Source organism: Rhinolophus hipposideros (genome assembly GCF_964194185.1).
Source record: "Rhinolophus hipposideros genome assembly, chromosome: 18".
NCBI lineage: Eukaryota > Metazoa > Chordata > Mammalia > Chiroptera > Rhinolophidae > Rhinolophus > Rhinolophus hipposideros.
The window spans coordinates 24,841,106-24,913,194 of NC_138064.1; positions in this window are offsets into that span (position 1 = coordinate 24,841,106).

Genomic DNA, 72,089 nt, shown 5'->3' on the forward strand with positions numbered 1-72,089 from the left:
ATAGGAGTGAAGAGAGTTAAAAAGTTGATAGAATATCAGTAAACACGCAGACTTTAATAAAATAATTTATAGCAAATTCAGATATTAGGGGAAACAAGTAATTTATATCAAAAGGTTTTTTTGTTTTGTTTTAACCAAAATGTTAATTTAGTTTTGACCATTGGCAAACTATTATAATGAATATTATTGATATATAACAAATCATTCCATACTAAAATCAATAGTGTCCTCATATAATTTAGTTTGCATTGTGTTGCTGGGTTGCTTATACATGGCAAGAGTAATTTAAAAGACCTTCTCTTCTCTCCACATGTAAAATAAGAGACAGAGAAAGTCATGAGCTGAAAATAGAGCAGTGAGAACAGGACCTTCAATGAATGTCAATTTCTCCTGAGGGCTCGTGCAATATCAATCTGCAGCTTCATTACTGTGAGGAAGGCAGAGCAGGGCTAAATAAGAAATCCTAAGAATTAGCTGTGGAACTGAAAGGATCCAAGGAAAGTTTACTTTAGTCATACTTCATGGGCCCTGGCAGAAGGAAATGTTAATGTGCTCTGTGAGGAAGTACCTCCAAGGTGGGATTTCAGGAATCCTACTAACAAACAAAAAAAGCCAAGAAATAAACATAAAAATCATTGATCAAGAAAAAAATCAACATTAATGAGACTAAGCAAAGCCAAATAATATTTAATCCTCACTCCTCCAAAATGAATATTTGAAATGTCAGATACAGAATATAAAATAATTATATATATAATGCTTAAAGAAAATATAAAAGAATCATAAACAGGAGTAAATGATATAATCAAAAGTATAAGACAAATCTGGAAAAATAACCAAATGGAAATATTGGAAATGAAATATATTACTTTGGAGAGAAGCTGTCAAGAAATGGATTAATTAACAGACTAGACACAGCTGAAGAGAGAATAAGTTATCAGGAAGGTAGAGCACAAGTGACCAGAAAACAGTACAGAGAAACACATACATGGAAAACATGAAATTCTAATGTATAGTTAATCTGAGAAGCCAAAGTCAAAGAATAGAGAAAATAAAAGAGAGGCAAATTTGAAAAGAAAATAAGACAATTATCTAGAATTTGTGAAAGATAAAAATCCATAGATATTGAAGTCAAGGTAGAATAGAAAAGTCTACATTAGACAAAATTTAGTAAAATTGTAGTGTGTCAATATAAAGAGAAGATGTTAGCAAGTTTAGAGATAAAACACCAATCAATTTCAAAGGAACTGTGTTTAAATAAAGAACAGACTTTTAAAGTGCAGCTAGTAGCCAGTGAAATAATGGAATGAGTTTCGGTATGAGAAAATCATTGTCAACTTAGAATTGTGTATCTAACAAAACTAATTTTCAAAAAGAGGGTAAAATAAATAAATGTTCAGGAAAACACAATGCTAAGAGCTTACCAAGAACAATAGATTTAAGGAATTTCTAAACTGATTGTAGAAAAAAGATTTAAAATGATTGTAGAAAAAAGAACTGAGATTCAAGATGAAATGGTGAGTAAAGACATAAATAAGTTTGTAAATTTAAACACACAATAACTGCATAAAATAATACTAATGTTTTCTGATACGTTGTTTTACAACAACAGAAGACATGAAAATATTAGACATACAAAGCATGTAAATTGGTAGTCAGGGAGATGATATTAAAATTTTCTAAGTCACTTGTACTCTTTGAATAGTGTGTATAAAAATAACCTTAGGCATTCTTGAGCTAAGTACAGTGATAAAATTCAAAGTTAATAAATTATTATTATAATAGAAATAGGGTATATAAATCCTAAAAGTATGCATGTGTATGAAATGGTTCAAATGTAAAACAATCAACTTAAGGGTCATAAAATAGAAAGAAGATTCATAGAAATCAGTGAAGTAAAAATAAAAATATGACAGAGATGACTCTAAATATCCCTTGGATTATAATTTGTATAAATTTGCAAAAGAATTATATTTAAGTATAATTAAATAGCTGTAGCTAGTGAGAGTAAGTTTTTGTTTACATAAGAAAGTCAAGCTAATGAATATACTAAAAGTGATAGAAGTATGAAAGGGAATAGACATCTCATGGTGCCAAAGTAGCACAATAACATCACACAGATTATTTTCTGATTGAAAGAGGAGCATTGTAATTTTTAATAAAGACATTAGATGCTACTACCCTGACCAGTGGGTGTCTAATTTTGGAGTACACAAACATTATACAGATCCTAATATGTAATTCAAAGTTTTAAACATTCGATATGATAAATTTCTGCCAAAACTGTTTCACTTAAATGTTATTAATTGTAATGTTATTTCTAACATCTAGGCCATAGGGAAAGTTGGCATGCTGGAAATTGGGTAAAAGTTGATGCTGTAGTCTTGAGCCTGAAATCTGCAGGGCAAGCCAGCAGGCTGGAACTCAGGTAAGATTTCTGTTACAGTCTTGAGGCATAATTCTTTCTTATTCAGGAAACCTCAGTCTTTGCTCTTAAGGCTTTTAACTGATTAGGCGAGGCCCATCCAGTTTAAGGAGAATGATTTGCTTAAAGTCAACTAATTGTAAATGCTAATCATGGTTAAAAAATGACTTTACAGCATCTAGACTAGTGTTTGACTAAACAACTTCTCAGGACAGCCTATCTAAGTTGACAAAAAATTAACCATCACAGGTATATTTTGTTTTGTTTTGGGATTTTCTTGCTATGTAAGAAAAAGCATTTTAGAAATAAAATTAAAGAATTAGTGATAAAATATGCTGTTTGGAATTTTCTTTGAAGAACTTCAAAAATGAATACTTTCAAATAGACTGCATTTTCATATTAGATTCCTATAAATCTAGCTATTTGCTATTTATAAAAGACAAACCTCAAAAGTAGGTCATGTTCAAAGTAAAAGATGAACAAGATGTACCAAGTAATAATAATATATAGAAAGCTGCATTAACATATTTTCCCACTGGACAGATATTACTAGTGAATTGCCCTTTTATTCACCCTGATTCTGAGAGTTACTCTACCCATTAGAACTGCAATGGCAAAAACTGACCTACATCTAAATAAAGAAGCTACGTGTTTGCGAGTGTATGTGTGTGTTTAATTAATAATATTTTATCTATGAAGAAAAGACCACTTCAGTATCCTTTTTTTGGTTTATTAAAAAATAGATTTTTTGCATTATGATTCTGATAAAAATGTGATGTATTTCCTCTATAGCAACGTAGATTCCTGAGAAAATCCATAGATTATCTATGTATGTTTATTATTTTAAATATATTATTTCTGTCAAAAGTGTTGTGTTGTCTCTTGCTTTGACATATATATATATATATATATATATATATATATATATATATATGTCAAAGCAAGATGTCTATATATATATGTCTATATATATATGTCAAAGCAAGATATATATATATATATATATTATATATATATATATATATATATTTCCAAGGAGGTAGACACCAAATATAATTCACTGACTTCTGCATCAACTCTAGGGATTACACAAAGCCTTAGAAAAAAGGCTTGATGTGTTTTTGCAATCCACCAGAGTATGATGGCATTTTCAGGTGGATCACATGGAAAGGAAGAACAAAATTCCCCTAGAACTTCTTACTCTTTTTGAAATGTTTTGTATTTAATTTAAAATATTAATAAAAACTGACTTAAGTTTTTTTTTATTTCACTTCTGGTGTCGTTCCCTAAGTTACTGCTACTTCAGCATAGCATTTGAATTCAAGAATTGATATTTGCACACAGGATCATTTGATGTCAGGAATATAACTCAAAAGTTTATCTTCAGAAGTGAGGCAATTCCATATATTGAGCATGCTGTTAATGCTTATATTATAGACAACAACATAACCATTATTGCTTTCTGTATTTTTTATTTTATGTAGCCATCTAGTAGCTCAGTAAATTATAAAAATAAAAGAAGTCAATAATCAGAGGTTGCAATATGCAACCACATTAGATTGCATTTTAATTCAGTTAAGAGCGCTTATTATGTTCCTACAATTGAAAGATGCTACAAAATAGGGAACAGGAGAAAGTGAAGACATTGTGTTCAAGGATATCTAGAGGTGAAAGCAGACATATATAAATCTGTAGAGTATACAGTAACAGAAGTAATAAGTAAGTTGCTCAATGAGTCCATAGAAGCAGAAATTAATTTGATGTAGAGAACTAGACAATTTTATGGAGAAAAAGGTTTCCATTAAAATGTTGGATATAAAGCATAACTCAGTTTTACATATACACATGAGAAATAGAAGATATAAATATTCTAGGATTTTTTTTAGTGAACAGAACCATCAGTTATTTAAGTTGAATGTGCTTATTTCTGCCTTTTAAGCAGCATCAAACTAGTCTCAATTTCACTCATAAATCATTCTAATCAAAGCAAATGCTTTATGTAGTCAATTCTCTACCAGAGGAGTCATTTCTCCTAATGGCATTCTGCTCTTTCTCTTAGACGAAGCTAATGATAAGGTGTTACAGCCAGAGATATATCCTAAAATTTGTTAGCATGATTGTGAATGGTAAGCTTTCAATATTCCACAGCTGTAAGTTAGATTCATTAGGTTCCAACACCCACCCTGAAAATGAGATATAGACACTTTTGTGTCTAAACAAGAGAACCATAGCCTAGTTTAGTTTGTTCATTTGGCTTTTATGTATGTTTCAAATCTTCTGGAAATAGAATATCACTTTTACTATTTGCAATATCTATCTATCTATCTATCTATCTATCTATCTATCTATCTATCTATCTATCTATATCTATCTTTACTTTTTAAAATGGAATTTTGTAATGGAATAAAATTGGGGCCAAATTTGTCATAGAAATAGAAATCATATGTGTCTATGTTTCCCAGATTAAACTGAGAAGAGGTTTGCAGTATTTTTTTGATTCAATGCAAGTTAATTTGTAATTAACACATAAAAATAATAAATGCAATAAGATACAAAGTAATAACTCTCATGAATAAAATAACTACTTTTCATTCAGAAAGTAGTTAATAATCTTTAAGCTCATGAGCTCTTATAGTAAGTAGTCCAGATTTATTATTATACGTTTCTAAAGATGTAACTGGATGCTCTTTTAAAAAAATAAATCTTAAACTTTTGTCATTACAGTGGACTGAGCTAACTCACATGGGCATCTCCCTCTACCCACCATAGAATATTATAGAATATATAGTTATTTGAAAATTGCTATGTGAGTTTATAAAAACTAGCAAATCTCAGATGAAAGAATTGAAGAGAATAATGAAAGCCAAATGGCAAGCTTGAGCTGATGCTTTGGAAGCCTCTGGGAATTTTAGACCTAGATAATCTTGCTAAGAGCTAGGAGCTGAAAATATGCAGGAGATGTGTTCTCTAGCTTTATGAGGGAGGAGAGTGTAAAGAACAAGTTGACTCTGGAGCTGTCCCTTCAGGAGACTCAAGGAGCTGCGTTTTCTATGACGGAGATTAGAACCAGTCCTCTCACTGACCAAGAAAAACAGTAACTGTCTAGGGCCTTAGACAAGGAAAAAATATTGCTTTCAAGAAATCAAAAATACAGGGCCAGCCCGGTGGCGCAGGCGGTTGGGGCTCCGTGCTCCTAACTCCGAAGGCTGCTGGTTCGATTCCCACATGGGCCAGTGGGCTCTCAACAACCAAAAAAAATAAATTAAAAAAATGCAGTGTATAAAACAGTGAAAAAAAATTGTTTAAAAAAAACAAAACAAAACAAAACAAAAAAGAAATCAAAAATACAATAAATATTTCATGTGTCCTTTATTTATTTTGATAAAAGAAGGTGTTCACTAAGAATATATAAGGATAAGACACTTTAATGCACATAACATTGTGAAATATGTAAATCAAAATCTGATCTAAATTAATGAAGAAAAATGACAAAAACTTAGTGTGATACTTTTGTCACACTTCTTTCAGCAATGGACAGAGAAAATGGGCCCCTCATAAGAAGGATATTTATAATTTTTTTTTTAATTTATTTATTGGGGTGACAATTGTTAATGAAATTACATAATTTCAGGTGTACAATTCCGTATTACATCATCAATAAATCCCATTGTGTGTTCACCACCCAGAGTCAGTTCTCCTTCCATCACCATATATTTGATCCCCCTTACCCTCATCTCCCTCCCCCCACCCGATATTTATAATTTGAATATCACAACTGATAAGCTTGGTTTATATACTGTGGAGTGTCTGGTGGTTTATATGTTAGACAAGTGTGTGTGTGTTTAGTTACGTGTGTTTAGAGAGAGAAATAGAGGGGGGAGAGAGAGAGCACAGAGAAAATGAGAAATAGGGATAATGAAAAAAATAATTTTTTGCTAACATACTAAGTATACAATTTATGAGATATAAATGAAATAGTCACTGAAGCTAACCGGGCCTTATGAAAGAAAAAAATATCCAATAGCTTTAAAAAAATTAAAAACTAGTATTATTTGATCAAATTCAATGTAATACAAGTTATTTTTAAATATTGCAAAAGCAAAATAACAAAAACTGTCTACTTGAAAAACCTGAAAGATATTTATAAGACTCAGATTAAGGATAATTAACTAAAGTTGAAATCATAAGTAATTTAGAAAATTATAACAGTGTACTCTATTTGAAAATAATGAGAAGTAAACAGATCTGTACTCAGAGTAAAGCTTATATTTCATAATATATTTTGTATCAAGGAATAATATGTAATGTAAATAATGTAAGAATACAGTAGAAGATGGAAAATAATAAAATACATCCAAAAAAAGGTTAAAAAATAAATACATTGACAAGATGACTACAATGATATATCTTTTACAATTTAGACAAGAACTACAGAACAGAGATAAGTAAGTAACAAGACATAACTATAGATAAAAAAGATGTTCAAATTATAGTCAGAAAATTTGATATATAATTTTATATGCACATATTTAAGAATCTAAATGAAATAGATATTTCTGTTCCAAAAAACTGATTATTTAAATTGTTTTAGGAAAAGAAATACAACAACCACAATATAATAAATATGTCAATGGATCAGTCAAATAAGTAAAAAAAAAAAAAAACTAAAGAAAAAGAAACAATCTCACAGATTATTTGTAGCAACATTTCAAAGAATTTAAAAATGATGTATAAATGTCTAACAGAAAAATATGACATACTTCTGTTTATCCGCTTATCATAACACTCATTAAAAAATATACTATATATACATTAGTTTCTAACTAATCTTGCATCTAAATATAAAATCAAAATCCTCAATAAAATATTACCAAATGGAAATCAGTACAAAAATACAAACAATCGTAATATGGCTTGCATTATTAGAATACCACCGGTGCCATTCATGTAATTTAATTATAGCACAAAATCAGGATACATGATGGTATAATTAATTAAATTAAAAAGACGTAAGGAGAAAAACAACATGATTTTAATAGTTAAAAGAATTATTAATTCAACATTATTGATAAAATGAAATATAAGGCCTTAGGGAACTACAAATAGAAAATCCTTACCTGGATAAAGAATATCTATTAGTACACAGATTATATATCACACTAAATGATAAAATATTAAAACCATTCCTGCTAAATATAAGTCATAATTAAGAATGCTGTTACTTTTACTATTTCACATCATACAAGAGTTCCTTTCCAAGGCTAATAAAACATGAGAAATACTGGAAAGGGCACAAATATTATCACTTACAGACAATTCAATTGTCTCCTGGGGCAATCAACTCTAAAAAATGTTTAGCTATTTAGATGATTCTATAACTTGGCTACAAACAAAATAAAATCTTAGAAACCAATAACTTTTTAATATATCAGTGATATCCAGCCAGAAAATATCATGGGAAAACTATGTTATTTGTAACAGCAATAAAAACATGTAATATCTAGATGTGAACCTAATAGGAAACACACAGATGTAGCATTTAAAACAAGTATAGAGGATTTTAATAGAAATTCAAAAGCTAATTCTAAAGTTGATAGAGGGATAAAGTGAAAAATTATGTAAAAATGTAGATTTCTAAAAGAACAGTAATTTATTCTATCAGATACCAAACAGATTACATAGAAATAGCAATTAAAATGTGTATTTTAGGACCGGCCTGGTGGCTCAGGCAGTTGGAGCTCCGTGCTCCTAACTTCGATTCCCACATGGGCCAGTAGGCTCTCAATCACAAACTTGTCAGTTTGATTCCTCAAGTCCCACAAGGGATGGTGGGCAGTGCCCCCTGCAACTAAGATTGAACATGGCACCTTGAGCTGAGCTGCCACTGAGCTCCCAGATGGCTCAGTTGGTTGGAGCTCGTCCTCTCAACCACAAGGTTGCCGGTTTGACTCCCACAAGGGATAGTGGGCTGAGCTCCCTGCAACTAGCAACGGGCAACTGGACCTGGAGCTGAGCTGTGCCCTCCACAACTAAGACTGAAAGGACAACAACTTGACTTGGAAAAAGTCCTGGAAGTACACACTGTTCCCCAATAAAGTCCTATTCCCCTTCCCCGATTAAAAAAAAAAAAAATCTTAAAAAGAAAATGTGTACTTTAGATATACAAGGTCTGACAATTAAGTTCGAGAACTTGTCACAATGTTGCTAAACTTTTTTGCTATCAGAGAGATTATTCATTATGAATTTGTACCAACTGGACAAACAACCAAGTTTACTATTTAGAAGTGCTGAAAATGCTGTAGGAGAAAGTTAGACAAAAACGACCTGAAGTTTTTGCCAACAATCCATGGTTCTTGCATCACGACAATGCACCAGTTCACACAGCACTGTCTATGAGGGAGTTTTTAGCCAGTAAACAAATAACTGTATTGGAACACCCTCCCTACTCACCTGATCTGGCCCCCAATGACTTCTTTCTTTACCTGAAGATAAAGGATATATTGAAAGGAAGACATTTTGATGACATTCAGGACATCAAGGATAATACAACGACAGCTCTGAAGGCCATTCCAGAACAAGAGTTCCAAAATTGCTTTGAAGGGTGGACTAGGCACTGGTATCAGTGCGTAGCTTCCCAAGGGGAGTACTTCAAAGTTGACGATAGTGATATTCAGCAATGAGATATGTAGCACTTTTTCTAGGATGAGTTCACGAACTTAATTGTTCAACCTTTTAAATATTTAAAGAAAATATAATTTGTGCTTTATATACAGTTTTATTCTATACCTTCTTTGGAAAAATAATGTAGTCATTGATAGCTACCTGTGCTATAAAAAGGAAACAACAAAAATGGTAAATAACTGGCATCCATTTAAATCATTGCTAGTAAGGACAACATACACTAATCTTTTTTGTTTGTTTGTTTGTTTTCTATTATTCTATAAACTTGAAAATACTTTTAAAAAGTAAAAACAAGATTTACCTAGATATAAAAGCAATGTGAAATTAAAATTAACAACACAAAATTAAACAGCTTTTGGTCAATAAATGTAGTCTCTTTAATGATCAGGATGGACAAATAAGTAAGTCCCTTAGATTATGATGGAATGGAGGCTTTGTGTTAGAGAAAAAGAAATACTCATAAGTAATATCTTACATGATATCAGCTATCACCTCCTTTGAGAACAAAATTATGTATAAGTGGAAAAATATGAATATTATTTTTATAAAATATAGCTCATGAACTTTGTAAACAAATCTGAATACTAATTTAGGGGTTGGTATCTTGGGATCTTGCATTCAAGCAGAATCTTTAGAACTACTGTGTAAGCTTCTTCTGCCATGTAGAAATTCTGCTTTGTCTAACATGACAGTCAAGTGAAATGTCAAACTATCTCTAGCTGGTCTGTAAAAAGACTACAAAGAAGAAAAGAAAGAAAGAAGGCCAAGTATAAACAAACAAAAATTTTAGAATAGAGGAAGAGACAATTGAAAACTCTCTAGGCCAGTGGTTTTAAACCATGGTTCACAGATGTCTTAAGGAGGCATTGGGGTAAAACAGAGCATATTAATTTAAAGTAAACATGATCATCAAAATTTCTAGTATGAAACTACACAACTAGCCTCTTAAGTTATTTTCAATTGCATGTTTTAATTTGCAGTTATTCGTTCTTTAAGATGTCTATCAAATTGAACATTATTAGGTAACCAAATCATGAAATTTAAATATTTTAATATAGTGACAACCAACTGAACATTCACCGTGACCCTTTGGGGAAACAAAATACCTTCCTCATTTGTGGTAGATCAAACAATTCAATATGCTAACATATTATAAACAATAATTTTCTGCTGAAACATCTTATTTAAAATGCTTTAATTACTATGTATGGCATTACAATGATCTTATTATAAGAAAGTGAGATCAAAGTCATGATTTGAGAACCACATAAAGAATTAATTGCCAGCCATGAGTCTAGGCAAAAAAATGTGAAACACAATCATCCTTATGGGTAAAGAGAAGAGTAAAGCTACACTTCATACTGAGTTACTGCATTAGTAAAAGGACTCAAACAACCTCGTATGCTTATATTTGAGTAACAATTAAATTATAAAGTGTTTTTACATACTTAATCTTGTTTGATCTGAACAACATTTTGAGGAAAGCGGGGCTTATTGGCCCAGAGTACCAACAAGTAAATCAGATCAAAAATGTCAAACAATCTGTCCACAGTTGCAGTACTGGAAGTGGTGAAACCAGAGTAAGTCCCATACTTCCTGACACTTAATCTGGTGTTTTCCAACTGCTTGTGTTGTGAGGATTGATGAAGAAAGTCCAATGGACATTGAGAAAGGCCTACGATCAAGACAAACTGAAGAACAGTCATGATGAGAAAATCTCATCTTTACCTCTCTCTTCTGTCTGTTTATATATTAAGCTAGTTGTAACAGAATGGTAGAGGACTCTTCCAGTTGCAGTTTTATTGAGCACCCAAGAAGAGATACCAACTACTCTTTCATTACAAAGGAAAAGTGCTAGATAGCCATTTGATAATGACAAAAGAAGTATCCCCAAATTAGTTTTACATTCCATAATAACTCCCTCTCATAAAGCATTTAAAAGGGGTGAAGTGAAAGAGGCCAGGTTGTTTTCTGGTTGTTGGTTGGTCCTCCAGAAGATTATATTTAAAAGAGTTGATAGGTGCTATAACAGTTTCTCAATTATCTTGAACATGTCAGAAGCCACAAGTCCAGGGTGGAGAGGAGGGAATGATGGAAGAGAGAAGGTAACCACGCATTCAGTCCCTCATGCTAGGCTGATTTGGGGAAGCAAGAAATTACAAGTATGGTGGAAATTTAGGGTTTTGATTATCATCCTATTTGTGTGTGTGTGTGTGTGTGTGTGTGTGTGTGTGTGTGTGTGTGTGTGAAGTAATCAGATGATTTGTTTTTAAGTCTCTGTTTTTAAGCAAATTCTTAAAAACCTCACAATAGTTTTTATCTATATAAAGGGTAAAAAGAAACCCTCGGAGTGTTTTGAACAAGCAGTTACTTGTTGGAGGTGTTTGGAAAAATGGTTTATTTTTGATGACATCTTGGGAACCTTTGTGTTCAATGCAATGGTTATGAACACTGAACATGTATAAAGCAGAACTCTTGAAACGGCCCTTCCCCATTCTCAAAACTTTTCCTCTTTTAACCTCTCCCAACAATATGATTGATCCAATATCTCAGGCCAAAAGCCTTACGTGTACACTTTCACTCCTCATTTTCAATACTCCCTAAACCCATTCCATCAGGAAGTCCTGGTCTCTAGCTTCAACGTATAATTGGAATCATTATGTCTTACCACCTACGTCACTGTTGCCCTATTCTGAGGCCCCTCATCACTGTTCAGCTGTTGGACTAGACTCCTCACTGGACTCCCTCTTTCATCTCTTGTTTTGTTAAGGCCCATTTTTTCTAGATCAGCTAAATTTACCTCTTAAAGCACAAAGCACGTCACAAACCTGCCTCACTTAAAATTCTCCAGCAGTGTTTTATTTTACTTAAGAAAATTCCAAACTTCTTTCCATGACTTATCACCTCCTACATGATCTTTGTTCCTCCCTGTGAGGTCATTTTGATTCTGCCCCTTCACACCCACTCTGTGGCCACACTGGCCTCCTTGCTGTTCCTTTGACAGATCAAAACCATTCCTTCCTCAGGGTTTTTCCACTTTCTGTTTTTCTCTGCCTGGAATTATTTTTCCCAAATATCCTAATTGTTGACTGCTATTCATTATTCATTCATATCTGAACTCAAATGCCATCTGCTTAAAGGGTGCTTCTTGACCACCCTTTATCCAACGTATTCTTAATGTGCTTAAACAGTGTTCCCTTCATAGCACTTGTCATTGTCTCAAGCATGATTTTTTGAAAACGTAGACACTTGCATGTACTCTGTCTTCCACACTAGAATGTAAATTCTGGGAAAATAAGAACTTATTCACTGACATGTCCTTAGTGTCCAGAGTAATTCCTAGCTTAGATAGTAAAAAAAAAGAAATAGTTTTTATAAAAAGAACGGCTAATCAGTAGGGATTTCTGACGTTATATATTGGATCAAGTTAGAAATTTTGCATACCTGTGGAAATCTTAACATGGCTTTGTACTATAACTAATCAAAGTAATATAAATATGTTTTCACATAGTGTGTGCTGCATTTTCTACAAAAAATATTGCTACCTTATTTGATGACAGAGGAAGGAAGAGTTAGCTCTCTAGTTGGCTAGAAAATGTCATAAAGTTCTCAATAAATGTATTATCTGCCTAAGACAAGAGACAGAATCATTGGTAATTATAATCCTGCATTTCTAAAATGTTATTTAGACTTGCCAAGTATCTAAAATTATAACTTCATATCCCTGTGAATAACAATGATATTGAGACAGAGGCTCATTGTTGCTCTTAAAACTGTGTCCTTGAAAAGCAGAAAAAAAAAAATGTTGGCAATCCTACCCTAAACTTCCCTAGAACACCTTGACAATTAAGTCAGTAAAAGCTGAGAATATAGTGAAAGTTGACTGATTCAGCAGGACACCACTTTTCCTGGAAAGTACAGGTGTGACCACAGTAAGAATCACTGCAAATTTGCTGAGAACACATTTTTGGTTTTGAATGGCTCCATTATCTGTTGCCTCAGAGAAGGGAGATAGAGAGACAAGAAATGAAATATTCTAGATGAAAGATAACAATTTAGATACATTTCTAAAGCTTATAGTTGTTCTAGGAATAAGGTTCTAATTTTTAGATTATAAAAAGTAAACACACCATCTGATAAAGGGAACAATTTCAAATTCTGTCATACTGAACACGCTTTGTGAAGGATAAAATTTTCATGGTAATAACGTGTATATATAAAACTGACCCATTGTTATGTGGCCAAAACTCAGAGGCTAGCTTTACTTATGTATGCTAATTTCAGTTCACCACATATCTATTGAGAGTCCACTGTTCTGAGAATTTGAGAATTTGGGTCAGGGGTAAATAATGCCATGTCTTTGCCCTGAGGGGCTCTTTCAAAAAGAATCACTTAACTAAGTATAGTGCAGTTAGTTCTGAAACAAAGGCTTTGGATACACCTCCAAGGGACAATGATCTGTAATGGAGAGGTCACTGAAGACGTCCTAGAAGAATGGGCATAAGAGAAAATGTCCAAGGCTTGAGTTCAACTTATTATTTCCAAACAAAACACAAGTCTTGAGGCATGAATCAACACAGAAAGAAAAGGGTATTCCAGGAAGTGAGGCTAGCATGATTCGAGTCCCTGAGATGTCAAATGTGTGATACCTTGGAATTAAAAGCCTCCATGTTGCTGGAGTGTAAATTTCTAGGCAGAGTTTAGTAGGCAATGAGGCCTTGTATGTAAATCTCAGGTCAGGTAGAAGGCCATTACACCTTAGTTGCTATTAATGGGAGAATTAGTTATCAAAAAGACTCCACTTAAGAAATTTGGTACCCATTCACTTAGATCACAATATCCTAGACAATTGTCATAGCATGGTTGCACAGAAGTAGATATTCTTAATCTTAGACCAAAGAGGATACAAAGAACACCCAGTCATGGTTGGTAAAACAGGAGAGAGCTGGCCGGGACCAAGATTCAAAGGCATAATTACCTACCACTATTATGTTGGTTATTAGCAAGTTGAGTTCTTCACAAATGAAATCCACAGTCAGCATGGGTATTATAAGACAGTATTTCTAAAAGACTCATACTGGTAAATAGGAACTCTGTTATAATTCCTTATCAGATGATAAAACTCAATGAGAGTAGAGACATGTGTATACTTTGACCACCATTGTATAATCAAAAACTACAATACCTATTGCAGCATATTATAGGTGCTGGGGAATTAGTTGTTGAGTGAATGAGTGATGAAAATATTTTTCTAAATTAAATTAGTTTGAAGTTGAAGGATGAATATGAGATAGTGTGCTCTATGGCAAGAAATAAACTGCTGGTAAACTCCTGGACGGGAGAGGCAAAAACTTATTGAAGAAATTCTGATATCAGTATAGTTCTAGTGTTCTTCAACATTTCAGGAGGGGAAAATATATTTGAAATAGACACTACAGAAGGAAAAATAGAGGTTAATAGGGAATAGAGAAAGCATGGTGCTGCTGTGCTAGTGTGGAGGGCTCATGGAGATAATGAGTACAGATGGACTAATCTTCATAGATGTATGACTTTTTCTCCACAGCATAGAGTAGCCTAGATATGGAGGAGAGAGTTATTTTCACAAAAAGTTTATACTTGTTCTACTAATGTTTACATTTTAAAATCCTAAAGAGTAATTATCAGAAGTATTTAAATTCAAAAATATAATTTTAATATCATGTTTTAGATTGATCAAATTATAAAATAACTCAGAAAAAGTAAAATGCCTTTTTATAAATGATTTATTTAATATAAATTTTTAGAAGTGAAAGAGATATTTCCTTGTACTTTATTTTTAATCTATGGCTTTATTTCTTAGAATAAAAGACTTATGTTTTCTTGAGAAAATGGCAATATTGTTGTCTATGGTAGACATACTAAACATTTTCTTGGATATAATTATTCAGGTGCAACATTTTAGATCTTTAAAAACATTTATTTTATGTACTATAAAAATAAACATGATAATAAGAAAGATGTGTGTGAGGTTTTATGTCTTTTTTATGCAACTGTACTTTGTAGTTTCAAAAAAGTTATCCTGTGGCTTACTCATACCATAAGATTTAATAGTAAATTAATCATTTGTTGGCTAGGGAAAGATGGCTTGATCAATATCAGAATTATAGTCTCTACAAGGACAATGTTTTGATAAGTACACTTTGAATAAACCTCTTTTATGAACTGAGTCATATTTCTTAAAACATTAAACCAATAAGCATTAAATTTGGTTTGGAATAAGAGTGATCTCAGAATCACATCTGACCAGCCTAACCCAAAGTATGCCCATCTATACATCTGTATCTATGCAATAAGCCATCTAATACATTATTAACCCAGGCTGAAAATAATAATGGACCAAGAATTAATTTTTTATGTGCAATATGAATCCTTGATCTTGGACCTCTGAAGAAGCAACTAAATTCATATAAGCCAGCCAAGAGTTTGGAGGTAAAATTAATGATGAAAAAAAGATAATTTAATTTCAAACCACTTTATTAAATGGTTCAGAACAATGACTTTTACAGAGTTACAATAAATGGGACAATGAGCACAACAGAATCATCACATTAACACTGGTTTGCTCTTGAGCAGTTTTCCATATTGTGCTTTATTGCATCATGTCTTTCCAATATAATACCTATTCCCCAAAGTTCTTAGGGGGGCAATAAAGTTGTTCGAAGGATGTTTGAATGTTTTCAACTAGGTAGCTGGTTGGTATTTTAAAATCACATCTTGCAAAAACTAATGGTCAGTGCATTATAGTATTTTGCAAACCCTTGTCTCTACTCTTTAGCCATAAAGAGCGTGTATGACATGCCTGAAATACCAGTAGGGGAGGGTTCTTGAAACACAGTCAATACTTGCTTTGTATATTGAACTGAGAAGTATCTCAATTTCCAACCTTGAAAAATACATACACACACACACACACACACACACACACAGAAAATAAAATCTGTGTGTGTGTGTGGTATTTAGGGAGCACACACAGCTCTTGCTAAACACAAACATTAAAATGTTTCATATATGGCACCAAACCATAGAGTCCATGAGAGGCTTTGTCCTTACTGCACCATAGCCTCCCAGTGACTTACACAGTGAACGCAATCATACAAGGTCTTTATCAGGATTTGATGTTCTTGCATATTTTTTCATTTGAATGTAAAGAAATAACAACCTGAAAACCAAATAAAGAATTACATTGGTTTTGTTGTTGTTGTTTGAACTATTAAATATAACACTAATACCCTTTTTGGAGGAGTTCAGTCATCTTAGAAGAGACATACAAAAATTTTCTAAGAAATCTGACAGTCTGTAGCGCTGAGTGTGGAAATCACTTCTGAACACTACTGTTTAAATGCTTGTGTTGTTTTGGAGAGTACCTTAATAATCTGAAAGTAGCCTTTTTACTTACTAGCTGTATAACCGTAGGCAATCTACCATTTAACATTTTAAACTCTCATTTACCTCCTTTCTAAAATATGGAGACTAACTACTAGCATTTTTTTTTTTTTTTTTAGAATTGTGAGGATGGGGTAATATATGTCATGTACTTTACATCATTTTAAATAATAAAATAGCCATTCTTTTCCAGTTTACTACAAATTCACCTTTTTTTGTGTGTGTGCTGGTAGCTTTTCTCTGCTAGTTCAGGACATGAATTTTCATAAAATCAGACAGTGAACCTTGTAATAAATAAAACTTCATATAATCTTTGTCTTAATTTTCATTTCTATGATTATTAGTGAAAGTATTTTATATACTTATTTTTATGTGTTTACATATATATTCATTTCCAATTATTATTTTTTCTTTCTATTAGTTTATATTTATAGTAAATTTATATGATTTATAATGCATATCTATATGTTAAAGGTATTGAAAAATTGCCTGCAGTATATTTTTAAGAGTACTTTGCCATTTCTCTTTGTTTTTACACTTATTTTTTAAAAATCTTTTTAAGTATGTAACCATGAGTATGTATTATGTAGCCAAATCTGATTCTTTTTTCTTACAACATGTCTACCCTTATTGTCATACTTGAAAAGGCCCTTCTAATCCAACCCAAGCAATTTAAGTCCTTTATATTTTCTTCTAGTGAGTTTATTATTTCTTTTTAAAAATATTTAGATCCTTATTTGCCTAAAAGTTTTTTGGTATAACATAGTTTTTGTTTTGTCATAAAAATTGTCAATCATCGTTCTAATACCATTCTAAAAAATGATATCGTCCTATGAATTTGAACAACCACATTTTCTTAGAATAAAGTCTTTAAATTTGCTTCCATCTGATTTTGTACTTTTAAAATTCGTTCTATGTCTATTTCAAGTATATACTGTTTTCACTCTTGTGGCTGTTAGGGTATGTTCCTTCTCAATTCCCCTTTCCAAAATGTGTTTGATGCTTTTAGCACATCTGTTCCTCCAGATAAATTTTAAAGTTATTCCAATACATTTCAGCAAAACACTTTGATGATTTTAACGAGCATTACAATGTATTCACAGATTTACTTAAATTGATATTTTTATAACGTGTCTTCTCAGAGGAGAGACTTGATCATGCTCCTCTGTAAACATATTTTATAAATAGAATATTGGTTCTTAAATATAAATAACTTTGGAATACTTTTTCTTAAAGAAGGATATATTTATGGGCCATGTTATTATTGAACTTGCTCATTATAATCCTTAATATTAGATTTAGTGCAGTTTGTTCCCAAACATAAATCTGTAACAGAGCAAAATATTGTACTAATTTTTGAGGAATATAATAAATGTTTCTATACATGTAATAAAATCAAATAATTTTAAAAAGTTAAGGTAAGAGTGAACTGGTTCACAAATATTATTTAAAATCTCTCTCGTGAGTTTTTGTCAGTATTAAAAATTTGAATTGTTTTTCTAGGAAAAAGTATGCTAATAGACATAAATATGTACTCACTGAGACACATTCTCCAGACAACTTTCTGATCATTGATTGAAGAATAAATCTGGATCTAGCTTTTTTGGTCTGCTCAGTCAATGATAACTGCGTTAACAAAAACTTTTCGTTGTTTGATAATCATGAGACTGTATGAGCAGATAAACAATCAGTATGCATTCAATGGAAAGTCATAACACAAATAATTCACTGATGATTTTACCATAGAACATTTAAACGCTGTCTTTTATTCATTGATTCCCATTCTTACTATATAAAAGCATAAAAATGTATGTGGCTGGTCCATATATAATATTTGCAACTTCTGAACTATGCATATTTTTTATTATAAAGATGATTGATGAATTTGTATTCCCAAAAGAGATAAATCATTATTTTATCTATGAAACTATCTGCTCTTTATGAGTTGTTTCTAAATGCTTGCTCATTAAATTTGTCAAACACTGTTTTGTTCCCTACTTTGTTCACATTGAAGTTAATTCTTACAGTTAAAAAAAACCAAACAAAATTGATGTTAAATAAAAATAAAATTTGAGGATCCATACATATATCATTGTGGTGCAGAATGCTTTTTAAACCTTGTCCTTGGAAATGAATTTACAAATAGATATAGTCAACTTAAGTGTGGCATTTTAACCAATTCCAGGTTTTTTCTAATAACTGCTTTAAAAGGTTATATAAAGCTGTTTTGTTGCCATAGATTTTGAGTTCACAAACCACTGTTCCACTATAGTGAACATGTATTATCACTTCATAAAACTCACTCGGGCTTCATCATTCCAGTAAAGATATGACACGGCTGTTTATCAGTAGGTAATAAGACAGATAATTTAACTGTACAAGCTCTAATTGGTCTAATTCACTAACTGACCTCTCACCACTTGATTCACTAGTACAATTGAGCTCTGATAAAGCCTTTAATTGTAAATTGCACACAGCTGTGAGCTGCTTCTCACGCTGGCACAAAAACACTATCATCGACTGTTTCATCTCTGCGACCTGCTAATTTGGAGCATATGTAACTGTTTTTAATGCTGAAGGCTTGACATACCACAAACAGCAGATGTTGCAGCTGCCCCTGAGACGCTTTATTTAATTCAATTACGTCTTTTGGAGATATGTAAAAAAGCTAGGCAAGATGAGAGAGGGCAGGAGAATGTTAAAAATGGAGCCCCTGGTTGAGGCCCAGGTGGCTCGATAGGCAAATGATTGGGTGAATGTCTAAATGATCTTTTTAATTGAGTAGACTGACGGCTAATCAGGGTCATGAAGTGTTATCACACTGATGAGCTGAGTGGAGCCCTGGGCTGCTCTGCAATTAATGCCGCTTTTGTGAAAGGGGTAAAAAGAAAGATAATGTATACCATCTGGCAATTGTTTATGATAAAAGCAGCAGTTTGCTGCAAATTCAAGTTAAATGCTATTCATAACATTATTTTTGCTGCTGCTGAGGGCAAGGACACGAAGCCCAGGCCTTTGTCTGACTTCTCATTCTCCTTCTCAACCAAAACATTCATTTTCTTCCACGTGTGTTATTATTAATTACTTGGCTGCTTGCTAATGTATGGCCTGAATGATTCCCTGTTTGATATGCCAATAAAAAGCCCAACATATACTTCTTGGAATCGACTTCAATTTTCATGCCAATGTATCCGATTACAATAAAACAAAGCAACGGTTAGTCACAGCCAAAAACCAGAGTAAACAAGTCTTTTTGTCCTGTATAGCTTGTTTCTTTGGCACCTCTGGGATTAAAAAAAAGGGAGGTGGAGTTTTTAACAAAAAAGACAAAATGTCTATGTGAAGTGACTTTTTTTTCCAGCCTCAAGGAGATCAGCATTTGCAAACTTGAAGCTGATAGAGATTACTCAAAAAATGTCCATATTTTCAGTCTTTATTACTTAAGATGTGTGAGAATATCATCAAAACTGACATGAGGGTAAACTTAAAATGTTGATTCAGTTGTTTACATGAGAAGTGTACACAAGTCTCTCAGACATGACACAGAAAAATAGATGTGCTTTTCATCTTGATTCATTGGTAAAACCAAAAATAAGCAAGAGGAAAGATTTCTAGTAAAAAGTTTAAACAGCTCAAAAAAAAAAGTTTAAACAGCTCAACAATGACTTAGGAAATAAAAATAAAAAGGTACCATTTCTTTCAAGTATATAGAGACAAGAGTTTTGCGTCACTTTTACTTCAAGTTGTCAAAGCATACAGAGACATCCATATTCGGGAGTGTAAAGCGAGAAAATAAAACACAGCTTAAAATCAAGGAATTAACTTTACAGTGGTAGAGTGGACTTAGAAATCAAAGACATGAATATTTTTTATGCAAGCAGTTTCCATGATTTTTAACCTCTTGTTGGCTTTAGATGCAATTGAGGTGAATGCTCGCCTTGGCTGTTATCTACTAGTATAAAGAAAGGGTAATGTTTGACCCAGAATATACTTCCAGAAGGACAAAAGCATCACCTAGTGGAATTTATCAGACATTTTTGGAAGCTTACTACATTCTGGGCCCTGTGCTAGGCACTGGGAATACAACAATCATAAGGACACAGAAACTTTTTTCAACAACTTGAAAGTCTGGGGAAGGAGACAGATACATAAGAAGAATGTATGATGAAGTGTCAGGAGGCAAGTACAGTGCTATAACTACCAGGTGGAAAACCCAACCCGTATCTTGAAAAATATGTGCGTGGCTGTTAGGGAACACTTTCTAGGGTAACATCAAGTTCAGTGAAAATGTTGTTAGATTCTGTAGGAGGCTTCACTTTTCTTCAGAAGAAGTGAGAAGTTGGAAAAAATTGTTACTAAAAAAAAAAGTTCTGATAAAATAAATGTAACGGATGATGTGGCAGAAAGGTCCTCCTGGGACAAGCCCTAGAACGGATTGATAAATATTTGCTGAATAAACACAGAATAAATTTATATCAATGTAATGGGCATGTGACTTATCAGGGAAGTATTTCTACCCAAAATTCTCATTGGAGGGTACAGAGACTCATCTCCCAAAATGATGACAAAGAAGGATATTAATGAGCATAATTACTCTATGACATAGAATTATTAGATAATTCAGTGAGTTAGTTGCCTGTCTGTGTTGTCACCTCAGATAAATCATGATGAATACCTGCAGAAGTTCACAGACAACTTACTTGATGGAAGAGTAGACCACTGTGGCTGTGTAAAAGTGTTTCCTTGCTTCAAAGGATTTTTTTTGGTTGTTGTTTGTTTGTTTGTTTTGATAATATTCCTAGAAAGGGAAAGTAAAAGGTACAATGAAAAGAAAAATCATAAAAGGGTTCCAAAGTTAGAACAAAATCAAATCTACAACTGTAACAGAATATTTTTAGAAGAAGAGTATCTATTCAGCTGAAATTAAACAATAACAACAAAACACACATTCACACACACACACAATCATACACTAAAAAAAAATCAGAAAGTCATTTTGGTTTGAAGGACACATTCAAGCTACTATTGCGTGTATAGAGACCAAATTAAAACTAAATACCGTTTCTTTCCTGGAAAAGCATGATGAATAGGCCCTAACTATGAGAAAGAGTGAGCTAGTAGACTTTGAATACTTCTTATACAACAGGACTAAAAAGAAAAAGAACTCGAATAAAGGGTGTCAGGATCCAAAGTCAACCTCCAGTGTCTGGATTTAAGAAAAAACTAGTTTATTTTGAATTTTCTAAGAGAAAATATTAATTCTAATAATAACGCAATTAATGGGTCCTTATTATTTGCCAGTGATTGTACTAAATATTTTACATACATTATCTGACTTGATCTTTACTACAGCCTGTGATGGATGTTATTCCTTATGCAGAAATGGGGCGCAGGAAGTTTCTTTAACTCAGTCAAATTTAGTTTCTAAGGGAAGGAGGCAGTATTTAAGCCAACTTCTCACTCCAAAAAAAACCATGCTCTTCAAAAATATTCTCTACCTCTTATCTTAGGAAAAGTTTAGGGACATGAAAATCATTCTTGAGCTAAAACCTGGTTTTGTTTACTTCATATAGGTTTAAATGAGTATTTTGTGAATTGTTTTAATGATATAATTTGTAATAGTCTTTAATTATAAATTTTAGTAACACTTCTAGGCTAACAGTAAAATATTTATATATTTAATGTAGAAAATACGCTTTCTGGAGCTCCAAAATGTCAAACACAAAGATACTCAAGGATTATCTGATCAAGAAGTTTAACTTTCCCCAAAGTTTGGAAAAGGTATTTTTTTTTTCTTTTAAAATCCTCTGTCAAGCTAATGGAATAATTATTTTTTCACTACCAAAACCAAATTGTTTTTAGTCTACATTTTTTTTCATATCACCACACATTTATTAAATATCTAGTGGACTAGAAATGGAGAGTCCAGAAAATAAATGAAACTTTTTTTTGTTTTCTTATACTCAAGGAGCTGCTGGTATAGTTTAAGAGACAGATGCCTGAAGTAATAACAATAATTACAAAGCTAACCGGTATCCCCTGCCTACATTCATTTGAAAATCTGTGGGAGATTTGATTGTCACTTAAGTGTCTTGCTTTTCCAGCAAAGTTTCCGAGCATTGTTTGAGGAAATGTCAGAGCTGTGCTCAAATTGAGCATCTAGCAATGAAGGGCACCGCCTGAAAGGTGGAGAAGCTGGGTATCAGTCCCAGAACAGCAGCCAAAAGCAAACAAGAGGCCAACTCAAGGAAGCCTGTATGGGAAAAGCACATGAAAACAGATTTCATAAATCTCAACATCAGTCAACCAGGTGATAGAAAGAGGGAGGGAAAGGAAAGACAGAATTTACACAACATTTTAATGTTATAGTTCACTGCAGAGCCCTGACAGCAGAGCACAATACTGAATGCTACAATACTATGTCACACTAACAATGGAGACTCTATGAGAAGAATCATCTAAATTAGGATCTAGTGACAGAAAGCCTCTTCCTCCCCTTATATTAACTTTTTGGCATTACTAATCTTGACCAATAGTGCTGTCAGTCGATAAGTACATCATTGTCAAACACAACAGGGACTCTCTCTCTCCTCGTTAACCTTCACAGAAATTTAAGGTGATTCTTCCAGACATAATTTTGCTCACAATATATATTGTGGGAATCAAGACTCACTCTGGTGGAATTGTATTAACAGCCCAGGGAGAAGGTGATTATTTCTAGGTTATGAGATATACAGAACCCCTGACACTGGGAAAGAAGTAAAAAAGAGGCCATTGTCATGCGGACTAAAGTTCAAAGGGAAGGTGAGCTTTGGATTGATCTTTGAAGGCTAGTAACACAGTGAGGAATAGTACAGGGATTCCAAATACTCCTGCCTAAGGTCACACTGGCTCTGCTGTATACATCCTGGGTAACCTTGGACTAGTTATCAATCCTCTTTTGTCTTAATTTCCTGGTCAGTAAAGCAGAAAAAGACAAAATACCACATAAAGTTGTTTCAAGGATTAAAGGTGCTGAGACATTAAGGCTCTTTGCATAGTGACTGGCAAATGGTAAACATTCAATAAAGGTTAGCGATTGTTTTTATTCTATAATAAGTAACATGAAAAAAGAGGCTAGTGGAGGTAGCACAAACTATATGCAAAAAACCGTTACTGTAGAGTGAAAATATGATCTATCAAATTCAGAAAAGGAGACCAGACAGTCTGCTAGAGGGACGATATTGAGATGGATAAGAAAAGTGAGCATTTTGAGACTACATGCCAGAGTAATGTTAAAGTCATAAAAGTATCAGTAAGTACTAGGGTATCATTGTCACCCCTTGAGTGGGACAGCAACATGGAGAGAAATGAAGCTCATTAATTCTTACAACATGTACCAAGTATTATTCTGTATTAAGTATTTGGAGCCCAGTAGAAGCTACTTGGGCAGGTAAGAATATTAGGAGTATGGAGAGATTATAGCTACAGGAACTGTTGGCTAAGTGGGAGTTCATCTTAAACCCTTAACCCCCTTAAATATCTCCTAAGTGGATTATTCTTAAGAGTGTTTCTCCTAAGAGTATTTCTTCCAAAGAACCAGGTGTTCAAGAAATTGCCCTAGTGTCCACCAATCCAGGGTATTATAGTGCTTGCTCCAAGTGAGATTACAAGAACTGTGATTACATGTTGTAGGATGCCAATAATTACCAATAATAAGCCAGGATATATCAAGAGAATAAGAGTGAAGATAAAGGAGAAAAAAAATAAAGATTGACCTTGGGTACACTTAGTTGGGTGATACAAGGAGCAAGAGAAATCAAGAGTATTGGTCAGAAAGGAAGAGAAAACAGGAGTACATACTCTCACAGAAAAAAAAAATAAAATAAAAGGAATAAAACCTTATTTTAAAGATGGAAGGTAAGATTAACAGTCAAATACAACAAACAAGTCAGAGGATAAAAATTGAAAGATCATTGCATTTGGAAAAAAAATGGAGAGAACGGTGAAGTTTCCAGGGATCCACTTTCAATAAATAGAAAGTCATGAAAGTATCCAACAGGAAGTAATAATACCGATTCATGACATTGTTTAAAGACTAATTCTTTCAAGAACTCCTTCTTCCTGGCACAATTCGCAGAAAGAGTTGGGTGTCCTCCTTTCCTACTTTGTCCCTATCTTTCTACTCACTCTCCCACTTATGGCCAAGAAGCTAGACTGAAAGATACTGAGACAAGAGGCTTATACGTATCATACCTGGTGCTGCATATACTAGTCACTCAACCTGTTTAATGAATTTACCAAAAGGAAATCTTAACTTGAAAACAAATATATCCATGACCTTTGATATTCCGTTTATCATTGTGCAGTTCATTTTTTATCATTGTGCAGTTCATTTATCATTGTGCACTATTCATTTTAATCATGAGAAAGCTGCCAAGTTGCAACAATATAAATTTTATCTTCAGTTTAGTTCAGATACTTACTATAATTGTATGAAAAATAAATCTGGGCAATAGGCTTTCCAGGTATTGGAAAACTAGAGACAAAGTGCTTATCTGAATGCACTAGATCACTGAATCTGCTCTTGTTTCTACTCCTTTATTCCTGACTTCCCAAAGATATAGTTTCACTAATGATATGTTTCTCTTCATAAACTGAGAGAGCTTAATAATTAAATAATTCCCTTCATGGAAGCACATAGATTATATAGTGGATTTTTTTTTTTTTTTTTTTTTTTTTTTTATGGAATGGTGACATAACCCGGAAAATAAAAAGGTAGTGGCTTAGCAAGAATTTAACATTGCAGACACTCTCAGAGACCCTACCTTGCAATGGCAGCCCTACTCTATGGTAGAATATGTGATGCCACGGCAAACTGCAGTGAAATAGGTTCATTCTTCTGCCTATATAGTTATACTTTCTGATATCCATATCCTTGTGGATACTGTGCTTGGTTAATCACGTGAGTTGTATGGCAATGAGATTGTCAGCGAATGTGACATAAGACTTGCTCTATCAAAACACTAAAGAAAAGAATAAGTGAATGAACCAATCAGAAACAGTTTTGGGGACAAAAAGGAAAAAACTGAGAGTTGTTAGATGGGCTGGTGGGGGGATACGGGGAAAGGTGAAGGGATTAGGAAACAGTCGGTAACCACAAATGGCCTCAGGGTTTTTGAAAATTAATTTGGGGAACGTAATCATTAATGTTGTAAAGATTTTGTTGGGTATCTGATGGACATGTGTCCTATTTGGGAAACCACCTCGGGGATGCTGTGGATGCCTGATCATGGCTCTGTGCACCAGGGGCTGGACAGTGATGAATGCCAACTATAGTTTTGTATGTATGAAGTGATGGCTCGGTGGGAGGTCGGAGGGGTGGTGGATGGGGGGAGGAGGGTTCACAGTGTGAGGGATGTAGATGATGAGCGTCTGGGTATTACCTTGTCTTGTGCACCTTTAACTAATAAATTATTTAAAAAAAAACAAACAAAAAAAACACTGTGAGCTGCCATAGGGAAAAAAGCCTGGTTCGTCTCCTTAAAAGCTGAAAGCTTTTTTGTATTCATATGTAATGTGCACCTTGAGATCATGTATTAGAGCTCAGCCAACACAGACTTGTGAGACATAATATCTTTGGGCTGTTCAAAAATCACCAAAGCTTGGGAAGGCTTGTGAGCCAGCAGTAGACAACTAATAGACAAGTGGCTACTTACCTTTGATGATGTCGTGCATCTTTAGCTATTTACACTGAGAACTTTCAGTGGGTAAATGAGTCTCATCATTCCCATAAATTCATAACCCTCCACAAATTCTTTAATAGCTGTCCAAATTGACTCTGTCTTTAAGAAGGACTAATTAAAATTCTACAAAATTTCAAGAATGAAGAATGTCTCAATCCTCCACTCATTTGAGATATTTTTTTAACAATCTCTATTTTATGACACATACTCTTCTAGACTTTGTGAATACAATGATGAGACTTTACATTTTAGTGGAAGACCAGACATTTTTAACAGTGAACAACTCTGTGAATGAAATAATTTCTGAGAGTGGTAACTGCTATAAAGAAAATAAAAGTGATTGAATACAGGGTGATTGGCATATAAAGGAGAGCTAGGTAAGGTAGAACTGTCAGGGGAAACATTTTTGAAGAGTCAATCTTTGAATTTAGATCTGAATAATTAGAAAGGGGCTAGGCATGGAATTACCTGGTGTGTAAGAAATTCAGGAAGATGAAACAAGAAGAGCAAAGGCCTGGAGGGGTGTATGAACTGTATACGTGAATAAGCAGACGGTCAGTGTGGTAACTAAAGAAAACGAAAACTAGGAGTGTTGAATGAAGTGAGGTAAAAAAGATAGGCAGGGATCAGTCTATATGAAATTTTATATATATATATATATATATATATATACATATATAAACAACACAGGGGTAGGGGAGCCAACTCCCTCCAGCTGAGCAGTCAAAAATCCATGTATACCCCCTGACTCCTCCAAAATTTAACTACTAATAGCCTACCATTGACCAAAAACCTTATCAATGACAAAACAGTCAAATGAACCCATATTTTATATGTTATATGTATCATATACTATATTCTTATAATGAAGTATGGTAGAGAAAAGAAAATGCTATTAAGAAAATAAAAAGGAAGAGAAAATGCATTTACAGTGTTTATAGAAAAAAATCTACGTAGAAGTATACCCAAGCAGGTCAATCTCATGTTGTTCGAGAGCCAACTGTGTGTGTATGTGTGTATACAGTGCCAAAAAATGTATACACATTTTAAGAAAGGAAAAAACTGTATTAAAATTATAATACTTAACATCATATACCGATAACAAAAGACGAACACAAGTCATGTGTATACATTTTTTAGCACCCCGTGTATGCATGTGTATACATATGTATGTATATATATCATTATATATTTATCATTATATATTTATACATATATTTATATAGAGAGATTATATACACATATATATGTAGAGACAGAAGACACAGAGAGAGAGAAAGAGAAAGACATACACAGAGAGACAAACACACACAAACATACATACAATAGAGAGGGAGAGGAAAATTGAGAGGGGGAAGGAGAAGGCAGAAGGTGGGGGGAAGAGAGAGAGATTGAGACAGAGAGAGAGAGAGAGAGAGAGAGAGAGAGAGAGAGAGAGAGAGAGGGAGAGAGAGAAAGAGATTTTAAGCATTTAAAAACTAGGTTGAGAAAGAATACATATAAATTCCATTTATTGAGCTATCACCATCTGACTGTCAATCTGCAAATTCCTCACATAAGTTATTTCATGTCTGTATCAAAATGACACCATGAAATATCATTATTATTCTTTTACAGATGACAAAGGTCTCAGAGTATAAATACATTTTCTGAAGTCACATGTTCAATTCCATATCCATTTATCCCAATCAGGTTTATCTGACTCAACCCATATGTAAATTATAGCACATCCTTTTCCATTAGCTGTAAACATTTTAATTTACTCCCTTCTGGAAGAGTTCCCAAGTAGCTAAAGTCACCAAATGTTGATATGGTTGTGATATGACTTTAAGGAACAAAGCAGTATCACAGACATGTTTAACGTCAATTACAAGAAAGGTGCAAGGAACAACATATCAATCTCAGAGGTGTAGTCACTGAGCATGTGGCCCGATTAATATGTTAAACCCTGCCAGTTACCTAACAAGTTTGGCTGACTTTATGTATCCACCATCCCAAAATATCTCTAACTCTTTCATTAATGAGGGAATAAAAGAAGTCTAAATTAATCCAATTTAAACTCATCTATTTTGGGCCAGAAGACAAATTTGGTATAAAATATATGTTGAGTTCTCTAAATAACTAATAGGACAAGTCAGTTTAAAAAGTCCTTGAGAAACTCAGCAGAATGTGAGGTCTCTCGTCTTGCACTTATAAACACAATACAAATATCATTATGAACCATTTAGGCAAGGAACTGTAATGTGCCAGGGATTAGGATGGCCTTTACAAAGATTTTTAAAATTTAAATCTCCCTACGAACTAAGAAGAAATGACTATTACATAAATGATTTACGGTTCAGTGAGGCTAATTGACCCAAAGTCAAAATTCTATAGATGGTAGTGAAGAAGGAACCTCAATTTCCCTGAAACCAAATCACATAAGCCCTCTTTTTTATCATTTTATTGAAAAAGCTGTATCAGGACCAGCATAAAGTGGAAATCTTTCTCACCATGATTTCTTTTTTTAATTGTAAGAACAACAAAAACATCATTTCATTGTACTATCATGGCAACAGAACGTGATGATATTTTAAAGTGACATCAGGAAGACTGTACTAATTATACATTTATTTCCTCTCAACTCCAAATTCATCCTTTTTGCCTGCTCTGTGAAAATGGATTTGGGCCCTTTTAAAGCTTTTTGTTTCCCCCCCATTGCTCTGCACAGTGTTTAGCTTTGTCAGTAGAGGGCAATGGAAAAGCACTGAAGGAGGAAAGGGTTTCCTCTCTGGCTGGGTGTGCTCATGAGGAAGACACTGAAGATTTTTACTTTTACAGTGTTAGGACATTCCCCAGCCTCAGGCTCCTGCAGCATCTCTGGTGCCTAGTTCTTGCAGTCATAGCAGCCAGCCATAACTCAGATTCCAGAAATTTCCCTAGAGCCCTTTTGAAAGGGTAAAAGGGATCAAATATATGGTGATGGAAAGAGAACTGACTCTGGGTGGTGAACACACAATGTGATATACAGATAATATATTACAGAATTGTACACCTGAAGTCTATGTAACTTTACTAACAACTGTCACCCCAATAAACTTTGAAGAAAAAGAAGAAGAAGAAGCGTTTGTTGTTGAGTACCTCTAGTGAGATGTCTCCCTGCAAACACTTTTGCCAGTACCCAAGAGGGCTGATTTCCAGCAAATCCTGTCATCGTGGCGATACAGAGACTTTTATGTCTCTAGTGAGCCATGACTCTGCCCTCTACAGCAAGGTCATGATCTCAGCCCTGAGGCAGGGTGGGGAGGAACCTCTTTTTAGGGATAATGTCTGCTCCTTGTAATATGATCTTTCCGTATTCTTCAGATTTCTCTCTCCTTCTTTCTCGCCAATCTCTCATTGCTCCAGTCCCCTGCTATAGTCAACAATTCTTTATATAAAACTTTCACTTTTCAAATTACTTGTTTTTTCTGTCCTGATTTGACTCATATTAAGACCAGTATATATTTTTTAATTGGATCGTCACCATGTCTGTAATTTCCCTTTCTAAATAAAGTATGTAGATTGTTATTAAGTGTTGTTCTGTGTGTCATAGTCACCCTTTCATCCTCTCATCAAATATTTATTGTGCACATTCTAAGTGCTACACAGAAAAGATAACTGTGCTATAATATAAATCTCAAACAAGGTCATAGGTTTACCCTCAAATAACAATTCTCTATTGTGATAGGTACTACAGAAAAAGCATGTACATTGTTATGCAATTCAGTGATTTAAGTTTTATAACTGCCTTGTTTAAGCAAATTACCTACAGGACATAGAAGGTAGTCTGAAGTAGTGGAAAAGCCCTGAAGTTGGTGACCCAATATCTGGTTTCTAGCTCTGGACTTTGTGAACTTAGGTCAGTCTTATTATTCTTTTGGCTCCTTAGTAGTTAAGTAGAGGATGATATATTGAGAAAACCAAATTCAATGTAATATCATAAAACATATAAATTATCTACCACAGCGCTTGACTGCCAACTCAATAAGTGTTAAAAAAAGGTATTATTCCCTGATAACATTACAGATCTGTGAGAATCAAAATAAAAATAATGCTAAGAATATATATGAAAGCACTTTGTGTCGTATAAAGTATTATACAAAGGAAATGGTCAATGATTCCACATTTAATATTAAATAAAGGGTAGTTAACCCATGGATGGAAACAGGACACGTTTAGGGGACAGATGACAGAAAGATAACCTGGTAAATGCTGCATGATGAGGTGTGTTATGACAGAAAAGTGGTTAGAGAGAGAATTTGTTCAAAGGCACACTGAAGTACAACTCTAAGGGCAGGGTGGAGAGATGTGAATGGCTAGGAAAAACAGCAGCAGCACACAGCTTAACCTGGCATTTGGCATTCAGTGATGCATGACTGTTTGAGAACAAGGGCTCTGAGGAGAACACGAGGCAGAGGCATAAATAGTGCCAGGCTCTGCAAATAACAGCTGCAGCTGCAAAGCCATGTGCACAGTGTGGAAAAGACTATACGTCACATGTCAGTCTCTCAAGGACACGTGCACTGGCTATTACTCTCACTAGTTCTATCCTAACGTGTATGAAGGGAGCATATACCTGCTTCATATTAGGCATCAATGACATTATTTTCAATAATTTAAAATGATTTAATTTAATGTTGAACATATTGATAAAACTTGAATAATGAATAAACTTCATTATTTTGGAGGAAATCAAGAAATATACTTCTGTTTAACTAAATGTGTGGTTTAACCCTGGTTTTCTACTTTTGATGAGATGAACATTGATTTGTAGATGAGCTAGTTACATATACACATGAATGTTTATTGATATTATAAGCATATGTTGGTTGACTAAAATTAACAAATGCTCTTTATTGTGTGTAGGTGTGGGTGTTGCAACAAAATAAAACTTACATTGGAGATGAAACATAAATATAAATACAATAAATTATTTTCAAATTGGGTAAGTCTTATATTCATGATATACATATATACATATATATATATGACTACATATACAAAGTTTTCGACTGCTTAAGAAAAAAGCAATAGAATATAAGAATACAGCTGAATTTCTTGAATAATGTAAGATAGGATTATTTTAAAACATAAGCAATACTAGATTCTTTAATATTGAATCACTTCTTTCTTTGATATCTAGCACACTAAAACAGCCCTCTCAAATGTCACTAAAGAATTCCTAACCAAAATATTGAATGTCTTGCTGCCACTCATCACTATAAGACTTTCTGCCACATTTAATATATTTGATATCCACCTTCCACTCTCCATCCCCTCCTCCAACTCTTTTTTAGTTATGGTACATGACCTTTGATGTTAACTTTTCCTTGTTTACCTAGACACAGTGCCTGAAACAAAGATTTCATCCCAATGAAAGAATTGGTGGGCACAATTCTAGAGCCAAAAATGTAAGGAAAAAAAATAAATAAGTGAGGTAGAGTATGCAGGAAAGCAAAACTAGGGAATGTTTTACCAAGCTAACCACAGCCTCACATGTCAACACAGAGGGTTACTCAGCCATATTAAATGTCTCTGTCTTATAGGCCCTTTACTTCCATCAGCAAAGAGAAATAGACATACAAGAGCACTTTCCTGTTTATTATCTTTTATTTGTAAAAATTTTTTCCAATGGGATATTAAATTGTCCACATTTCCAGCTTATGCTGCTGTGCTCTCCCTAAGAGATGCTGGGTAAGCCAGACTCTGCATCTCAGTTGTTCTGTGATTCACTTGAATCCAGAAGCAGTGGAGGAAACTTTCACAAGGCCAGTAGAGCCTGACACTGGACCTGTTCCATTTCCCTCCATGATGGTCGAGAAAAGGCTATATCATAGGCCAACCCTCACTCTGGAGGAGGCTAATACTTCAAATGATAATTAGGAAAAGAGGCAATGATGATTGTGGCCAAGAACTCTCCACTGAAGCAAGTGGCCCAGGACATAGAGACAAGAGGATCTGGTAAATGAGACAAGGGAAGAGAAAGTTTCATAAATTTAATCCAATTCAGATGTCTATTCTGCATATACTTTTTCTCTAAAAAGATCTCATTCACTTCTAAGGATTTAAGTATAATGTCTATATAAAAATAAAACAAATAAATAACAACTGAACAATTATTATCAAAGCTATATATCTAACCTTAAAATTTCTAACTGCTTAAAATCTCTACGAGGGTACATAAATGACTCAATATATCCATCTGTGGAATGGATATGACAACATCCTCAGAAATACTTTCAATATTAAATGACTGTTGATATTTTAAAAAGTTGTAAATATTAAATGAGATGATACCTGTAGAATAATAGCACAGTGTAAGGACACATTATGTATTCAATAAATAGTAATTTCTTACACACTCATTTTGCCTTCTCCTATGGAATATGTTTTTAAAAATATAAAAGTCTCATATAGACCAATTTATATTTTTTTTATTTTGTACTTCATCATACTTCTAACTGAATAATCAACACTAAGAATAATCGATGGCAGTCTAACTTAGAATCTTAACCCATTTGACAAATGACCCTATTATTATAGTACCATAGGTGAGAGAAACAGTCAATTTGGCTTTCACAGTAACTCAATTTTGGAAAATATTTTTATGTGTAGATTTATCAGCAATCTCTATACAATTGTTTAAATAGTCATGTACAAACCAAGCAAAGTATTGGGGACAGAAAATAAAAAACTCCTCTTATATGTGCTCTGTTTTCTACTTAACCTTCCCAGGTAGAGCTTGTGAAAATAGTCTCTTCTCAAGATACAGAGAATAACCGATTTGAACTAGATGTTGTTACAAGTGCTATTTTTATTACAAAGAACTAAATATGATTAAAATTGAAAAATATATCTCTGAAACTTTAATTCAACTTTAATTTAACTAATTAATTTCAGTTTTGGAGGGCTTTAGTTGTTATTTCCTTGACTATTTTATTGTTTTGGCTATATTTCTACCCTAGAAAAAATATTGAATAATTGAAGTAATTGTCTCATTTTTTTAATACATTTCAAACAAAGAATTGAATTCTGAAACTATCAGTTTAATATCACATTGGCTGGGGAGATTAGAAAAATAACCAATAAAACCTGCCAATAATGAGAACTTTAACAAATGGAATTACAAGGAAAAGGATAGCCATGTAGCATGTTAGAAACAGCTGAACATGGGCCGGCCCGGTGGCTCAAGCGGTTGGAGCTCCGTGCTCTTAACTCCAAAGGCTGCCGGTTCGATTCCCACATGGGCCAGTGGGCTCTCAACCACAAGGTTGCCAGTTCAACTCCTCGAGTCCCGCGAAGGATGGTGGGCTCCACCCCCTGCAACAGTTCGACTCCCGCGAGGGATGGTGAGCTGCGCCCGCTGCAACTAGCAACAGCAACTAGACCTGGAGCTGAGCTGTGCCCTCCACAACTAAGACTGAAAGGACAACAACTTGACTTGGAAAAAAGTCCTGGAAGTACACACTGTTCCCCAATAAAGTCCTGTTCCCCTTCTCCAATAAAAAAAAAAAAAAAAAAACAGCTGAACACTTAAATAGTGATCTGAAAGACAGACATAAAGAAATGCTCATAAAGTAGTAAGAAAGGTAAATAAATAGTTAATATGGAGAAGAAGGTTATATAAATAGAGAATAAATTTTAAAAATATGACATACTTGTATGTCTAAACAGGGTTTTGAAAGAGATTATTGAGAGAATGGAGGTAGGCCATACTGGAAGCAACTATGGCTGAAAATTTTCTAGAATTGGTGAATGGTATCAAACCAGGAATTGATGAAAACCTATAAAACCCATACATAATTTTAAAAAAGAAACCCACACTTAGACATATTATAATGAAACTTCTAGAATCCAACGACAAAAATCTTGAAAGAAATCTGAAGTTAAGGTAGATTTTCCAAGAGGAATGGAAAATAGACTAAAAATATCCAAGGCACCATAGTTAAATCTCATACAAAGTGTTCCAAAAGAAAGCAAACAATACACTCTAATTAATTTTATGAGCTTAATATAACTTTAATATTAAAAACACTGAGAACAACATGAAAAAAATATATAATTATGAAATTAGATGCAAAAAATACTAAATAAAATATTAGCAATCTGCAATATGAATATTTCAATGAATCAAAAATGAAGTTAAAATTATTCAATTGAATTTAATCCAGAAATAAAAAATGTTGCATCATTAGAAAAATCTAATAACGTAATTCATCTAACTAGAGGAGGAATTTTGTATTACTTGGCCAAAAAACGCAGAAAATTACTCAATACAATTTGACAATCATTCACTTATCAAAAACCTTTTGAATATAAAAATAAAATGACTTCCTTAATGTGAAAAAGCAGTCAATTAAAAAAATATCATATAATCAATGGTGAAATGTTTAGAGCATTCCCTTTAAAAATCATCATTTTTTTAAGAATACTTATTAAGAATTCTTTTACTGAGTATTATAGAGACTATCCATCAGTTAAATAAAATAAGAAAGTAAAATAAAAGTTTTAAGTAAGTATAAGAAAGGAGAATACAAAACTAGCATTATTTGTAGAAGACATAATTGTCTAAATAGATAACACCAAAAGTCTACAGAAAAATAATAAATTTTAATCTAAAAAGTCAATGACAGTTTAACTGAACTGTAATGTTCAGATATAAGAGCAAAATAAAAATTAATCACCTTTCTATATAGCAACAAAGTGTATATATATAGTACAGAGAGAGAGAGAGCATGCCAAAAAAATGTATACACATTTTAAGAAAGGAAAAACTATATTAAAATTGTAATACTCAGTATATGTATACCTATGACAAAGGATGAATACAAGTCTCCTGTATACATTTTCTGGCACCCCGGTGTAATATATATATACTCACATACATATATATATATATATATATATATATATATATATATATATGTATATATATACACATATATACATATATACACACATATATGTATATATAATACATATGTATATAATATATAATATTATGAAATAGTAAAACATCTGTAAGTGACCAAATCTACAAAACTAATGAAAAAGTGAAAGGCCCTTAGGAACAATTTTTAACCTTGTTTAAGAATTTAAAAAGACCTAGTAAATGCAGAGATAACTTATTTTCTTGGTCAACTTGGGCTGCTATAATGAAGGACCAGACTCTGTGGCTGATAAATAACAGATATTTGTTTCTCACAGTTCTGGAAGCTAGATGTCTGAGACCAGGGTACCAGCAAGGTGGAGTTCTGGTGAGAGCCCTCTTCTAAGCTGCAGAGAGCCTACTTCTTGTTATATTCTTAGATGCCAGTAAGACAGTGACTTAGCTCCCTGACCTCTTCTTGTAAGGACACTGATCCCATCATAAGAGCTCCATTCTCATGACCTAATTACCTTCCAAAAGCTCTACCTCTAAATACCATCACTCTGGAATTAGGATTTCAACATAAAATTTAGGAGGGACACAGACATTCAGTCCATTGCAGTCATTTTCACAGATAGGACAACTCAATGTCACAAATGCCAATTGTCAATCTTTAGATTTGTAACAGATTAAAAATGGTAAGACATTATTTGGCACTGCTTTCACGGAGAGGTGAGAACTCTGTTTCCTTATTTTAAATCTAGGTCAGCTTTGTGACTTCTTTGACTAATCAAGTATGGTGGGAGAGATACTTGGCCAGCTTCTGGGCATAGGTTTCAAGAAATGCATAGTTTCCATTGGTCTTCTCTTAGGATTCTCTATCTGAATGTCCTGATCTTCCATGTAAAAAGTTCTATTTTCCTTCAATTCCTCTTTTGGAGAAACTCCACATAGGTGCTTTTGTCAATGGCTAAACCCAGCCTTCCTGCCATCCCCACCATGATACAGGACATACAAGCGAAGCCACTTTGGACCCTCCTGACAGCGCATACACAAGCTGAATACCACCAATGGCATGTCAAAGCCATACGGAACAAAAATGTCACCTAAGTAAGTCCTTCTTAAATCCCTGAGCCACAAAATTGTGAGCTATAATAAATGGTTGTTTTTAACATCTAAGTTTTAGAGTAAACCATAGATTATTATGCCAATATTCAATAGATAATTGAACTAAGATTCAATGCAATTGAAATAAAAATTCCAATAAAGATTTTTTAAATGGAACTTGACATGTTGGTTATAAAAATTATATTCAGTAGCAAAGGGCGAAGAATAAAAAATGACCTTACTAAAGAAGAATCAAGTAGAGCTTATATGTTTTATGCCTTATCAATATTCAATAAAAGTCTCCAGACAGTGTAGTCTTGACTTACAAATAGAAAAATAAATCATTGAAAGAGAATAAGGGGTGCAGGAAACACACACACACATGCACATGTGCACGCGCATTCACACACACACTCACAGACAGGCACATACATCCTGATCTAAAATAAAGCTATAATTTTTACAATATATGGTATAGGAAAATTGGCTCTCCATAAAGAAAAAATAATAAAAATATTTCCAATTTGTGCCATGGCCTAAAGTTAATTCAAGATTAGAGAACCAAACATGAAATTTAGACCTGTAAATTGTGTGATAAGAATTTTTGTAAAATAATAATAATAATAATAACAATAAAAACTTATTTTATTATAAGATATCATAAAGAGTGAAAATAAAAGCCATAGAATAGGAGAAGATATTTGCAACACATATAACCAAAGGATTAATATTTAAAGTATATAAATAATTCCTATATAAAACTTTAAAAAAGACAACCAAATTGAAAAATGGACAAAAGAGATACACAGGAATTCAGTTAAAATAGGAAACTCTACTGACCTATAAACCTATAAAAAGATATTCAACTTTATTAATCATTGGGGAAATGCTATTAAAACTACAATTTGGTAACATTTTACACAGGCTTGCCATTGAGTATGGCTAATGCAAGCCCGGGATCCCAAAGACCTCAATGGCTAGTTTATCACCAATTGAACCAACAACTGAGGCAAAGAACCCATGATAGGTGGCTACAATGAAGGACCTGCCTAACAGACTACTGCTAGAGCTCCAAGCTCAGCCATAATCATATTAACAACATAGTACTCTATTAACAACATGCACCCAAATCAGGCCATATTTCTGGAAAAATCCCTCTCCTCACCCATCTAGGCAAATTATTGAACCCTTGGGAGCTATTAGATTTGGCAACCATAAATTAGGACATTGATTGTGCCTCTTGGGTTCTGGCACTTCGGTCCAATTATGGCAGTATTAGTGATGTAGGCAATACTTTTATCAGTTGTGTACGCACAAACCCCCTTGACTAAAAAGATATTTTTAAGACAAGCTTCCAGGGCCAATGTTGCCTTCAAATTCCACAAGCTTTATAATAACAGAGAGCCACATAAACATAATTCACATCAACTCAAGTTTATGTCCACTTGGAAAGGATACCTCAGTTCTACATCCCAGATAACACTACTCTAGCTCAAGACCTTGCCATTGGAGATGACTTCATCCCCTGAATCAGAGATGACTTTACCTCAATATTGACACCACCACTCCAGCAAAGCACATGGGATCTCTCTCCTAAGGCACTGACAAATAGAACGTGGGACATTTACGGCTTTTCTTCCTTTGATTTTAGTGATTCTATTAGGTTTCCTGAGATTGATGTTTGCTTGGCCCATGATTCTGGTATGCTGCTTGCTCCCTGCACTCCCATGACTAAAAAGAAATCTTGTAAAGGGTACTATTATTTGTTCTATTCTGAACATTTATGGAGATTATTACTTTCCCTAGGAGGCAACAATATCATATTGGTCCAGCCCTCGGGCTCCTGGAAACAGGATGTCCCACTCCTCAATACCTTTTACTCGCCTCATGTAACCTTCCACCATGACTACCTCCCTTGTCTCTGACCATGACAACAATACCATCCCTTCCCCTTGGTATAAACAAAAAATCACTAACCTTTATTGATTTGCAAGTCATACCCCTGCAGCAATGTAAGGATCTGCAACCTTGACCCAAAGGATAGACCAAGATATTGTCATAAAAGATATGTCACTCATACATTTGACACACTTTACAACTCTACCATGATATTGGTAGAGACCCTCAACATTTCAAGTTTGTTTTCTTGGCTAATCTCATATAAACCAGAAACTTGGTTATGGGACCAGCCTACAAGGACTCTTTATACTTGTTTAGCTCCTTTTTGCTCTCAAAACAAAAAGTTTTTTTTCTATGTTGTTTAGGGTAATTTATGCCCTACTCTCTAGAAGTTCTCCTCTACTATTTAAGCCATGTGAATACTCTAAATAATTAAACTCAAAACTGATGTCAAGATATCAAGGAGTCATTTGTAATATAGCTTGTTAAGGTTTTTCTGAAATGCTGTCTTGACCCAATTTTGATGGCCTTGCTAGAGTTCCCCTTCATGAGCAGCTGATTAAATCCACACCCCAACCACTTCCCTTATGTGACTATCACAATCCAGGCCATTACACATTTCCCCAATTGCCTCAAGGCCAAGCACAAGAAAACTAGAGACAGTCCCTATGCTTCAGAGCCTGAAAAATATTTCAAATTAGCCATATTCAGGGAGCCCATGAAAACTACCTAACCTTATTCCCCTTGCCATATGTAAACTACCCGCTAAGGCTTCTCAGCGAGACTCAGCTTTACCCAGGTCTAGTACACGCCCACCAGAACTAAAGGTATCTCAGTAAAAGTATACAAAAATGCCTCCCTCTGCCACCCACACCACTTCCTAATTTTGGTTTAGATGAAGCTTTGCTTTAAGCTGCTGTTCTAAAAAAATTATCTCCTCCAGAGTCTGAAATGTGGGAAGACATGAATTTCCTGGCTTGGATATGTATGAACAGTTCTAAACACCTTCTATTATCTAACCAGAAATTGGCTCCAGGAGTGTGGAGTAGATAGGGGGCGGGAAGGGAGATGGAGGTAGGAGGTAGGAAAAATAAACAGATAAATAAACACTGAGGCATCTATTTTCTCCTTCCTTGATGTCCATTTTTCTCTCATCTGCCTTTCAGGCTATATGCTTTGTCTACTATTCCCCCACAAGTGAGAGGCTTTCTTTTGTTCTCACTTTGGATTGATGACAAAAATGTATATTTAGAAGTCACATGGATATGATATTATAGCTGTTTGAAGAGAACTATTTGAAGCTTGAATTGGTCAAAGAAGGCCAACTTGCAGTAGGCATTGTGTTAATGGCAAACTTTTAGAGTGAACTCCTTTTGAACAGTCCCATGATCCCATAAGAATATCTGTTATACTGAAAATCATCATGAATATATCAGACAAGCAGCCCTTACGCACATAGTTTTTTTTTTACTTGTAGAAAAGGACAAATAATTCTAAAGCTTTGATCAAAAATTTGTCTTTTTTTCTTATGAAAAGATGCTCAATGTCATTAATCATCAGAGAAGTGCAAATTAAAACCCCAGTGAGATATCACCTCCCACCTATCAGAACGACCATCATCAATAAATCAACAAAGATGTGTCAGCAAGAATGTGGAGAAAAGGGAACACTCGTGCGCTGTTGGTGCAATTGCAAATTGGTGCAGTCACTAAGGGGAACAGTATTGAGGTTCCTCAAAAATTGAAAAATGGAGCTACATTGTAGCCCAGCACTTTCACTTCTGGGTACCTACCTGAAGAAATCCAAAATACTAATTTGAAAAGACATATACAACCTATGTTCATTGCAACATTATTTACAACAGCCAAAATATGAAAGCAACCTAACTGCCCATAGAGAGATGATTGCATAAAGAAAAAAAGTGATAAATAATGCAATGGAATATTACTCAGCCATAAAAAAAAAGAATGAAATCTTACCATTTTTGACAACATGGATGGACCTGGAAGATATGCTAAGTGAAATAAGTCAGAGAAGGGCAAATACATATGATCTCACGTATATGTGAAACCTAAAGAATAAAATAAAACAACAAACAAAACAGAAACAGACTCACCGATCCAGAGAACAAGCTGGTGGCTGGAGGATAAGAGCGCAGTTGTGGAGATGGGTGGAAAAGGTGAAGGGATTAAGAAGTACAATTTGTAGGTATAAAATAGTCAAGGGAATGTAAAGTACAGCTTAGGGACTACAGTCAATAATATATAATAACTACGTACAGTGTCAGGTGGGTACCAGACTAATCAGGCAGGGAGGAAATCACTTTGTAAATTATATAAATGTTTAACCAGTATGCTATATACCTGAAATTAATATAAAATAATATTGAATAACAACTGTAATTGAAAACAAATATATCAAATATTTGTCATTTATTCTCCGAAAGGTTATTTCTTTGGCTGAACATGTAGATTTTGAAGGAACTCAGAAATGTATTGAAGGAGACAGCCAAGTCAGTCAAAATGACAGGGTTACCATTGGGCAAGAAATACCTCAGATAATTTTCATATCAAATTCGATTGACTTGAAGTTCACCTTCTTTCTTTTTTCTAGAGGAGATATTAAACAGTTAGAAAACAAATTTAAACTATTTAGTAAATCCTCAATTCAGACAAAATAAAATTTTAAATAGTTGGAATCTGATTGTCTTTTATTTAAAAAAAAAACAGAAAAGGTACAGAAGCAGCAATCCCTCTTCCTTTATTTAAACTGTGTGAAGGCTCATAAGACAGTCATATAGAAAGAAATCATACAACTCAAATGGATAGTTGTAGAAGTCCCCATAGCAAGGCAATTCTGTAAAATATGAAATAAATACAAAATAAAAATTAAAAAAATAACAGGTTTGTTAAAGGACTAATAAATCATAAGTGTTAGGAGTAAATTCTCAAAGATATCCATTCAAGAATTTGAAGTTTGGTGCTACAATTAATCTCCTGTATTCTCCATTCCAAACATTAAACACACCGTGAACTTAGTTTAAAACTTTACAACATGTCACAGGACAATTCTTAATAGATTCCTGGAAACAAGATGAATTTGTCCACTTATGTATATAAAATATGTCATAGTGAAAATAACCACCTAAGAATCCATGTTTATCTCTGAAATCTGTGGTTGTATCACAGGTTTATGTGACAATCTAAATGTCTTTTAACTCACGTAGGATTACGTTGAAATGTATTTTCAGAGAAAATGTTTACATAACCACATGTTCCCTGTAAATTTGCAAATAAAAAAATTCATATGGTATTCAATAAAGATTAATTTTGAAAGTTTAGCTTTTAAATATTTCTTAATCCAAAATGAAAATGAAAATGCAGGATTAGAGAATAGACCTAAATTTATCTGCAGCATCATAGTGAAAGAATGCTTTCTTGTAACTGAAATTTATTGGTCTTTTAAACATTGGATAGTAATTATATTATAAGCTTCTCCATGAACAGAGAACAGAGAATTATTTCTAATCAAATCATTTGCAAATATTTATAACCAGTAGCTCTGATTGGAAAATAATGCGGGTTTTAGAGTGCATCTGTAGAATTCTGATTAAATTGAGTAAAAAAAAAAAATCTCATAATGCATATTAGTATTGTTTGTGGAGTCTTTAGTTGGTTATTTTGGATTGGATTTTTTTTCTAGCCTAACTTAATGTGGCTGTAATTTCAATGATGAAAGACTTAAGTCCAATATTATAAATATATAAATTTCACTGTATTATTCTTTGTAGATATATGTAAAAAAGGGCAGAACCTTACCGTGTTTCCCCAAAAATAAGACCGGGTCTTATACCGTATTTCCCCAAAAAGAAGACCAAGTCTTATATTAACTTTTGCTCCAAAAGACGCATTAGGACGTATTTTCACGAATGTCTTATTTTTTCATGTACAACAATCTACATTTATTCAAATACAGTCTTGTCATCTTCTTCTGGAACATCATCATAACGTACTAAATGCATCCATCTGGTTGACAATCTTAACTGGGGCTTATTTTTGGAGTAGGTCTTATTTTCGGGGAAACATGGTATTAACAAACTATTACTTGCAGGATTCATTTTTTGCCCTTCAATATAGAATAGCTTAGAAAAAAATGATTACAGGAAAATAAGCAAATGGTACTTCACGTCTGAGCTATAATGCATTTCCATTATTAAAAAAAAATAACACCAATTCACTGCCTTTGATTTACAAAACACAAAAACAAATGTTGCATCAGTTACTTTTAAGGCAGAGAATGAGATAGCCTGAGCATTTCTGATTATTGTCATTTTTATAGAAGAGTGAACTGAGGTTAAGGTAAGATTAAGATGTACCAGAGGTCACAAACCTAACCTGCGACTAAACAAAGAATATAAGTTCTATAAACTCTAATTTTACCCTTCTTGTCTACTCTAACATTTGTCTTAAAACCCCCTCTGCAGAATCATCAATATCGTTATATGTATATCTCTCTCAATTTCTGTCTCTCTGTCTATATATAGAGTTATGTTTAATATATTTGAAAAAATGTGAGTAGTTTTGTACCATATATGTACACACATGTATATTTTTATATTTTTACTCAACACATTTGGACAAAATGTAAGTAAATATCTAATAATCCTTTATCAAAAGTTTTCTAGGACTGAAATATAAAATGATGATGGAATTGACGGAGATCTAGAGAGGTTAAGTGAGTTACTCAGGATCCCCCTTCTATAGCAACATCAACACTAGAACATGATTTCTTGATCCCTACCTGGTGCTCTTTCTCTATTCTGTTCATGTCTTGTTTTCATATGTCATTAAAAACTGTTGGTAGTTTCATTCTTTGTGTCTAAATCTTTTTTTATGGTCTTTCAAACTATATGGCCAGAATCAGTGTATTCATTCTGTATAATCATCTTGAAAAGGGTAAACCCCATGACACATCTCCCTCTCAGTGTAAAATATTGAGGTTCATCCCACTAATGTCAGCTGTAGAATGAACGATAAATGAAGGATCTTTTGGACAATAAATGAAGGATCTTTTAGATATTATAAGAATGATCTCTGAAGTAAATTTTCTTAAGTTATTCTTATAATGATGATCAGTGTACATGATTATCAACACCAAAATCTGTAGGGTTTATTAGTCGTCATTAATATTTATGTCAGCTGGGGCTTTACTGATCTAGACTGATCTCAACTGGGCAGCTGTTCTTTTCATTGATGATTAATGGCACGATTGAGTGCCTCTTTTCCAATATGCTTCTCGTTGTCTTCATACCAGCTGTCTACCTGAGGCATGCTCCACTTACGGTGGTGGCAGAGGTGAAAGAGAACAAGCCTAATTGCACAAGCATAGTTCCAGCTTCCACTAGCTTTATATCAGTTAAATCCATTGGACAAAGAAGTCATCTGACCAGGCCCAAAGTCAAGAGTCTGGGATGCATATTCTATGAAATGGTAGCTCCCTTCACAGTTACACGGCAAAAGAAATGGATGTAATATGGTATTCCTGTGAAGGGAATACCATTCATATAGATGAATGAGGTCTATGTTCAGGTGTAAACAGCTGAGTGTTTATTGTTGAAGATTTCTTCTATATTCTGAGAGTTACTTTTCTCCTAAGCAAAAGAAAATTCACATTTCCTATGGGATCTTTCAACTCCTATATCAAATGAGCTCAGCTTAACCAATCTCCTACATACCAGATTTTAACAGAGCTCCTGGATTTGCCTAGTCCTGCAAGAGGGTACACAGGTTTCACACGGGAAAAGCGGTTATCTCACAATATCTTCATTCTAGCAAAGTTTGATTTTAGTCATGTCAATTTTGTAGGCTTCTTCGGCAAACCTGCAGGAAGTTGACCTATTAATTTCCACTACAATTCTCCGGTTAGCCTCTTTAGAGAGCTGAATACTCCTTGTGGCACTTAGAAATGAAAAATTGCACAGCACCAGTTAAACAGGCAAAGAAGACTATATTCAAGATTGTTGCAATAAGGAAGGGAGACTGAACTCAGCTTATCACCTTCAATAATTACATTTCAAAGGGATGGATTCCAGGTCCTTGAGAAAGATATCTCTGTGTTGTAAAATGGGTAAGAGGCTGTGAGAAGATTTATGTTGCAAAGGGGCAGAGAAAGGATGTGCAATTACAAGTTTTCTGAAGCAAATGCTCTAAGAAAAGAGAGGTCAGGAGCCTAGAGTTAAGAAGCAAACTGTCTAAAGTTTGCTGAAGCTGATGCAACCCCTAAGGCCATCTTGCTCATGACAGGGTTTGGCAAAAATGAGAAAGACTAAAGAATAGAATACAACAAAGTCAGAGGAGGAAGGCCTAAACATTTTTATTCATCATACCTGTTACATTTGTAGAGAATATATCATGATCCTGAGCTTTAGAGCAGTATTTAAATAAATATAAAAGAAAGTTAAATCAGTCTTCTGAGTCAATAATTTTAAAATTCATGTCCTAAATGCAAAAAAGTTACCTAAAAAAAAAAATGAAAGAAAAGCACACATTTCAACTCTTCGGATATAGAAGTTAAAAAATTATCACCCTTCATCTTCATATACAAGTGCTGAACTACCTGGACAAAATAAGAGAGATTATGTAAGGCAGAGGAGAAGAGGTAGTAAGACTTTGGGAGAGATAGGTTATTTCTACAGACAACAGAGATTCCTTTTACTAAAACCCAGAACTAGAAAGCCTTACCTATCCAGACCTCTATGGACGTTCCACTACAGGGGCAGAGATGGCTCCCATAAGACTGTTGGCATCGACGAGGAGTAGAATGTATGCACTCCCTGCAAGGAGCCAAAAGGAAAGGGCAAGCTGATCATACTGGTTTCTGCTTCCAAACTATCCAATCATGTTAAGTTACTCATCCTCCCTTGGAGAGATGGAAGTAAGGAGATTAGGAAAGACCTGGAAGAGTAAGCAAGGAGAATTCACTCCATGTGGAATGAACTATCAAGGGAGTCAAAGACATGCTCACAGTACTCACTTGATCCACAACCAAACACGTATGGATCTTTATTTGTGGACTTTACACACATATAATTGGAATGAGTGTATGATTAATACGCACAGCTGCTCACAGGCAGAAAAATAAGGTGCTTGAAAGTATATGCAGACAATATTTCAATAGTTGTTCCCCATTATGTCATTTTCCTTTCCAGGACAGGACTTAGGCTTAATTTTAACCTAAGCAATTCCTAATTGTGAAAACAAGTCTGCTAAAAATGACACTTGAGTTCAAAGTTAAATACATAATTGCATTCATTTACTATTTCTTAATTTGCTGTTCTATAACCTTCTTGCTCCTACTCCTTTGAATAATTGAAAATGAGCAGTGTCGTTGCTTAAACTATTTGATTATTAAGTTAGACTAAGCATGGATATGTCCTTGGGTATATTAAAAATAAATATCCTGGAGTTTTCTCAGACCACCAACAGAAATACTGGGACATGACGAAAAATACCTTGAAGTATGTTATGGTTAAAATTTAGATCTTGTAACACTTCAGTGAAATAGAAATAAAAAAGTGATTTTCTCTCAGACATGATATTTCTTACATAGTGAGAAAGACAACTATGCATTAATTTTCAGGACCTAAGTCTAGGCATTTAGAAAATCTACACCATGTATAAAGTTTTCAAGGAGAAGGAAATGAAGGTTGAATGGGCTTTCAGACAGAGTCAAGAGCAGTGACACAGTTCTTGGTATGTAACCCATCATTAGTTTAACAATACTAGAAAAAAAAAATGAATACCCAAACCATATCAGAGAGTGTTGTCTATGGGAATAGATTAGTGCAACTGAAATGAAAACAGAGGGTTTAGAGAGAGCAAGGAGGCACTGTTGGAAAGTCACATGGCCTTTGAGAATCTGTAGTGTTAGAAGAGATGGAGTTTGGAGCTTAATACTATTTCTAAAGTCATGTGTTGATTTAGTAATGGATATCTGGACATATATCTATGTCCATATTTATTTATATAACTACATTTATGTCTATACTCATAGTTATTTACCTATGTACTTTTACTTTTGCACATATACAGGTATATTTCCTCACTTGAAAGTTATTCACTTTTTTGTACTTTCATTTTAAATAGTGTTATGAGAATGTTTTTCTTAATTAGATATAAAGTGAGCACATTCATGAATGGCTTCTAAAATTGACATGATATTCTGCATCTGAGTGAGAAAAATCATTACTTCCAAGTGGCATCTGTTTTATTTTTTCCATGAGAAACATACATTGATGTAACTTCTAGTTGTTCTTATTGTTCAGCTTATTAAAATCACCTCAAAGATGATGCTCCGTAAAAACCACATGTGTTATAATCATTTCATTATGTCTACATTTACTGTTTTAATTTTAGTTTGATATGAAATACTGGGAAGATCACCTGGCAGAGTTTAAGTAGTGCTATTGCAATCGCAAACACATTGCACGATTAGTCAGCACTGTGAGTCTGGCACCCTAAGGTACAGATGTCTTCTGGCTGGACCTCCCAGGCATTGGCATTCGGACCATTTTCGCGGCTTGCTGTTAATGAGAAAGGCTATTGTGGAGTTGCATATCTTCTATTAACTAGTCTGAGACAACTGGACAAATTACGTTCAAGTTTTCCATTCCTCAGCTTTTTATAAAAATACGGAGAAAATATCTCTTCCTCACAGAGAATACAATTTTTGGAGTTCAATATACAAAATGAAGTTTAAAAAAAGAACAAACTAAAAAGTTGCTGGAATATGATATGATATGGCTTATTATTAGTAATGTAAACTCAGGTGTTTCTAAAGCTCAAATTATATCATGCAGAAGATGATTTCTTAACAAAGAACAGAACAATGTTAACAGACCTGCTAGAAAGTACATTCTCAAGGACATCTTGATACTTGGAAAACTATTTCAACTTTCAGTCACTATTGACTCATTTGTTAGCTGGAACTTTGAATCTGGTTTTCTCACCTGGATGTCTAACAGGAACTTTTGATGATTACAGAAAAAAAAAATCTGTAACTGATAGATCCAAAGCAGGGAATTTTCACTATTATATTGGATTGTGTTGGTTGACCAGATATAATGATAGCCCTTACAATTATGTTTCTTTGCAGTTTTAAAGTAGTTTACATATAAATAAAATTTCAATAACATATCTACTTATGTAATTTAATTTGAATTATTATGCTGTATAATCATAAAATGAATCTAATAAGATTGTCAATGTTTGCATTATTCATGATACTTGACCAGAGACTCACTAGGTTGAAGTGACTTCTACAAGGATACAAAATTCATCATTAACCCGATACCATAATAATCTTATGTCTCCCAGTCTCTTTATCATTCATATGCTGTTGCCTTATTAACTATTTAACTGTATTTCACTTACCAGAAAAGTCGCGAGTATTCATAATGTATAATCAAATGTCTATGGAGATACACAGACAACATATAATTCTTATCTTTAAAAAAATCATAATTTATTTGGGGACATTGATAATAAAAGAATATTAACATCTGGAATGCTTGTTGTGAAAATAGAGAAATATAACCAGTAAAAGTTTTGGTTTAAGGAAGGAAGTAATGAATTCTACAATACTGTAATATGGAGATTTTTCAGAGGGAAGGCAATTGAAGGAGGTCTTGAAGGATGAGTAGGTGTTTCCTTTATGAAGTAAAGCAGAAAGGACTTTTACAAGAATCAGCATGGGTGTATGCAGCAACATGGGGTCTACAGAACTCTCAGTAATTCTCTGGCTGGCTGGACAAATAGGAAGGGGCTGATAATGAAAAGTCGACTCTTTTTAGAAATTATTTAGAAAGAAATATGCTCGAAGCATTTCAGATCTTAAGGAGATCTTTGAGATCACAGAGTTTTTATTTTACCCATGATCAAAACTAAGCTCCTGGAAAAAAATAATAATAACCTGCCTAAAATTAAACTGGTTGGAAAAATAGCAAAACTGACCCACTGAACAGAAGTGACTTACCTTAGTCTGAGAATCAGGCCTTTGTGGATCCCATATACAGGCATATTTCTAAGGAAATGAGAAAAAAAATAGATGAAGAAGTCAATTGTATGAAGTAGAAGTTTAAAAAACCTTATCGATTTTGAATTCTTGACTCTTGGGGAAATAACTATGCTATTCTGCCTCTGGCTAAATGGATTCCACCGCTACACAGAGGACCAGTATATTAACTTTTTTTTTTTTTATTTACACTAAAGAGACTGGGTAGCAACTATTTAAAAGAATACACTTCACCTCCACATTGAAAAAATGCAAAATTAACTCATGACTTAAAACTATTCAATTTCTAATCATCTTTTTATAACTTCAAGGGCAATTCAATTGCTAGGAACTCTCAAGATGCCGTTATTATCATTATGCTGAATTATTTACAAACTTGTATCAAAGCACCAGATTAAATTGCTTTGGTTTTATGTTTAATTCCTCTGATCTTTGGCAATCATTACTTATTTACAGCTTCCATAATTTTCCCCCTTTGCAAAAAAAAAAAAAAAAGTTTCTTAACTATAGCTAAAAGGCACTATTTCACTTTCACAGTAAAAACTGTCTCTAACATAAAAAAAAAAGTTAAAAAGCAAAATGATAGTCTCTAATATTTAGAAGCAAAATTTTCTGTGAAAAGCAGATTATCTAAACAGTTTCTTTCCCTGAGAGAGATATTCATAATATTTATTGTAAAATATAAATATTAGGTTTCTTGCTTCATGTGAACTATTTGTAGGTATAGTAAATATAGTTCTTTTAAAATAAAACTAGGATAATAGCAACAGCTAATGTTTACATTTATCAAAACAATGTGAAGATTACTTCAAGAAAATGTTAGAAAATTAAATAAAAATTTTCCATATGACTGGAAAGATACTCAACATGTGATTTTGAACTGAAATTGGCCGTAGTTTCATACTGTGCATTTAAACAGAACAAGTTCTATGTTTAATATGAATGTTTTCCTAAAACTTTGGGTTGAGTACATTTTTACAAGAATAATTGATGCTGACTATTCTGGTTTACGTATCGATCTGTAGCAACCAATTTGTCTTTAATTCAGAACTACCGTGTTTCCCCAAAAATAAGACCGGGTCTTAGATTAATTTTTGCTCAAAAAGACACATTAGGGCTTATGTTCAGGAGGTGTCATCCTGAAAAATCATGTTAGGGCTTATTTTCTGGTTAGGTCTTATTTTCAGAGAAACACAGTATCTACTATTACCCTGGCAGTCTTAGGCAACACTTTGGGGAAATAATAATAAAGTGTTTTTTGTTTTGTTTTATATTTGTGATTCATTATTGTTAGTGAAAAGTCACCTAAAGTCTTTATAAGATCAAAATTTAAGAAAAGAATTAAATGAAAATGTAAGTGACAACTACAGTTTTGAATCTTGTACCTAAGTGAAAAACAAGAATACTCAGGATATAATTAATCCCAGGAACTCAAATGTTTTTGATATCTGATTATTTTTGCAATGTGTGTGATTTTTAGACACTATTTACATAATATATTTTATTAATAATTGACTAAAATTGACCTTTGAATATTTGGAGAAATCCTGTGGTTTTCAGTAGGGATAACTAACAGAAAAAAAAAAATGGAACAATAAACTATGAATTGAAGGTCTAAAAATGTTCTATGCTTGGTGAAATGAGAGTTATTCTGTAGTCTTTTCTATTCTGTCCTTCCTCCTTGCCTGGGTGGAGACACATAACATGATAAAGAGAACACTCAAGTGGAAATAAGCAATGTAAGTCCATCTTTCTATGTAATTAGCAGTTGGATTTGAGGTAATTGAATTGAACTCTCTAAGTACATTTCTTCATCTGTAACTTGGGGACTACTACTACCAATGATTGCTAATATTCTATGAAGTATATACTATTATTAGCTCCATTATAAAGATGAATAAACTGAGGCACAGAATAAATGTTTCCACTGGGTTTCATACTAAGGCAAAGCATGGACTCTTACTTAGACCATAAGAAGTACTGACATTTTGACTGAGCTCTTAACTTTCATCTGGTTGTTGATTATATAACTTAAGGGCTTTAATTAATTAATTGCAAAGGACCTGGTAAATTAAAAGACACATTTCAAATGTATCATGGAATATTTTATTATTTATCTAAATGATGAGATTATTTTGTTCATAAAAATCTATATATTGAGGGGGGATATCTGAGTAAAGTCTCTAGAGTCTAGTTAATTATAGTGTGTGTCAGTGTAATTTCCTTAATTTTATGTGTAAAATGTTACTATTAGGAGAAGCTGGAAGGGTACATGGGAATTCTCTTTACTATTTTTTGCAACTTCTTGTGAGTTCATAGTTATTTCAAAGTAAAAAGTTTAAAAGAGAATCTGTTTTCCAGTGTCTCTATGAAAAAGTACCTAAGGTAGTCTATTGACATATAGAAAAAAGTATTATAACTTCTATTTCTATTTTTTCTCCACCTATTCAAAATTTCTATTTTTGTGTTTACTTTATAATGCACATAATGTATCATAGAAAAAATATATATGCATAAATATTGGACATTTTTAATTAAAATTATTCTTTTACTATTATAAATGTGCTGTAAAACTGTTTATAGATTCTGGTTTAACATTATTGTGGAAGGAACAGATATTTTGGAGCCAAATTGGGGTCATAATTCAGACTCTTTCACTTATTAACTAAATGATTCAAGACAAGTTATTTATTCTGAGTCTCAATTTTCTCATTTATTAAAACAAGAAAGAGTAATAACAGTACTACTCTTGTGAAGTTTATGTGAGATTTGTGTTTTGTGCCAGCATATAATGACTCTAGTAAATGTTAGCTTGCTTTTCTCTCCTTTTGAGAAAATTAAGTTTTCTCTATGTTTGTTTGCATTATCTTTCCTGTATAAAAAGTAGTTAAAGAAGCTAGAGAAAATTAGAGGGAATGTATTTATGCAGTATCTTTTAAATTAATTAAAATTCCGAAATGTCATGGAATTCCAGCTTTGGTTAAATTGTTGCTCATAGCCTGAGCTACAACGTCATTGAGTAGTCCTGAGCTACTTACTACCTGAGATACTATTCTCTTCATAAATGGAAGACAATTAAATTAAAAACAAACAAACAAAATACTTTTCCAATTTTTGTTTTTAGTTTTTCAATATTATTATCTTATTTCACAATGGCTGGAATAGATTGGGTAGCATGTCAAATTCTGAAAGAGCTGAATTTTGTAATGTAAATTATTTTTACATAATCACTCATGTTGACACTGAGCACTAACAGGTTGTTCTTTCAGGTTAATGACTATAATACTAGTTAATGTGACATTTTCAAAGTTTTGAATTTAGTATTTCCATCTCTCTCTTATTTGACCTAATCATAGATAGTGCTTTAGCAGCATTTGTGGTTAGGTACCATATCCTTTTTGATGAAAAATTTTCAATCAATTGTACAGCTTTGGTGGAGAAAGAGAGAGACTTTCTTAAAATAGCTGTTCTCATAAAAAATTACAGGTGCTCTTTTGTATTTTGTATTAGAGTAAGTTGGGGGCCACTCTTCTGACCAAGGAAGAGTGAACAGAAGGGATGTTTGTCACTTCTGGGCTGATTCAGTTAAGAGCCCTACTGCTTCATTCACTTGGCTCTTTTGAAGTTGCGGAGACCATGGTTTCAGATGGCAAAGCTACAAGCAAGAGGAGGACCATCCACCCCTATCAGATGCTGCCTCAGGAAAGATGGTGAACCACTAAAATTTTAGAGTTTTCTTACTGTGGCCCCTAGCTACCCTGATTTAAACAGTGGTTTGGATGTTTCAAAATGTAGACTGTCGAGAAGTTAGAAAATTTTATGAACCATTTAAAGACTGATTTTAGTTCCTTTCAGAGATTGTAGTTAATTGTATGTCAAATCACAGTTTTGTTAAAACAATTTTTTTTAAAGTTAAAATGTAATGAAAGCTGACATATTTCTGAAATTTATTCTTAATTATCAGTAAAGATGGTATCATTTAAAACTTATTTCACATACAATTCTTTTTGTTCAGAGACCTGATAAAATTCTCCAGATAGCCCAAACTGAGAACAGATCATCACAGCAAAGAGGAATTCTGCATATGCAAGTTATTTCTACTTAAAATGAATTATCTTCTTCAAATAAAAACAGATCTAAGGGTGCTCTATGATGAGCTATAATTTTTGAATAATGAGTAAATGAAAAAAGTCATCTTCACTCACAGATATGAAATTATAAGCAGTTTTCAGAAGTGACCACCAAAGCTGAGTGTAATATTTCTCACTATTAAAAGAAAATGTTTTCATGTAGGTATAGCAGTATATTGTTCTTGAAGATAAAAAGCATAATCTTTTTAATCCATTATAAAAAATGTTGCTTTTAGGTGAAAACAGCAAAATCCATCCACCAAATCCTGCCCCAGGAAGTACAAGTTTTAAGCCCAAAGACATGGGTAAAGATTACTTCCCTAGACAACTAAGAAAAATAATTGATTTTCTCTGCAGAAATATGTAATATATTTTTTAAAGTTTACAAATCCGAGACCCATCAGGGTACTGAATGTATAACATGTCTCCACAAAAAACAAACAAACAAACCAAAACAAAACAAAATCTCAGTATTTAAAGTCAATTGCTGTGAATGATATAGCTAATAAAATACTAGTTAATTTCTTTGTAGTTCAATTTGGCATCAAAACATTTGGGGAAGAAAAAAATCCTTATCCAAAGGGAAAGTTCAGAAAATCATTTGAATTTATATACATTCTCTTTCTCAAATCAGCCTCGCTCTCCCAGGTAAACATTCTGAGACTTTTGTAAATAGCCAAGGAACCTCTCATGCTCCAAAGCAATTAGAACCTCAGCTATGCAACAGTTTCCAAATGAGGTTGATTTTCATAGAGAACAGCAAAATAACAATTAATAACAGGACACACATTTTGACAGCATAGCTTCTCTGCAATTGAATTGCAGTGGCTAGACCATTTTTAAATTATTTATTACCTATTTAATTTCTGAAGTAGTAAAATCAAACAAACAATCTACATTTAGGTTACAGAAAGCATGGGATGCCCTCCTTTTTCCACCTTGAAGCACATTTAGCAGAAAAGAATATTGTGGAATGTGATTTTTATGAATGTCCCTCTTTTTAAAATTTATTTTAATACTAGCTTATGTTTATGTACAAGAGCATCAAATCCTTGAATGTTTAGTCATCTAATATTTCAGCTATGAATCTCAAGTTCAAGTAACAGAAAGTGACACTGACTAACTTAAGCAAAATGAACCTATTAAGAGGATGTTGGTGGCTCACAAACCAATTGAACCGCAAACTGAAATACTGGTCAAAACATCAGGGACATCTGGAAGCTTAGTCAGCATGAACCACAACAATGAGCTCATAGAACAAATAACTTGGTGAGAACCCTCTGTATGTGAAGACTGACCTCAGCCTGAAAGACAACTGTTTATTATTCCTTTGCATCACTGCCCTAATTATGATCAAATTATCCAGCTGGCTTAACTCATGGTACGTTCCGCTGCCTGGATAAAATACGATTCTGATTGATTTGGAGTGTGTGTGTGTGTGTGTGTGTGTGTGTGTGTGTGTGTGTGTGTGTGAGTGTGAGTAAGAGAGAGAGATTGAGAAACGACAATTATCCCACACATTCCACCCCTTTGACTACCTAATATTCTCATAAACTATTTATGCATTTGCATTTCTAAAAGTGGCCTTGTTCGATATAGTGGAAAAAACTCACTTTAACAGCTAGAATCACACTTGTCTGATCTGTGTCTATATTATTTTTCAAGTCCAGATATATATTCCTACAGCAGTCATATCCTGTGTACCTAGTATCATTGTGCAATAAACTGGATATGCATTCTCCTACTTAGCCAATTAGAAAATACACATCTAATATTAGACGTATGGAAGACATAAGCATATCAATGCCAAAAAGAAGTCTTGAGAGACATATGGGTGTAATTCCTGATTTAAAGAGATAATTTTCCTATTAGTATTATACAAAATGAATAGTACTACATTGAGAGGCATTCCCAAATTTTTAAGCATCATCTTGAAAAGACCCGTCATTCATTATTGTTCATCTAAATTTCACACATCAATATCTTCCCTTTTTTTAAGTGACGCACTTGCCCATTAACACTTTTCCTTCAACCACTCATTCTTAAGTCAACTAGCATATTTGATTATTGATCAAGTAACTTTTCTAGTGACTCAGAAGAACCAAAACTCTTAGAATAATATCAGGTTAATGAATAAGTAATATGCAAAGTGACATGGAATAGCCAGTCTTAGCAAAGATTTAACAATGGGGTTCATTTCTGATACTACTCTGTTATCACTCTACCTGTACTGGGCAAGTCCTTCAAAAAAATGTTTGACTTCAACTACCACTGTTTTGCTGAGGTGTCCTAATTCTGTAATCAAAGCCATATCTTCCCTGCACTTGAAATATATATTCCCAACAGTCTCCTGTCCATTCTTCAGGCTGTTTTAAAGTGAATTAATAAAAAATATATAATTAATCTATTACTTTGTAAATCTACAGTTTTTCCTAATGTATTTTTAGACTTATGAGTAATTATTGAACCAAACACATTTATTAGAAATTTGGAAGTTATCTGAGAATTTCCATCTTCACTCTAACCTATGCATATCCAATTTATCAAATCAAACTGATTTTAACTTTTAAATATTTTTCAAATCTTTCTCTTTTTAAAACATATTATCGTTAACCTAATTCAGTACTAAATACTTTTACCTTAATTATTGTGATGCATCATAGTTAACTTTTAGATTCCATTTTTCTAATTTCATACCCATTCTCCATTTTTTTGTTAGAATTTTTAATAACTTATTGGGAGAGGTTATAGTTCTTTGTCACTTAAAATCCTTAAATGGTCCTCCTTTGCATTAAAGGACAAATTTAAAACTTTTTGGAAGGGCATAAAATCTGTCCTCTATCTAACATTGTATGGATAACTTCCTTTTCCATTCAATGTATTTGCATCATTTGGAAATGATGGGTGGAGATTGGTTTTTCTTTCTCTTAATATGGCTGTTAAGTTCCATGAATCTTATTCAACTGAATGTCATTAGGATCAATCACAGGATATGAAAGAACTTTCACAACAGAATAATACCAGCCTCAGAATGATAATAATGATAAACATTTATTGAAATCTTACTAACTAAATCCTAAACTTAGTTATCTGCACATATCATGTTCTTTATCCCCACAAAAATATTTATAATCTGGTCATTATTACTGATGACTTGTCAGTTTGTCTATATTTGAATTATCCAGCAACATTTAGCATAGCTGATCATGGCCTCCTTTTTGAAATATTCTTTTCATTTGACATCCAGATACCACTATTTGTTGATATTCTTCTTTCTCTCTCTCTCTCTCTCTCTCTCTCTCTCTCTCTCTCTCTCTCTCTCTCTCTCTTTCTTTCTCTCTCTCTCTGTCTTTCTCTCTCTCTCTCCTAATTTCTTCTTATATATACCAATATATTGATATGTATGAAGCTTTACTTATCAAATATTTTCTGTGTTTTTTAATCACTTCCTAGATGATCTTATTCAGTCTCATGGCATTAAATGTATTTGAAATGCTGGTAATTCCCATGTACTTATTTCAGCATAGACTTTCCACTTTAACTTCAGACTTGTGAATCCAGCAACTTACTCAAAATCTTCACTTAGATAACTAAAAGGAATTTCAAGTAGCACAAGTCCTACAAGAAACATTTCGTTTCCAGTCTTTTTGATCTACTTTTGTATAGTCTTTTCCATCTCAATAAAAGACAACTCCATTTCTTCCAGTTTCTGTTATCATACAACTAGAAGTCATTTTTTTTATTCTCTTTACTTGATCATCCTGATATATCTGGAAATTCTGAGGTCGATTCTAAATAAATGCAGAATTAGTCCATTGCCCATGATTCATCTTTACTATACATATTAGAGTAAGTCACCATCTCTTCTTACCTGAATTATTACAAGTTTCTTATTCCAGCTTCTACTCTTGCCACCACAACCTGTATTGCATAAAACAAGAGTGGTCCTTTTTAAATTTAAGTCAAATAATGTCATTTCTTTGCCCAAATTGTCGATTAGCCAACGACTAAAAAGCTATACAAGGTATAACCCACCACTTGCCTCTCTGACCTCTTTATTTTTTCTTCTCCCACTCACTCGTTTTTAGCCCCATTGGGCACATAGATGCTTCTTGATATGCTAAACTACACACTTATGTGCTCATGACTTTCACATTTGCCATTCATTCTTCCAAATATCTGTGTACTTTGCTTACTTATTTAGGTCATTCATTCTTTTGTTACCTCAGGTTACATTCATTTCACATAGCACTTAACTTCTGTGATGTATTATATATTTCTATTTGTTTGTTATCTATATAGCCTTGCCCACCTCACCGGTACTGCAATTTAAGATCCATGAGGCCCAAAGGTTTAGACTTTTCTGTTAACTGTTCTATCTGCTAAATTACGAACAGCATCTGACACCTGGAGGGTGATTGTGGTGAGTACTTTTACTGCCCAATGAGAACCAATCTATTCTTCTTTTGTCCTGTAGGGGGTATCTGCTCTTTCCTAATACTCTTAAGTTAGGGGTGGACATATCATATGCTTTGTCAAAGAAATGTGAGTGAAAATTCTGTACATTGTTTCTAGTTGGCTGCCTTTAATTGTTGACTCTTGCCCCTTCAGCCTTCTTTTTCCTCCTTGTATGACCATCATAGAAGCTCATGTTCATGTGCAGGTGCCAAGTTTGAAAGAGCCTGGAATGCTGAGTGTACACATGGAGGACAGCTGTTCTGGAGAACTGCCCAAACTCAGAGTGGATTTGCTGGACAGGAAAGTAAACTTGTGGTGTACAGCCACTGAGAGTTAGGGAGTTTATGACCACAGCATAACCCATCTTATCTTGACAGGTGTAATAATCAATAAATATGTGTTGAATGAGTGAATAAATGATCCTATTTTATAGAGGTGGAAGTAGAGTCAGAGGCAAGGTATGTTATTAGCACAGGGTTGTCAATGGAAACCTGGAGTCAAAGCCAAGCCACATATAATATTTAAAACATGCACCAATTATTTTAACTGAGAGAGATAAACTGTTTATTTTATAGTTACTTGTAATATAAATCAGTGACAAACAGATCATAAGCCAATAACTGACTTACAACAATATTGGCATAGACACACTAGGAAAAAATATCTGGCTTTCCCAAGCTTTTTTCATTCATATTCTTAGGTCTTTTCAAAGTAAATGTCTAGGATTCTGTTATCTTACTGCCCTAAAGAGTAGTTCAGTGCCACGAGGCTTAGTTCAATATGAATCGCTTTGTCTTTATAGGTCAATGCAAGACTCATAAGACAGTATTTCTCTGTTTCATGCATCTGTTTTTCGTTTTTTTTTTTTTTTTTTTTTTTTTTTTTTTTTTTTTTTTTTTTTTTTTTATGGAATGTGTTCCACATGGTTGTTTCTCATATAAGGATTTAGTAATTCTTACTTGAGATTAATTCCAGGAAAAGTTTATATGTACTAACATAAATGTTTGTTTTCTTTTAAGAGAAAGCAAAAATTAAATAAGATGATATATTACTAACTACCTTAACTTGCAGCCTTGAAGCCAAATTTAGCATGTAATTACAGAAAAGAAGCCTCTTGACTCTTTAATAAATAGTGCTGGGAAAATTGGAAAGCCACATGCAAAGAATGAAACTAGACTGCTATCTGACACCATGCACAAAAATTAACTCAAAATGAATTAAAGACTTAAACACAAGACCTTAAATAATAAACTACATAAAGGAAAGTATAGGTATGAAATTTATGGACCTTAGTCTCAGAGGGGTTTTTTGAATTTGAACCTAAAGGCAAAGGAAGTAAAAGCAAAAATACATAAATGGGACTATATCAAACTAAAAAGTTTCTACATGGGAAAAGAAATCTACAAAACAAAAAGACAGCCAACCAAATGGGAGATGATATTTGCAAATTATACCTCTGATAAGGGGCTAATATCCAAAGTATATAAAGAACTCAAACAACTCAACAATAATAAAAAACAAACAATCCAATTAAAAAATGGGCAAATGACCTGAATACTTTTCCAATAAAACATACAAATGGCCAAGAAATATATGAAAAGATGTTCAACTTCATTAGCTATAAGTAAAATGCAAATCAAAATGACAATGAGACACTACCTCACACCTGTTAGAATGGCTGTTATTAACAAGAGAAGAAAGGACAAGAGTTGGAGAGGATGTGGAAAAAAGGGACCGCTCATACACTGCTGCTAAGGACGCAAATTGGTGCAGCCACTATGGAAAACAGTTAAAGAAAAATTCATAGGATGTTGTGGGAACAAAGCCCCAAAAAGCAGTTTCCAGGCTCTCGGCCTCACATAGAAAGGATCTGGCTCGGGTAGTAAATGACGATCAACTGTCATCAGATGGCCATCAGCTGTGGCTAGTTGACCATCAGCTGTAACCTGTTAGCTATTGGCCACTAACATAACTGCCGCGGCTCCACTAGCAGGGAAAATGGGGGCTAGCAAGAGAAGATTTCAGAGAGGCGGATGCCGCAGGTGCTGTACATACCGTTTTAAAGTTTTTACTTGCAATATTTTTTTTTTACCTTCCTTGTATGTCACTAGAGAATCATTGCAGAACATGAAAGAGGGGAAAAGAGTAACACTTAAATATTACTAGGCTGTTACATATCACTCTACTATATGGTATTTAAAAGACTTTTAAACTATTTCTTCCTGCACTCTCTCTCTCTCTCTAATTTTAACAGTTTGTTCCTTTTAAAAAGTATGAGGAAGGTAATGTTATTGTAGGCTTTTACAATTTAATTGCTGTTGACCTTTCATCATCTTTATTTTTAGCAACTTCAGAGTCTGTTAGCCTATTTGGTATTAAAATACAACATTGTAATATTTCTATTAGCTAAGACTTTGTTAAATCTTTGACTATTTTGTAATTAATTGTAAAATATTCTGTCTAAATATATAATTTTATAACGCTAATCCAATAATATAATAAGCATCCTATGTCCTATGAACATGTTCTATTTATTCATAAGTGTAGAAAAATATTATTTTTATACACATAGAAGTCATACAGACATTGTTTTAGCAGTATAACTCAATAATAATACATCAGAAAGTCAACAAAAAATAACTTTTCATCTTTATCCCACCTTTGTTTTACTACTAAACCTACTTTTATATTTATCCAATAATCACTACCAGTTCATTGCTAAAATTTCCCATTCATTTCCTATGAATGAACCCTTTGGTAAAGTCCTCAAAAATACTCATATATAATTCTTTGAAATATACATGTCCGTCAGTTGTATGTGTACATGGTTTATCATTGAGTGACAGTTTGACTGGGTATAAAATCTTGATATTACAGTTGATTATATTATAAATATTGCCTCGCTCTTTTTTTTGGATTCAATGCTGTATAAATGTTTGATGTCAAATTGATTTTCTTACCTCTGTAAGTAACTTAGTCTTTGTTTCTTGAAGCACTAGAGGTTTTTGTTTTTTTCTTTGAAGCCTAATTTTACTGGAATATTTCTCAAGTTAACTAGATTAATTTTCTCAAGTATAAAGTATACCCTTCCTATATGTAGATTTTCTTATTTAGAGATGTACATTTTATTATCAGGAAAAAAATCATTTTATATTTTTTGGGTCATTTTTGTCTCTATTTTCTCTTCCTTAGTTCTCTCCTTATTTAGGTTTGAATTTCTTAACATTTTTCTATTTGATCATCTGTATCTCTTACTATAACTTGCTCTACTTTTGTTCCTTATATTCTATATTCTACAATATATTTAGTTTTCAGTTTCTTTTCAAAGTTTTATAGTTTCATATTTTCTTATTACTTTTACATTTCTTCTTTGCTTTTCATTTATATTTTTATCTATTATAAAGATATAATTATAATTATAATATAGAATATTTATGTCATGTTTTAATGTATATGGTTATATATGAATAATTATAACATATAATTATAATAATATAATAGTTTATTTTATAGGCTTTTACATGTATGTAATTATTAGTCAATTTAGTTTAATTCATGCTGAAATAAGAGATAATAAATAACTTGCTCAAGACATAATACCTCAAGTCAATATGACTTCAAAGACTGCAATATCAAATATTAAACAATAAACCAAACTCTCTCTTCTCTCTCTCTCTCTCTCTCTCTCTCTCTCTCTCTCTCTCTCTCTCTCTCTCTCTGTCTTTCTTCCTGTTTTAGCTCTCTTGGAATGTTTTCCATGATCACATAAAGAAGCTTATTATAACCTCTGGAAGGTGAGAAAATATGTGGAGGAGAACCAAAGTGGCCAGATTAACAGCTTTAGTGTTCAACCAGGAATGCATGTGGGGTGTTGCAGGATAATCCAGCTAAAGTTAACATTACAAATGACCAAAATTGCATGACTGAGATCAGCCAAACATATGATACACAAAGAAGATATCCCAGATAGGTCATATCTAAACATAATTCTAATCTATAGAATTATGTACATATAAATGGTTATTGATTTAAGCCACTAAGTTTTAGTGTAGTTTGTTATACAGTGAATGATAACTGCTACAATATACATTATATTTACTTGAAGAAAGATGAGAGAATACACACATCAAATTTTACACTGGTTAATTAAAGGAAGATAAAAATCATTTCATTTATATATGAAAGAGAAAATTATTAATATGTTTTAAAAAGTAGTATTCAGGAAAGAATGCTTATTTGCCATTTTTGCTCCTTCCTCCATGTAAAGGTGCTCCAGTAGTGGAACGCTTCGTTTGCCACCTATTTGCGAGTACCACCCGAGGAAGTATCTTGAAGTTATCTGAAGAATAAATTGGTCTGATTAGCAGAGAATTTCCACTTTCCATCTTTGAAGTTAGCTGATTTGCAGTAGCAGTCAATCTGCACACCAGGGGCAGACTCTGCCCCTGTAAGTCACAGAGCAGCAAGTAGGCAGATCTGCTGTGGCCATGCTCCCAGGACTATTTAAGTGGGTTTGCCTAATATAGTATTTCAGTACAGAAAAGTTTCATTCCCTATTAATAACAAAAATGGTGATTATTTGGTCTCTGCTGAAATATTACTTTCTTTCTTAATTGGTTTAGAAATATTTTATTAGGATTGTAGAATAATGTAATAAATATGTGATTACATATGTGATAGGTTAATGCCCTTATTATGAAAATTAGTAGTATCCCTGCTAGGTAAAAAGGGATAATACTTTGTTAAATTCATTTTTAAATATGTCTAAGCAGGTCTTCATTCATTTTTTTTCCCTGACGTTTTCAGTGGCCAGGACAAATATCTAAGAAGGCAATCCATTTTCTCATATAATGTATACATTTGAAGAATTTAATACTTAAAAGGAAACAGTAGGTGAAATAAGTGTTTATTCAATTCAATTGTATTTTGGGCTCCCCTGGAAACCACACAGAATAGCTCTCCAGAGCGACTTAAGTGTAATTGATCTTTGAGATTGGTCACATAACCCTTTGACTTTGGTTACTATATAAAGCTGCAGACTTTCCTAAAATATTTTTGTATCATCAGGTTACATTTACTTTAGAAGAGGATGCTGTTTCAATCCAAGCTAAATGGAAATACTTGGGCTTACAGAAGCACTCTATATTATGACCTTTAAGTCACCTGGAAGAGGACTCAAAGCACATTTCACTGCTTAATTGAATTATAAAACACTGAATTTCACTTCTTTCCCAGGAGGGTAATATACAATAACACTATTATAAAATAGCTAATTTCTCCATAAACTCAGATGTAATACAGAACAAATTCTGTCCCATGATATACATACATATATCTGTATTCTATAAAAACTGACATGGCAGCTCAGCCAACATTTTCTCTGACACTGAATAACTGAACAGCAGCGACTGAATTTAGAAAAACTTCTCATGTCTTTGATCAGGGTTATAGAATTTAGAAAATAATGCAATCATCTATTGTAATCAAGCCAGGTAGCTATTTAGTCCATCTTGAAATAAGCACTTCTAGAATTAATGCTTCAACATCAAGTCAAAGGTAGGGAACACTGACTGACCCTGCAATGACCAGCTCCAAAGTATCAGACTTCAAGAGACTGAGTAACTTAAAATAGAACCGGAGAGCAGCCATCTGGAAACCAATGCAGCAGAGTGGAGAGATCGAATCTTCCCAGGCAGCAGGAGACACACCTGCAGGCTGAAAGATTGTTATGCTAGTGTATTGCAACACCTTGCAAAGTCTAGCACAAGTCCCTCATGCACTACACATGTTCACAATGAAATCTGGCTTTAGGAAAGTAATAACGCAAGCACATTGGTGGTATGTCTTTCACTTGCAGGCAAATATTCACTTAGGGTAATTAGCTTGAATAGTGAGATTTTAATCATTTCATTCTCAACATAAATATTTGGCTAATCGATATGAAAGGTATTTATTTTCTCTCTAGCTGGCTTTGCTTCTCAGCATTAGTACTGTGTGACAGATGGCTGATGTCATCTCTGCTTGGAAGAACTCAGTTGGCAATATTAGCATGGCATATTTCTGGGGACTTGTGATATGCTATGAGACGATGAAAAATAAAAGGATCCAAAAGGGAATTCCCCAAAGCAAACATTTATAAGATTTCATACTGTATTGTATTGATTCATCATAAAAGGACATATATCCCATTTAATTAATGTTTTCTTTAAACATTCTGAAAAATATTAACAGTACCACTGAGCATACGCTTGGAATACTACTAGCTAATAATATCATAAACCCAGTAGTTGTTGTTATTTTCTTTGTCCTCACTTTTGTTCAGATATGTTGCTAGAACAATCTTAGTGCTAGCTACTTGTATTTTCAGAGAGGACACAAACAATTATGTCTATGAAAGAGGACTTAGTGGAGATTGCTGTGTCAAAAGTTTATGAAGATCTTATCTGATGAGTCTAAAATGACTTTTCCTACTAGGTCCTACATTGTAGAATTTGTTGTTGCTGATAGAATGTCCATTATTGTACTTTTTACTCTACATGCCCTCTCCTTCACACTGCCTGGAGCCACTGAGTGATTTCTGTCAAAACCTTTGGCTTGGGAAAAAGAAAACAAAGATAGAGTCAAAACTGGGGTGTGTCCTGGGGAGACTAGAAGAGATCACAATACAGGATTTTTTTTTTAAGTAAAAGAATGATCTTTTAAATAATAAAGCATTTGCTATGCTCCAGGTACTCTTCTGGACACATGGAGAATTTAACTTATTTATTTGATGCTCTGAGCAAACCAATGAAATGAGAGTTAAGAACATTTCTGTGAGGAAACTGAGGTTCAGAATCTTTGAATAATTTGCTTAAGGTCTCAGACATTGTGGTGGAGCTGGGTTTCAAACTGAGGCAGTTTAGCTTAAGAGTCTGTGTTGTAGCGACAAGAAAAGAAGGACATCATCCCAGAAGGGAAGAGCAGAGTAGTAATTGTTATCATTTGACTTCTGTCAATGAAGAATTGCATATTTGCTGCATATTTAGCATCTTACAGAAGAGTATAACCTTGAAGAAAGGGATTATGCTGTATTATTTGTCTCTCTATTTCTTTTGTCTTATCTATAGTACAATACGCTACCTGAAAGTTAAATATAATGACCATAACAGTAAGAAAGGAAGAGAAAGTTCAAAATATATTTGTTAATATACAGGTACATATAAGAGATAGTGAAAGGCGAAAATAGTAAAACTATATGTGTGTGTATTTATATGTATTTATAATGTGACAGTTTCTTGTAAGGAATTTATATTCCATTGAAGGTTCACACATATCTTGCATACAATTGGAACCTGTTCATGCCATTTGTAGTATATTTGATGAGACTATTAAATTAAATACCCTTAGAAAGTTTCTTGAATTTAAGATTAGATTGCTACTAGTAATTCCTTTCTGAAAGACATATGTGATCAGGAGTAGAGGATCAACTTATCTTTCCCTTTCTCTTGGACACCTCAGAATTATTCCATTTATTGTTATTATTTCATTGTCCCCAAGTAGCTCTTGGTACAATGTTCATAATCATTTATTGAGGGGGGAATAGGATGATTTTCTAAGATTTCATGTTCCCAACTATTGAAAACTAATGACAGTTGCTTAATAATATAAACACATGACCAAAATATTCATATTTAAAATATATTTTTCATGTGTCATATTAATAATTAAAATTATTAAAATTTTTAATCTCAATTAAAAGCTAGTTAGAATAATATAGATATATATGTGTGTATATATTCTATAATCAGAAATATTACACATTCTAATACTACATCAAAGTGAGATATTTAGCAGATGCAACATATGCGTAAACATGGCTGATAACATGAGACAGATGCCTTTGTCTTTCAGGTTCAGTATTCTTTACATACTAGAGAAATGTACACTTAAAACATGCTCATGGCATTTATAAAACAAGTTTTTAAATTAATTTTCTAGTTTTTTATAGGGAATAAAGTGAAATTGCCATTATGTGACACTATCAAGGAAAGTTTTGTCTTGATCTATCATCTGAAAAACATTATACCAGGAAATTATAATTAACGAATGATACTTATAAGTACCTGTGCCGGCTTTGACTATTACACCAGTGAATTTTTGAAGCAGGTCAGCTTTACAATGGCAGCACACATGTCACATTTTACCTCACTGTACTCACTGTGCACTGCAGACAGCCACAATCACTGCAATAGAGAAATGGAGACTGATAGGAAAACGTTGAAACCAGTTTAATGGCGCTGTATGTTTCTTCTCTAAGTATGATTAAATAATCATAAGAACTTCTCTAAGGGCTAATCTGCTATATTTTCCAGATTTTCACCTTGGGGACATATTGTCCCTTGTCACTGAAACCTAGGGGACAGAAGGGGACGCCACAGGGTGGCACAGCAGGAAGCTGAGACACTGATGAAACAGTGTTCTGTTAATGAAGGCATGGCCCATGGCCTCTGCTGCTCTGCCATATGTTTGAAGAAATGCTAATGACTACAATTCAAATACCTTTTTCATCTTAACTATATGTAAATGTGTTTATAAATGCTGTCTTATAAATATACGATCACATTTTTAAAAGCCAAGTGCTAATGTTGCTTTCAACATCTATAATACACAATAATTAAAACTTAAGCAATTCTGCTTAATTATACCTTATGGGAAACTATACAGTAATTTATAGAAATTAAGCAGAAAAACAAAGATCAACAGAAATAAAGCAGCAGTTGAACAACTGAATAATAAATCACTTTGATCATTAATTTACAGCAGGAAAATCACTCTAAGTAAAAGACTTCAGTTCTAATTCTTAAACAGCTGACTTGTGACAAAGAAGGTGTTAGAAATTTGGGTATTCCTTGTAAGAGCACAGCTTGAACTGCTGGTGTCATTGTCTACACTATTTTTATGCTGCCACTCCAAAATCAAGTAATAATTTTTGGTTGAAAATTTTTGTTATTTAGTTCTGAGCTGAGGTGATCCTACCCATTTTCTTACACTTACCCATAATTGTGCAGATGCTTTTTCACTAGAATTGTTTCCTTGTATAACTGACCCATTCTTCAATAACCCACTCACCCTAGTGGCTGTTTGTGTAAGAGACCCAGCTGGTGTCCACTTTAGGATAGTTTGTACATTATACTTTTTTGAAGCTATTTCAACATCTCACTTGATTAAATCTGTGAAAGTTCAGCTAACTACTTTCCAATCAGTAAAAATGTCACATTCTCATACTCAAAAATGCTCCCTTATCAATACTAAAAATATTTTATTTTATGGATTAAATTTCTTTTAATTAATGAGTTCAACACTTATATGTATGCATTATTATTAGAAATAATCTTATGTTTGAATAGCTATTATTTATAAATGTTTCAGGTGAAAGATTTGCTGCCACTTGTTTTAATGTCTAAAACAAAACTACTTGTTTAAACTCATTTTACTGCATCTCAGCCTTCTTTGTTAATAGATGTATTTGTAAAAAATGTTTGCATATTTAATTCTTTTATTTTCTTTAATAGCTGCTGAATTTCTAGCTTTCTTAGACTTTCTCCACATGGAGGCTATGTAAATATTACTTTGTTTTATTTTGTTCTAATCCTTTATAATTTCCATTTTAATATTTATAGTCTTGCTCAGTTTGAAAATTTTCAAAAAAATGTGATGAGAGGCAGTGATTTAATTTTATTTTCTTTCAAGGAGATAGGTAATTTTTCAACACCGTTTATCCCATGCATAAATCACTAGATTTATTTGCAGTCCTCATATATTAAATTCCCATATACATCTATGATTCTGAACTCTCTATTCTGTTTCTCTCATCTATTTGTTATTTCTTTGTTAATATATTAAACTTTCATTTTCAGAAGATTTATGATATATTTTAATACACAGCAGGACAATTCCCTCATTTTTCACTCTTCCTTTCTTTCACACCAAAAGTTTCTTGATATTTCTCCCATATAAATTTTAGAATTTTCACACTCTGGGCCACATCTACCACACCACCTAATGTCATATTTAATTTACAAAAAAAATAATAGATGTAAAATTATGAATCAGAAAAATATAATAATCACCTGAATTTGAGATTTGTCCTAAGAATTAAACAATTATAGATAAGAATACCTGTCCCCATGCTTTTTTCTCATATCTCATTACCCTGCCTTCAGCTAAGAGGTAACTGCTATTTTGAAGTTTGTATTTATCACTCTCTTTAGTGTATAGTATGCATAATAATACATAATTATTTGGGGGATATTTAAAATAGCATAATTTATTAGTCTTCTTGGACTTATTATTTTCCATCAACATTGTAAATCTAAGATTCTTTGTGATTGCATGTAGAGCTTATTCATTTCTACTGTTGTATAACATTTCATTGTGGGACTGTGCCTCAGTGTATTTTTCTATTCTTTCTGGTGGAAATTTGAGACATTTTTATATTTTTTTTCATTATGACGAGCACTGCTATGAACATTTTATACATATTCTCAAGCACAAATGAAAGAATTTTTCTAAGGTAAATACCTACAAAGGAATTCGCTGAATCATAATGTAGATGAATGTCCAGCTTTAGAAAATAATGTCCATTGTTCTCTAAAGTGTTTGTACCAAACATCCATGCATTTCCATTGTGTATGTGTGTTTGTATAATGTTTGGTTTCTTTCCCTGTAATATTTCAATTTGAATATGTATTGAATTATTCCCACTTTATCCACAAAATATACAAAACATACAGATCAGAAATTTTGTTCCAGCCCATTAAAAATAATCTTTAATCACTACAGTCACTCTACACATTTGACCTCGAACAAATCATTGTAGAGCTATAAACCGTTTCTCTTCAGACAAATGGTAAAGAATAGAACCTATTGTAGCCATTGCAAAAAATGACATGAAAGGGATAGTTTAGGAAAACACTTGGCAGACACTCTAAAATATATAAAATCCTTAGTAAATGCCAATGGTTTATTGTTGTTGTTGTTATTTTTAAATGTTGAATAAAACCTCTGAGCCCGTTTTGTTTAATAATTTCAGAGAAGTAAATCATTTAGTTGATTATATGAACAATGGAGAAGGGAAAGATTAACATATGTAATTGTTTATATTAATACATTATTGAATGGAAATTTAAAAACACCACACAGAGATTTTAGCTATATGTAGTAAACCACAAAAAATGACTATAATGTTTATCTAAATGTTTCAGAATTATGTTGACAGAATTGGTTAAGTTTCTCAGTCCTCCCAAAAGTCCATTTTCTTAATACACCAAAAAAATGTATGTGGTCATGAAGACAAAAACATCATTTTTAAATGTTAAGAATAAAAAACAGAGGTGGAAGATGACTATCTATGCATGCTAAAAACAAAAAGACAAAAGTTAAGCAACTTCTGTAATGCAGGCTAAAGAACGAGTGATGAAAAGCCATTAGACTGATTTGGTAGATCAAGAAAATAAAGGTCAATGGTGCTTCTCCAAATGGGTTTGACCACAAATATATCAGGATGTATTTGAAAATAAGTTCATGCATTTTTATCCCTCCCTAGGAATATCATGTATGGGTATTTCCTCCATATCAGCTCTGCTTTGCGTTAGGCATGTACTAAGGGATTCTGATTACATGGGTCACCCAGTCCTTTCTCTAAGAAAAGCCTTTTAGTAAAGAAATGTCATGTTTAAGACAAAAACTGACAAAAGGGTAAACTCTCCTTCTCCTTTCTTCATTGAAGATGATTATAGGGTGGAATACATTCAAAGACATAATGGATTTAAATTCATTTCCCAGACAAGAATCACAGGAAAGAAATATAAAATGATCAGTGATAGAACTGGACATTGTTTACTGGTAAATCATTTACATAATGTTTGCATATGAATATATTACTTATGTGTATGTACTTTTCTCATATTATTTTTTTAATGAATTTGATTAAGAAAAAAAAACAGAAAGGGCCAGTGTCTCTCTTTTTACTTCTGTCTGGTACTGTTCTGGGTTATAATAGACTTTGTCAATTTATTTTTCTTCTTATGGCCACTTAGAGATGGAAAAATGATACATTGTCCTGGGGTTTGTGAAAATGCCTTCATGATGCAAAGCATATGGAAATGCTTCCAAATAATGTGCAACAACAAATTTAGGAAGTGAAGGCTGTCTTAAAGTTTGATAACTTACTTGGGGGAAAATTGTAATTGGAAAAGTTGGAGGTTTAGGGGAGAAAACTGAATAATTTACATATGTGACCTGGAAACATGACACTTATTCCTCAGACCTCAGGGAAGATCTGTGATTCTCCTTTTGAGAAAAGCAATCTTTCTTAAGGGTCTTTTACTGCCTGGTGAACCACACTAGTAATCCCTTTACTGTGAAATGAAACATAAAAATATTTCAGCACAGACTTTGAACAAGGCAGAAATAGTGGGACAGGGTGCACTCTATCCTCTATGGGATAGACCTAATGTAAAACCTTTCAGAGCCAGTGAAAAATGTACTTGAAACTCCCAATAAGAAAATATAAATTTTACAGAATGAATGAAAGAAAAGTAAGGTATCATGTAGGGGCATAATTCCTACTAGTTTTTGAACCTCATAATACAAGAACTGAGGTTTCCTCAGTCACACTTAGAGCTGGGAAGAATGTTGCCATCTTCCCATCACTCTCTCTTTCTCCTCCCCAGTGGCCGAGTTCTATTAACTCTTGACCTGCTTTCTAGATAAGATCCGTACTCTGGCAGTTAGGAATACCACAGGCTCTTCTATTATGTCATAATTGAAAACTTTTCTCAGTTTTGGGGTAGAAAAAAATTGAAATCGAGGGTAAAATAAACATGGAAGCAGTCTTAGGTTGTTCTCTGCATAATAAATTGTAATTGTGATTCATTTATTTAAAAATAAACAAAAGAAAACTCCTCCAAATAAACACAAAGCAGAAATATACTGCTCAGAGGTAAATTCTGCCAAAAGTCTTTCCTAAGTCTAAATATTATAGAAAATGATGAACTACCCCGATATAGTTGCACTGATCCAATATAAAGTATTGGAGTGACTTAGAATGAAGGATTGAAATCCATAATTATATTGCTAAGGGAATAGGGAAGGAAGACTTCTAAATTTTATTCAACTATGTAAAAATTGGGCCTTCTTTTTAAGTAAGTGAATGATTTGAGTCGTTCATTCTAATTAATTGTAAACTCGAGTTTTTTTGATGAATTGAAGATGAAATTGAAACAGGAGTATTTCTTTATAGATGTTTGGTCTGTTTTTTGACTAAGCTAAGTCTATGTATCTTGTACTGTTTTCTCATGATATTTATCTATATTTGAAGTCCATAATATTTTACATAGAGTTATCTTTAGAATGTAATTCAATAAAATAAATAAAATAAAAACAGATACATATTAGTCATGGTACCATTTTAAAATTATGTTTAAAAAATTACAAGATTAAGGCTATTTTTTATAGTTATGAGTTCTGAGAAGAGATTAAATTCCAGTGTTGAATTTTTGTATCTGGTTTTAAAAAATATATGATTAGCCACAACAAAAAGGAAATTAACAAGTATTCATTTTTTTTAACAATGGCATAGGTCAAACACATAAATTGTATTGCCAAAAAATTTAGTTTCAGAGGATTTCTGGTCAAGAAAGAGTAGGTAAATGCTGTGCTCACCTTCTCCCATGACTCCATCAAACTTACAACTAAATTATAGAATAATCATCTTGGTGAAACATCTGAAGACTAGCTGAATGAAACTTTTATAACTAATGACATAAAGAAGAAGCCACATGTAGAGTTGTAGGGTGGGTGGTGACAAAAAACTGACTGGTCCCACACCCACAGGAGGCTGTTGAGAAGTGAGTGGTATACATTGGATGTGGCAGTCCCCTCTGAGGAGAAAGGAGTACCAGTTCTACACCTAGCATCCAGGCCCAGAGCACCAGTGCCAGAAGAAGAGTCCCCAAAACATGTATCTGAGAATCAGTGGGGATTCCCTCTAAGTGAGATGGAGTGATGCTGAAGACCCAGGCGTGTTTGTAAAGGGTCTGTGCATAGACTCACTTGTTCACAAACCCTCACCCTAAGCTCCAGTGAAGGAACAGCAGCTGGAAAGGCACCAGAGACATACCGGGAAAAACTGAATTTTTGGATTCAGGGCAAGGACTAGAGGGGCAACCACCATTGTTTTGTGTCGAGACCTCCCACCACAAAATCTAAAGGTGCAGGTGGGCGACAAATCTGAATCTGCATTAATCAGGTGAACACTGCTCACCCCGCCCTAGTGACTTTTTGAGAAACTGCCCAACCCAACTCTTTTGGCTGCAGGCAGGTGGCCAGAGCCATCACTGCAGATTTTCCTAAAAAATGTTCAAAGACATGCAGGCCTCAGGCAGGAGAAAGCTGCTCTCACTGTTGACTGTGCACCTTGCTGAGTGGCCCTACGCCTGGCACTGGTGACAGCTGCCTCAGTTCACTGTGAGGATTCTCCAACAAATTTATGGGCAGAGCAAAGGCAACTACCAACCACAGATCATTTTGTAGCTCCTACCATGTGACCCTGGGCCAGGTAGAGGCAACAGCTGAACTTGGTTTGCAATGGAGTACCTCCTAAGTGGCCCCAGAACCAACATATCCAGTGACCAGCTTCAGATTGCAACAGAACACTGCCTAATTAGCTCCACAAATGATATACACTAAGGGTGGACTCCACAGCCACCAGAGTCCAGCTGGGGTGAATCCTGTGTTATGGGGTCAGCCCTAATATAGTAGCTCATCCACTGTGGTTTTGGTCAGTCCTCACAGCCAATCAGCCTGAGGGTCAATCCCAACTGCTGATGTGCCAATAGCAATCAAAGTTCAACTACAAAAAAAAAAAAAAAAAAAAAAAAAAAAGCACACACAGCCAACACAAGAGATACTCTTGGAACACCCCACATAGGTGACCAGGGAGCAACAGGACACTTACTACATAAGGCAACTTTGCCAAGACTGAGAGATATAGTAGATCTACCTAATGCTTAGAAACAAACACAAATGCAGCCCCCTCCCAAAAAAAGAAAAAGAAACATCTCACACATGAAAGAACAGGAGAAAACTCCAGAAAAAGACAAAACAAAATGGAAGCAAGCAATCTACCAGATGCAGAGTTCAAAACACTGATTATAAGGATACTCAGTGATTTCAGGGAAAACTCAACAAAGAGATAGGAAACATAAAAAGGAACCAGCCAGAAATGAAGAATACCATAA